This window comes from Urocitellus parryii, chromosome 9 (genome assembly GCF_045843805.1).
Source record: "Urocitellus parryii isolate mUroPar1 chromosome 9, mUroPar1.hap1, whole genome shotgun sequence".
Taxonomy (NCBI): domain Eukaryota; kingdom Metazoa; phylum Chordata; class Mammalia; order Rodentia; family Sciuridae; genus Urocitellus; species Urocitellus parryii.
In genome coordinates, this window is record NC_135539.1 from 34,052,398 (window position 1) to 34,122,949 (window position 70,552).

Genomic DNA, 70,552 nt, shown 5'->3' on the forward strand with positions numbered 1-70,552 from the left:
TCCTCTCTGCTCCAGCAAGCCGCTGCATGAAGTGTGGCCCCACAGGGACCAGGACTGGCCATACCTCCGCAGAGCAAGGAATAGCCTAATCCTGGAGGATGAAGGTGACTAAGGATTGTAGGACTTTGGGTCAGGGGAACCTCATCCACAGTGTCCCATCCCTCTGACTGAAAGGTGGGTCAGTGGCCTGAGGGGGTTGATCTTCCAAGGTCTGGGTTTGCTCAGCTGTCAGCCCCGTCTATTTTGGGGAGATGCAAAGAGGGTGAGATGCACCCAGGAGTCACCAGGCTGTCACAGCCTGAAGAGAGCAAGGCCACCAAAGAGACTGAGGCTGATGGAGGAAAGTCTTCTGGCTTGCACCTGGGACCAGGGAGAAGGCCAAGCACCTGTGCATGCTCCCCCCATACCAGACACCTGTGCTAGCAGATGAGAGGGAACACACACACACATGCACATATATGCACACACATGCATACTCAAACACACATGCATGTGCACACACAAAATCACACATGGGCACACATACCCAAAACACACATAGGCAAACAGAGCACAGTGGAGCCCTTCCCACCACTAGAGGGTGCTAGAAGTCTTCCCAGTAAATTCATCTGCTGAAATCGGTGCGTGCAGGCGTGTATGTCTGTGCATACGTGTACACACACACACACACACACACACAGAAATAAAAAGAAAAGAAATCTCTCTAAAAATATAGCAGTTGATGGTAATTCAAGCGGAAGGCAGCCGTAGATCCTGGAGGCTGATAACAATAATAGTAAGGTCTGAACAGAAGGATCCTGGATTAAGACAGACCTGCAGTGCTATCCCTTGGAGATAGATAAACGGCATTGAGATTTTTCCCATCAGCATGCCCCAGGGTGGCCCCTTTTCCAGGTTCCTAGGCATCAAGTGAAGCTCCTGTCCAACACCCACCCAACCTCTCCCTGCACCACTAGGAGCTACCTTGGTGGCGATGGTCAGGAGTAGGTTTAAGAAATCACATTTCCAAGGGCGACGTCCCTTGGGTCTTACAGGTTATTCTGCCCATTAGCCATTACCCAAAATGTAGCTGGAGCTTGGTCCTGCAAACCTCTGCATGTGGCTGGTCCAATCCTTTCCTGCTGGGCTCCTGTGGTCCCAATCCCAGCTGGACTGCATTAAAGGGACATGCCTGTGCCTTTGCCCCTGGAGAGCCAGAACCAGCCTGAGCTGTTGGCTGAGTCTTCCCTCACCCTCATCCAGGCCAAACGGTGATGAGTCTGCCTGTGCCCTTGTTCATGTTAAGCTGCCAAGGGCTTCAGGACAGGAAGAGACTGGCTCTTCCAGAGGAGAGTTCTGGGCAGGTTCTGGTTTTGTTTGAGGCTCTGCATTCCTGGCTGTTGAGGACCTCTCATGAGACAGCCAGAGGGGCCTGTAGGGGCCTGGACCCTGGAACCTCAGCCCTTACCAGCCACAGTGTGTCCACGAATGGGCCCTGCTATTGCTCAGGACTTTTCTTGATTCCAAACATTGGTCCCCTGCTCTGGATGCTGGAGGTAGGGCTGGGCTCCCAGGCCTTGGCCCTGGCCCCTCTTTTTGGAAGCATCCCTCCATCGAGAACTTCCTACAGGCTCTGCTGGGGGGTTGGGAAAGGAGAAGGAAGAGGAAGGAGACACAGAGGGGCTCCCACTGAAACAAGGACGGCTGAGCCAACCCTGACTGTGGCCCTCAGCAATGGGGTGGACAGAGCCACAGGTCATGGTCAAAAGTAAGACCCCCAGAAGACAAAAATAGCACCTTGTGCCTGGACAGAGGTTTTCCTTTTTGAGAATATGTTTGTTCTTTTAACAAACATGTATTGAGCACCTACAGGGTACCAAGCATGGGTGACTAAGAAGGCAGAGTCCCTGATTCCCTGGACTTTAAATTCTGGCTTTGGTTAGTAAGTATGAGTTTCCTCTGGCTGCTGTAGCAAACCACCAAAAACCAGGTGGCTTAAAACAAAGGGTCTTTCTTCTCTCACAGTTCTGGAGACCAGAAATCTGAGATCAAGGTGTGGACAGGGCCTTGCTCTCTCTGAAGGTCTAGGGCAGAGTCTTTCCTGCATTGCCAGCTTCTAGTGGCTCCTGAGGTTCTTCGACTTGAGGATGCATCACTCCGACTCTGCTTGTCTACATACCTGGCCTCCTCTGTGTTCTGAATCCAAATCTCCCTGTCACTTTTCTTACATGGACACTGTCATTGCGTTAGGGCCTATGTCAGACCAGTGTCTCAAGTAATTACATCTGCAAAAGCCCTCTTTCCAGATAAGGCCACATCTGCAGGCACTGGTTAGGACCCCAGCAGGTTCTCATTGGCTTCAGGGTGATGGACAATGAACAGGAGAAAATCCACAGCCAAGAAGAAAGCACTCAGGGCTGAGCTGTGGAGGAACAGGAGGCCTCAGACAGAAGATTTTGGGAACCACTGGGGGGGCCACTGTGGCTGGATGCTAGAGGCAAGGAAAGGGGTGCAGGGCCTCATCAGCACGGTGAGTTGTTCTCTTTCAATTCCAACGGCCTTCAATGGGGAAATCTAAAGCCCAAATAACATTCCAATTTGTGCTCCAGAAAGATTCTTCCATAAGGGGTTCTTCGGTCTTTTTTTGGTGCTGGGGATGGAACCCCGGGCCCCCCACATGCTAAGCAAGTTTTCTACCGTAAAGCTGCATCCCTAGCCCGAGGATTCTTAACTTGAATCTTGAATAGAGAATTCAGGGATCCTGTGAATTCTGATTGGAAAAAAAAAATGACATCTTTATTGAAAGTTAGCGTGCCTTTCATTACGAACAGAGGCAGGAAACACCCGGGGTATGGAGCGGCACCTGGGACTTGCTCGCCACCGGAGATGCGGGGTAGCGTCACACACCCCCTGCAGCTGTCGCAGGTAACTCAAATACCGCTTCTTCTCATCACGACTTTGAAAAAATGACAGCTGCTGGCCCATCACTGGCGCTTGTTATCGAATCTTGTTATTCAATGAGCAAAAGAGCCACTAAATTACCAGATTACAAATATGCTCTTCAAATATTTTGATAACTGTATTTCAACAGAGTTGATTTCCTTTGCAATCCTATGTGCTCCTCTTTATGCATTGAAGGGTGTTATTTTGAGAGAGGGGAGGCCAGTGGAAGAGAAGGAGACATGTGCAAGGGGGGAGGGAGGAGAGGGGGAGGGGCTGGGGAATGAAAGTGACATATATTGTCACATGATGTGCACATACAGATATTACCACTATACTGGGTAATTTTAATGCACCTAGAAAATGTTCTTTTGAGAGTCAGGGGGGGACTGGGGATTTCAGATGCCAGAGGTTCACATTTTAAAAATAGGTTTACATTGATGCTGGCTGATTTGGCACTAGCCGGAGTGGGTGCAGAAGACCAGCCAGGGCCACACGGTTGGGCAGTGGAGAGGCTGGAGAGAGGATCTGAGGCTGAGCTGGAGGCTCCTTGCTTGAGTGGCTGGTGGGGGGTGGTGGGTCCATGTCAGGGAGATCAGAGGGCTGGCTGCTGGGCATGAGGCTTACTTGGCTTTGGACATCTAATTTGGGGTAAATCCAAGCAGAGAGGCCAAGGGGTCCTGGTTTTGCTAGACTGGCAGTTTCCAAATGGGAGATGCCAATCTGGGGATCCACCTGCATGAACTCACTGGGTCCTTGCAGCAACCCCATGTGGCATGTCACCCCCACTTTATAAGGTGAGGAACAGGGGGTTGCAGAAACTGGTCTTGGAATTCAGATGTCCCTTTTTCCATCCCTGGAATCCCCATGGTCCCACATCTCAAGCATTTCCCAGCTCTACTGCCCTACAGATAGATGCCTGAAGACTCCCTATGGCAAGGCCACGCACAGCCAAGGTTGGCTCTGCTGTCACCAGGATGCTTAATGTCCACCCTGTGCTGTCCTTGGGCTGGGGACGAGGCAGATGGAACCAATCCTATGCTCAGGAATAGGGTCTCCCTCGGTCTCTTTCCCTCTTCCCCTTCCTGGTTCTCTCCTCCCCTTTCCTCTCTCCCTCTTCCTTCCTCTCTCAGATATAGAGACAAAGAGCCCGGTGCCCACCTTCACGTCCCAGTCCATCAGACAAGCTGGGAGTCACCCCAGGTTCAGAACCAAACATGGCGTGAAATAAGAAAAAATCCCTGTATTGGATTCATTTCCAGTCACCCCAGTCTGGGCGGAAACTCCCAGTACAATGTTTGGCCAGGCACCTGAGGTTTCAAAGCCAAGTGAGGGGGGCGGGCACGAGCCCTGGACCCCCTTATTCACTAACACCTGATTCAGTGTCCAAACCAACCAGAGAGCCGGGCGCTCCTCTCCCCACGCCTCCACCCTCACCACTGCAGCTGCCACCCCTGCGCATGCCCAAGAGCCCCGGCTTCCTGCTGTGGGAACCCACAGCCTTGCAATGGGGTCACCTGGTGACACCCAGGAGCCTGGGGACACTGGGGTTGTTGGCAGCAGGGGCAATGCACATAGTGAGGGGTGCTGGGGACCCTCAGTGGGGCTGACTGCTGGGTGCTGGGGTCAGCCCAGAGAAGAGGCAGTAGAAGTGACCCAGGGCAGAGCCCAGGTCCTACCTGTGTCCGGTACTGTGTTGGTGGCCGCCCTTCTCCTTCCTGGCCACTCCTGTCCTCCTGGGTCTTGTCTGAGCTCCACCTCCACCTGGAGAGGGGCCAACGCTGCCCCTGCCGGACCTGCACCAGGGAAGCCCCCTCGGGGGACAGCTGGGGGAAGTGTGGCCCCAGGTCCCCTCCTTCAAACTCAGCTGACTCTTCCCAGCTGTGAGACCCTCTCCCCAGCCTCAGCTTCCCCATCTACAAAATAAGGGTGGCGGTTACCATGGGAACAGAGAGGCGCCAGGTCTGGAAACACCACCTGTGAGCCCAGCATGGAGAGGTGGGGAGATGACTCTCAGCTGGACTGGGGCGTGGTCTTTGAGGCCCAAGCCCAGGGAGGGTCCATCCCCATCCCTCACCTGAAGCCGGTGCTCAGAGGCCACGGTAATGGGATGTGACGGGAAATCAATGGGGTTGCAGCAGGGCTGGGTGCAGGTCCCCAGCCCCGCCAGAGTCACAGAGGCAGGCTCTGAGGAGAGGTCAGGCAAGGTGCCAGGGCAGGAGCAGTCGGGCGGTAGCGATCTCTTGGGGGAGGCCATTCAGGTCCAGCTCCCCAGAGGTGCTGTGAGATGGCTGGGGGTAGAGTGACCTCTGCTTCCTAAGTTTTTGTTTTAATGAATAAAAATTTGATGAAACATTTAAATCAGGAGAAAAGTGAGGTGGGAGTCAAGGGAGGGCCGTGGGTGGGGTGCTCCTGGCACAGGCTGGCTCTGGGCCGCATCTCTGGGCTGCTCATGTGTGGTTTTGGCTCCTGGTGATTTGCTTGGGCTTTTTTCTTCTCTCCTCCTCAGTGTGTTGGTCAGTCAAGGCCTGGGAGAACGAGACAGGCCCCGAGCAAGCCCGGATCCCAAGGACGGAGCCCTAGAGAGCTCCCAGGAGCACCTGGGGCGCCGACCCCATCAACCCAGCCAGGTACATGGGGGTGGAATTGCATTTGGTTAAAGCCAATCATGGCCAACTCATTCTTCTCATCAGTGATTGGTCCAAAGTGGACATGTGACTCAGTTCTGCCCAATGAGATGTGGGGAAGGATGATGAGGACAACTGAGAAGTTTAGTCTTCCCTGACAAAGAAGCCCTAAAAGTGGAGGTGGCCCTCTATTTCTCTCTTCCTGCTTGATGTACCATTATGTGAGGATGTGATGCTTGGATCTGTGGCAGCCATCTTGTACTGATAAGGCAACCAGGCTGACATAGAAAAACCAACAATTTTCTCCAACAATCAGTCTGGCAAGACAAGACTTCATCCTGCAGGGCACTAAGAATTGGGGCTAACTACCAGCTGCCCCTTGTAGATGGATTGTTTGCTTGACCATTTGCCATGGTCCCCAACTATCCTTATTGCCTTAGCCTGGTCCACTTCGGTTGTTGATCTTCCTGCTGGTCCAGGAACAACTCTGATGGCAAAGCACTGACTTACCTGCATGGCCAGCAAGAAGCCAGCACCCTGAGAATAGGGACTGTGGTGATAAATCTCTGGGTTCTATCTAGGACCTGGGCCTGTGCCGGGCTCATGGCAGGGTCTCAGCAGCTGTCTCGTGCAGCACTGTCCCCTGGAACCTTCTGCCACATGGAACTGTTTTGTCTCCTCTGTTCAGTGGAGTTGAATGAGACCCATGAGCTGCTAAACTTTGAGAGGGTGACATCAGACTTTCGAGGGTGACTGGGGAACTGGGTTTTCAATTCTATTTACTTTCAATCAGTTTAATTGAAGTAGCCATGTGTGGCTTGTGGCCCCCATGGTGGACACTGTGGCAGCGTCACCCGTGTCTCTGCAGCTTGCAGAGCAGGGTTCTGCACCTGCTGGCAAAGCCAGCAGCCATGGGCCGTTCAGTGCTCCCCGGGTGGGGCCTCCTCTCCTTCCCCGATGCCCGTCCCAGGAGCCAGCAGCCCTGAGCCTGCATCTGCACCCTGGGGTCACTGGTCAGCAGGTGGGCCTTAGAGCAGGTGCCGTGGGCCAGGAGGAGGTCTGTGGGGAGCAGCTGCAGCTCTGTGATGGCTGAGGTCACCAACTCTGCTTCTTCCTGCAGGAGGGACCTGGGGTGAGGCAGGCTGGACAGGCTGCAGACCCTGGCACCACCCCACGTGGGTGTGCTGCCCTCTCGCTGGAATGTGGCTGGCCCCGTGGCTTGTTTGTGGGTGGCCTTCCAGGGTCCCTGTGTCCCCCTGGTGACTTTGTCCAGAGCCAACAGTGACCTTTGCAGACATCATGAGAACTGGGGTCGCCCAGCCATGCTGTGCCTGCCTGCACGCCTGACCTTCTGGGTGGCAGAGGTGGGCCTCCCTAACCAAGGCACCGGCGTGAGGGGTGAGCAGGCCCACGAGCCCCACACCCCGTGACACTCATGGTCCAGAGGAGACAGCCAGAAGGCCCTTCAGTAGGGGTTGTGGCCCAGGGTGTGTCTCAGCCTAGGTGGGGACAGGCCACCCCAGGTGCTGAGAAGAGGGACAGCGTGTGTGTAGCCCAGAAGCCAGAGGAGAGCAAGATGGTGGTGGGGAAGAGAATGGATGGGGCAGAGAGTTAAGAGATCAATCAATAGGGTGGGTGACAGAGGGTGACAGGGTGAGGCCTGGAGGGAGCACTGAGGGAAGGAGAGAGAAGGAGGGGAGCCTGGTTCTGGCCTGGGGAGCCCCTGAGGGCCGAGCTGGGTGTTAGAGGGTGGACTGTCGTCCCTCAGTGCAGGGGGGAGGAGGAGGAGGGCTCAGTCTGTGTCTAGGAGAGGTGGAGGTCCCAGCCTCAACCTTTCACAGAGCTGGGGCCCTCTGAGAAACTAAGGCACCATGAAGACCCCCCCCCCGCAACCCAGATTCCTGTGATTAAGTCAGAAATATTTCAGATGAGTCCCTCAGAGCAACAGGGCAGGGGTTTATTGAAGGGATAGGAAAGGGGAAAGGGGACATTCTCAAGGGGGAGGGTGGGTCTTCTCAGAGAGGAGAGGGACAGCGTGCGTCTCTTGCACTCCTGTTTTATTGAGGATCCCGGGGAAGTTTCCAGAGAGTCCCTCCCAGGTCCACCTCTTGACTTTTGACTGACAGCAGGGTGACATCAGACCTTCAAGTCCCCACTGTCATGGCCACTCGACATCACCTTGGTCCACACTGACTGGTTCTAACAGGATTCTTCACCACACTTTCTTACAGATTTTAAGGTTAAAAGGAACTATCCTTATCTCCCAGAGTTTCAGGGGATCTGGTCACCAAAGTCTCCCCCTTGGGGTAACTTGGGTTCCTCTTATCAATGTTAATTGGGGCCTGCATTTCTCCTGCAGTGAACAGGTAGTTTGCTGAGAAATGTGACCTGTCCTGTCCACTGAGGCCAGGCAGGGCTGCAGGTAAATTTCCTCTTGGGAAAGAAAGCATGTGGGGGTCAGCACCGTGGGCCCATTTTACAGAATTTCTCTCTCTCTCTCTTTTGGTACAGGGGATTGAACTCAGGGGCACTCGGCCACTAAACCACATCCCCAATCCTATTTTGTATTTGATGGAGAAGCAGGGTCTCACCGAGTGGCTTAGTGCCTCGCTTTTGCTGAGGCTGGCTTTGAATTTGTGATCCTCCTGCCTCAGCCTCCGGAGCGCTGGGGATTGCAGTCCTGTGCCACTGCGCCCGGCTATCTATGCATTTTCAAACAAGAACAAAGTCTTGCCACCCCACCCTCCTCTCAGAGGTCCCCCATCCCTGCAGTTTGGGCTTTGTGACTTCTGTGATGGAAGGGTGTGTGTGTTCCATTGCTGGCTTGAGAGATGACAGGCTCGATGTCCCCATGTCCCACAGCCACTGGGGCTGGGCTGGGGCAGGTGTCTTCTTGTGGCTTCTCTAATCTCATGACAGCCCCATGTGGTCAGAATCCCTCTCGGGGCCTCTTTTCTGCTTTCCCCAGCAACCTGCTGACCTGCTGCCGGGCGGGTGACCACAGCCAGGGTGGGGTGGGGGAAGGGGCACTTCCTGTTGTTCAGTCTTGGTTTCTGGGGTTTGAGGTGGAATCAGAGCCCAGGTTCAGCTTCAGGGGGGCCAGTGCCTGACATCTGCAGACCCTCCCGCCCTCTCCCCTTGCTAGGGTGTATCTGGCCCAGGCCCTGCCCTCTGGAGCTGGAAGGCAAACCCCTCCGTCGTCTTTCCAGATCTTTCCCCAGTGCAGCCCCCCTTCACCCTGGGCCTCCCAAACGCTCTGCAAGCCAGTTTGGCAATTCTGCACCGCAAGCCTGAGGACCCTGAAGTTAAATAAATAAATAGAAATAAATCAGCAGGCCTTTTATCCGGGTCTCTTTTTCCAGTCACGTCTGTCCCCCCCGGCACAGCTTCTAAGTGGAAATGCGATGGCCTCGGCTTGGGGGAAATTTACTGTTTAACTTCAGGCTTTGACAAGGCGCCTGGCGGTATCTAGCACCTTAAGTAACTGCAGCTGGACCTCGGGGTCCCCGCCTGCGCAGACCCGGAGCACCCAGCTTGAGTGCAGGGGCTGATTTGGAAAATGAAGCTCTGGCTGGCTGTGGGGGGTGGGGGTCAGGGGGATTGGTTTTGGTTTTAAAGGTTGCAGTCCCAGGCCAACTCTGACTCAGGGGTGGAGGGATGGAAATCCAGGGAGAGAAGAGAGACCCAGGCACCCTCCTGCGACCCGCCCCACCCACCCACTCCCACCTCCCAGCCTTTGCAGGGCTAATTCGTCTTCTGAGAGCCAAAATGCCAGAAATTGCTGTAGGCTGCACAGGACTGTTTTTTAGGAGGAGATATTTATTAATACAGTTCTTCTATGAACAAATCCTATCTTGATTATGTGGCAAAAACCTCGCAGAAGATCAACCCATGGCATTTGCAATCATAAAGAAAAGGGGGTTTCCTGGGTCTGTTAGGAATTGCTCTAGGCTACGGGTAATGGAGAACTGAAATAGCCACTTAACACAAGATAAAAATTGATTTCTGTCCCATGTAAAAGAAACCTGGGCAGCGGTCCTGGGCTCTCGGGTGTCACGGGTGACTCTGTCTCCTTCTATCTTTTGGTTCCACCAACCTCTGAGTGGGATTTCCCACTTACATGGTCACCTCAAAATTCCAAGATGACTGCTGGGGCTCCAGTCATCAGGTCTGCATTGCAGGCAGAAAACTGGAGTTTCTCCCCCAAACCTTTCCTTGTTTCCTTAATGAATCTTAGCTACAAGGAAAGCTGGGACGTATCGATATTTAGCTGTGCACATAGATTCTCAGAATAAAATCAGGATTCTGTTAGGGAGGCAATGGGGATGCTGGGTTGTCTACTTGAAGTTGCTCCCCTAGTTCCTGCCCACTCCCTGCTCAGCCGAGGCCACCACCTGGCCCGGTGTGGTTGTACCAGTCAGGTTCAGAATTGCAGGGCATTAGCTGCTGATGGTGATGGGAAGCGCTGCCCTCTTGCACCTCCAGCTCCTGGGCCGGGGGGAGCAAGCCCACTGGACGGCCTCACCCCCAGACCCCTCCTGAACCCCAGGATGCAGGAACAGCAAATGCAGAGGACAGAGATGCTGGTGGTGACTCTCTGGGAAGGAACATGGCCTCAGTCCTCCTGGGCCACCTGTGGAAGGCTGCGTCCTTCCCAGAGAGGACCCCGCACTCTCCAGACCACGATGCCCTGAGTCCAGGCAGGTGCTCTAAGTGAGGACACCCAAACCTGGCTGTGAATCGGGAGTGTCCAGGGGACCAGGCCACCGTCCTGCACCCAGTACCTGAACGCAGGGCCTGAGCCACTTCTGCGCCTACGCTGAGCTTGCTGGGAGTGGTGTTCCACTGAGGAGAACTGTGAGGGACTAACCTCTGAAACATTTAAATTAAAATTTTTTTTTAAATGAATAAAAGGACTAGAAATTTTAATGCAAGAAAAATAACCATGTGGCACATGTTGACTCCCCCAGACCTGTCCTGCCCAGGAGGATGCTTGTGCCCAGGGCTGGCAGCCGCCCTGCTTGCTGGGCCCTGCCCTAGGGTAGCACACCTGTCCCATGCGTTACGTATTACATTCACCTGCTGCCCTGGTTTCTGAGGGGCCTGCTGGCCTCGGGCAGTCCCTCTGCTAATGCCAGAAGGGCCTGACCACTGGGCAGGACGGGCTTGGATGGAATCGGCTATGCCCTGCACCTCCCCAGCTGTGTCTGTCCCTGGCCGCGTCTGCACCCAGGGCTCCCTGGAGGGACACCAGCACACGGCCCCAGGCTGGGGCAGCGGGATGCCCCCTCGTCTCCTGCGGCACTGCTCAGACTCGGGGCGCTGGGCCTCACAGCTGGTCCTCGTCCACCCAGATGGTCTTGCGTTGCTCCTCGCCAATCTTGTCCTTGATGACGCGCAGCAGCTCCTCCAGGTTGCCCCACATCTCGGCCTCCACCGTGGCGTAGAGGCAGGGCAGGGCCTCCAGCTCCTTCTCCTTCAGCCGGCACACGCGCAGGAATTCCTCCTCTGTCTCCGGCCGGGGCAGCAGCTTCCTGGTAGGGGAGACCCACAGGGGCTGAGGGGGAGGCTGCGGGGCTGGATCCCCATGGTGGGGACAAAGGCCAGCCCAGGGGTTTGCACAACTGTCTGCCCACCCCCAGGAGAGCCTCCAGAAGCAGGGCTGGTGTGGCCCTGCCTGCCTGGCCACCCAGGAGCTTGCCCCCAGAGGTGTTCGAGTTCCACTTTCCCAACAGTGAGTGATTCCCGTCTCAGCTGTTCACTGATGGATCCCCCAAGGCCTGTTACTGTGGTCACCAGGCTTGTTCTGCAGCTGCCTGGGGGCAGGCGGGGACCCTAGATGATGCCAGCACCACCCTGGCTTCCTGTCCAACCTCACAGTTGACCCTGTGGCAAATTCTTCTTTCTCCTTCCTTCCTTCCTTCCTTCCTTCCTTCCTTCCTTCCTTCCTTCCTTCCTTCCTTCTCTCCTCCTCCTCCTCCTCCTCCTCCTCTTCCTCCTTCTCCCCCTCCCCCTTTTCCTCCTCCTCCTCCTCACCAGGGATCAAACTCAGGGGTACTTAACCACAGAGCCATGTCCTGTCGCGACCCCTTGCCCGCAAGGAAGACGCAACTCGGGAATCTTCTCTCAGCAGTTTATTCAGGTCCTTGATACTTTTTCTTCTTTCAGCTGTTTATTCAGGCCTTTGTATTGACATGTCTTTTAGCTTCTACTGCTACTCCTACTACTACTTCTACTGCTACTCCTACTGCCACTACTTCTACTGCTACTCCTACTGCCACTACTTCTACTGCTACTCCTACTGCCACTACTCCTACTCCCGTGTGCCCCAGCCTTAATAAAGCAGATAAAGCCCCAATGCACAACTGCCACGTGGACTTTTCTCATAGGGTGCCAAGTCACAGCGTGCCAACTCATTCTGATAAGGAGTTGTTTGTCACAGACTACAGGGGAAACCAGCGCCATCTTGTAATGGCGGCCACAGTTCACAGAAACGGCTCACCACAATGTCCCCAGCCTTTTTAATATTTTATTATGAGATAGGCTCTCACTAAGTTGCTGAGGCTGGCTTTGAACAAGTGATCCTCCTGCCTCAGCCTCCCAAGCTGTTGGGATTACAGGCGTGCGTCATAGTGCTGGGCCACAGCCACTTTCTCGTCCCCTCCTGCCCAGAGTCTCGGCCCCCACTATCCTCCAGGCCTGGGTTATCCTACTGTGTGCTTCAACAGAGGCACGGAGAGGAGCCATGTACATCCTGAATTAGACTGTCGGGCTCTGCCCAGAACCTCAGTGGCTTCCTGTCTCCCTCGGAAGTAGAGGCCACACCTTCCTTCTTGAATTAGAGGCCACATCCTTCCTTCTTGAATTAGAAGCCACATCCTTCCTTCTTGTGGCTGATAAGCTCCATGTGGTCTGGACCTTCTCCGACCACTGTCCACTCGCTAACTGTCCCTGCTGCTGCATGGGGTCTGGATGGCTCACCTGCAAGGTCTCCCTTGGGGGATCCTCCTAGTACCTGTCCCTACCAGCTGTGTCCTTTGCCATGGACTGGGGTCTTGTCCTGGATGAGGACTTACTGAAGGGATGCATGGAGGGACGGGGCATGCCGGGGAGACAGGGAGGCGGGTGGGCTGTGAGGGAGAGGGGCAGGTCTCAGAGCCTACCTGAACCTCTTGGTATTCTTCTCGGACACCCGGATGAAGAGCACGATGGGGTAGATCTTGCACTTGATCAGGTCTCGCACGCAGCTGATGCCCGCCTCCAGCAGGCAGTGCTTGTTCTGTGAATGCAGCAAGCCACCAATCAGCAGTGCCCCTTCCCGCCCGCCCAAGCCTCTATGGTGCCAGGAGCAGGGCCCAGGAGCAGGGCCAGGCTTCACTGGACAGATGCCAGGGCCATAACGGTGCTGAGTGCCACTGGCTGAACCAGGGAGTAACCAAGGCCAAACCTGGCCTCTGTGACCGAGACCCTGCATGCCTGACGCTTCTCATGACCCTGCTGTGCAGGGTGATGCACTGGCAGGGACCAGACCCCAGGATGGTTTCAACAAAACACCAGCCATGCCAGCCGATCTTCCAGGCTGGGGGACACTGGAAAGGCAAGGTGGGAGCCGGGGGTGGTGTGGTGGTGCACACCTGTAATCCCAGTGGCTCAGGAGATGGAAGCAGGAGGATCACAAGTTCCAGGCCAGCCTTAGCAACTTAACGAGGCCCTAAGCAACTTAGTGAGAACCTGTCTCAGAATTTAAAAAAATTCATGAAAAGGGCTGGGATGTGGCTCAGTGGTTAATCACCCCTGGGTTCAATCCTTGGTACCAAAAAAAAAAAAAGTCCAGGCTGGTGGGTAGGAGCCTCTGAAGGGCCCATGACAAAGGACAATCCAGGGCTTGCTGAAGGCATCAATCATCTCAGAACAAACACTAAATTCACATCTAGCTGGAATACAACTGCCCTAAGTGTGCAGTTCCACAACCTCGCACATCTAGCATGCAGGGACAGGCACCCAGGCCCAGAGGCACCCGCAGCCCCATGCTCCCTCCTGGCCACTACTCATGTGCCCCTGTCCCAGCACTGAGTCCTGGGGAATGGGATTTCAGAGGCAGCACCTTCCCGCGGAGGCCTCTGGGCTCCACTGCCTGCCTGCTTCCTCTGTGCTCTGCTGTCAGAACTTCCAAAGCTGCTTGGCCCAGACTTTATAAAGCACAGCAAATCCCCCAGGCTGCCCCAAAACTCAGCCTCTGCCTTCCCGTGGGGAGGGCGTGGGAGTAGCAGCCAGCTGGGTGGTGGTGCTGAGATCCTGGCTGGGCTCCTGTCCTGGACCCCGTGGGCCCATCCACCAGGGCTGAGCCCGGCCCTCGCTGCTGCAGGCTGAGCGCTTTCCTTCCATCAAGCACTGGGAGGGGAAAGGACTCAGTGCTCAGGCCAACGAATGAAGGGCGCCTGGCTCCCAGGGCCACACGGCCACCTTTGCTGCCCTGTCTCACACCTTGACATGCTTGCTCTCTATCCCTGGCCCTTGTTACTATGACCAGACGCGCATGTCCCCAAACAATGCAGATCAGCTCACTCGCACCAGGACACCACAGAAGACAGAAGCCGAGTCCAAAATACAATACAAGGAGAACCAGGGGTGGAGGAGAAGGCAGAGGGAGGGGCCGAGAGAGGGACTTGGGGAGGTGACAGCGACCTGCACCCACGGTCCGGGGCCACCCAGAGATGACCAGGGTGCCCCAGGCCCGTGTAGCAGCCCAGCCCCTCACCTTGGCTGCCACGGCTTCGATGTTGGCGGGAACGATACATTCAAAGGTGTTGGGGTTCTTCTCCCGGGAGTAGATGATGGTTTCTGTCTTCTGCTTTTTGAGGAACTCATCTCTTGTGACAATATCTGCAGAGAGAAGGGGCCAATCCTGAGGGTGGCACACGGTGGTCTTGGATGGATCAGTCTCTTCAGGCCTTGCTGTCCCCTCCTGGACTCCACAGAACTCGGTGCCTGGTCCCTCTCCGGCCACACAGTTAAATGACTCTTGTCTCCTTCACTAGACTGTGAAGCGACTTGAAGACAGAGTGGGTGTTCGGCTCCTCGACATTAAAATCCACTGCACAAAAGAGCTCAGGTGCTGGGTGCAATTCTGCCCAGCAGGTGCCAATCATGAAGAATCTTGCACATTGATTCATCTACCCATCACCTATCCATTCACCCACCTACCATACACCCATCTATCATCCATCCATTCATCCATCTATCTATCCACCTATTTGGCTGTCTATCCATCCACCTCATTTATCTACCCACCTACCATCCATCCACCCACCCATCACCTGATACCATTAAGGGGTATGGTGAAGGGGTATAGACAGGCTTCCTGGAAGAAGATAGGCTTCACCTATTTGTTGGGTGACCCTGAACATGTCTTTTATTTATTTCTTTATTTTTGGCAGTGCTGGATGTTGAACCCAGGGCCTTCTACATGCTAGGCAAGAGTTCTACCCTCTGGGCTACATCTGGAGTCCTATTTTTATTTTTTTGTTTTGAGACACGGTCAAGTTAAGTTGCTGAGATTGGCCTTAAACTTGAGATGCTCCTGCCTCAGCCTCCTGAGTCGCTAGAATGACAGGCCTGTGCCAAGGTGCCTGGCTCTAAACATGTCTAACTTCTCTGGGTCTCAGGTTCTCTGTTTGTGGAAGGAGGAGCATTAAGTCAAGTCCAGGGTCAGTCTGTAAACTTGGTACAGGAAGTTGAGTGGGAGAGGCCTGGCCCCTCTGCCCAATGAAGACACCAGGGAAAAGATAGGACATGTCTGCAGAGGTCAAGGCTCAGTGGGATCTTCAAATAGGACACAGAGCCTCCCAGTGGCTGGGGATCAGCTGATAAGTGCTTGGGGAGGGCTGTCCTCCTCAAGCCTGTCCTTGGAGGGGCCTGTCCCAAGGGTCAGGTGCACACCCTCAAAAGGCTGCAGGGCCCAACTTCTGGGCTTGGAAGGGAGGCCTTGCTGGGTAAGGAGGTGCACGGCCAGTGCTCAGAGCTGAGTGGACCCATAATGCTCCACCTGGGACCTATGCTGGGTGCAGCCTGAGGGCCAGCTCTATCCATCCATGAGCCTCTGTCCTCTGGGAGGAGCAGCTGCCATTGTCCTGGTTTTACAGATGAAGCAACAGAGTTTGGTACCTTATCCTGGGTCACAGACAAGAGATGAAAGGGTGGCACCGGGGCTGGGGCGGGGACCAAGGCTCTCCTTAAGGTTGCAGTCTCTGTCTGCAAGATGAAGAGCTCTGGATGTGGAGACGGCTGCACAGTGTGGATGTGCTAGCAATGCCTCTGAACTGTGTGCTGGGAGACAGCTAAGATGGTGAGGTCTGTGACGTTAATTTAAGGAAGCCCTGGACATCTGACATTAACTGGTCCTGGGCAGGCCTGGACATCTGTGCTTTAAATACAGGTGACTCCAGCGGCAGATGCTATTAGGGCTCACCTGACTTGCATATCGTGAACTCCATGGCGCCCCCAGAGTTGAGCAGCTTCTGCACCAGCGTCTTGGCCAGTATGGTGGGCGTGAAGAGGACGGGCCTGCGGCGCTCACAGTAGAAGGCACGCACCAGGCTGTAGGGGATGAGGCTGAGGCCCTTACTGAGCTCGCTCTCGGGGTCCATCTCTGGCAGGGGACAAGAGGGGCTGGCATCACAGCCCCACCCTGGCACCCCTGCTGGTCCCTTCACGGAGCCTAGGGGCCTCCTGGGGATGTCAGGACACCTGGGGCTGTTTGCAAGGGCAACACAATGCTCCAGGAACTCAGGAACCTCTCCTAGGGAACCATGCCCCTGCGAGAGGTGGAGGGGTGTGGGACATATGCAATAGCCCTGGTGGTTTATGACGTGGCCTGGTTCTGGAGGAAGGGATTGCTTTAGCAGATGGTCAGGGGCGGCATTTTGGAGGAGGGGCGTGGACTGGGACCAGGAGAAGAGCCAGGCATGATGGCCTGGGCAGAGGGAGGGTGAATGCATGGGAGAAAGGGAGACCACCAGATGGCAGGAGGGCAGGGTCACTGAGCAAGACCTTGGGGTCTCTGAGAGCTCAGAGAGCCTTAGCCTGCAGGCAGAGTGACCACATGACCTCAAATCTGCCTTCTCCGGTCCTCTCTAGACAGGGTGTGGGAGCAGAGCACAGCCCTAGGGATGGCTGTTGTAAAGCTAGCTCCAAGCAGTCTGAGGACCCACTTCTTGAAACCAGAGACATGTCCCTTTCCTTTGTCCCCTGGCCTGGCCTGGCCAGCCTGGGGGGGGGGGAGCCCTGGCCTTTCCCTGATAACCTGCGGGGGAGCCTTGGCCTCCCTAAGTGAGGCTGGCCTAGCAGGGGAGGCAGTGAGGGGCTGGGGCTGGGCATGGGGTCCTCACGGGCCTGAAAAATGGCGAAAAGCACCCAGTGGGGAGAGGAATTGATCAACACATCCCAGCAAACAGCTCCGATTAACATGGGCATCTGGGTGGACGTGACGGTGAGGTGGGTCAGCCACAGCTGAGCTTGGAGGCATCCTCCCCAGAAGGCCGCTAGGTCCCCGCCCTGCCCCGTGGGGTGGCAGTGCGCCTGCGCAGTGCAGACCGGGGGCTGGCCGGGCAGCAGGGTGGGGCCGGGCGGTCTCCACGCACCCTCGAGCTTTTCGGTCAGCAGCTTCGAGGCATCCAGCGAGGACCGGGCCAGGCTCCCCATAGGGCTCCCCGAGATGATGCGGACGCGCTCGTTGCTGTTCATCCGCTTGTACTTGTTTTCTGACCTGCTGACGAACTGCAGGGGCAGAGGGAGGGTGGGGAGAACCATCCCTTGGCTTGTGCTTCTGGCCAGAAGGACAGGCAGACAGGTGTGCAAACCCCGGCTCGCCAGGGGCCCAAGCGTCCTTCCCCTTTAGAAACAGGACACACCCCGGCAGGTGGCAGGATCCTTCAGCTTTTGGGTACGTGCCCTTAGGCAGTGGGCAGATGCCAAGTTCTCCCCACTGTCTTGGGGCCCATCCCACCTGCCCCCGGGGACTCGGCAGGCAGCCCCTGCTGGCACTCAGGCTGGCCTGCTCCAGCTGCCGAGGAGCCCTGGACCCTCCTTCTCCCCTGACACTGTGCTCCCCACAACCCTCAAGCCTTCCGGGGAGCGCTGCTCGGTCCACAATTCCCAGACGCCCCAAGGTGAGCACAGAGGCAAGCTCACACCGTACTCCCAGGACTCCTTAGTGTCTTTCCCGCCCTTCCCTCTGCAGGGACACAAATCCAGGGGGGCTGGCAGCTAATTTCAGGTCCTTGCAGGTGTGTGGACACAATGGTGTGCCACCTCACATCTTGTCCTTAGGACGGCTCAGACTGGGCCTCCTCCCACCTAGCTGTCTCTCTGCTAACCATTTCTGAGTCTTCTCTGTTCCAACATCAGGATGGAGCTGTGGGCCCCACCATCCGTCCCCTGGGATCTAATCAGGCAGCGCCTCCACAGGAGTGTGTCGGGTGCTACACTCTACTATCATTCTCTTTGCTTCTGTCAACTGGTGACAGAAGAAATGGTCACGAGGTGTGCTTCTGTATTTATGTGAAGTCACCTCTGAAGATATCACTCAGTGTATTGGTCAGGATTCCTCACATAATGATCTAGGTGAGAATTTTATTTTATTATTATTATTATTATTTTTAGAGTTGTACAGGGACAAATCTTTTCTGGTCCTAAAGACCTGAAATGTTTCCACAAATGGATAAGATTTAAGAACCTGCTGGGTTTCCTCTTTATTCCTTGGCTGCCAGGATGCTCAGATAAATTTAATGCTCAATTTGAGGACCTGAACTGGCTGAAATATTTGGAATGATTTTCTTTTCCTGATACATTACTTCTGAGTTTTCTATTCAGGCTTCAACAGCCAAGTTGCTTAAGCTCCTTTTGGCCATAAGTTTCCTGAAACCCTTTTTTTTTTTTTTAAATAAAAATGGGAATTGCTTCTAAAAGAAGCAGAGACTGTTTACTGACCTGTCCCCAAGAGGGCGAGCTGGGATGGGAGACATAAGGCACGGTGAAAAATTGTACGTGATGTAAAACCACGAAGCGCAGCTATTTGGGGACAGGCCTTTCTTCCTAGGGGGGGAGGCAGAGCCACAGCAATGACTGGAGAGTCGGGAGGCACCTGGTGACCCTCACCTGAAGCAGCTGACCAAAGAGGAAACTGGCTCTGGAGAGGCGGGGGCTGACCCGGGGGTCGCTGGTGGCAAGTGGCTCCTCGGGCTGCAGGGTGTTCTGAAATGAGTTTATCCATCAGTCAGACCCAGCCGGGCTTGGCAGTATGCGCAAGTGTAATGTCGCTGCAGAGAGGCAGAAACCTATCCCCCAGCCCCATCCCTGTCGGGTATCGGGGAGCAGATGGGGAGGCTCAGGGAAGGTGACCTGCTCCCACAGAGACTAGAGGCGCAGAGCAAGGGCAGATTCCAGCAGCCACCCTCCTCCCCTTGAACGTGGGAGCCCAAGGCGGGCACAGGAGGATGGGGCTCCTTGGCCCGGGGTGATGGTGTGTGTCCCTCCCTGAGGAACCCAGTCCCTGAATTCATCAGTCATGTCAGGGGACGCTGTTAGAACAGGTGGCCATCCCTGCCACCCCACAGGGCTGCGCCACACCTACCCGGAGCGCCCTCAGGGTGTGGTGGGCGGTGTCCGGCTCATCTCGGCTGCCCCGGTGCATCAGTCGCTGCAGCTTGACCAGGAGTAGCTGCTGGGCCCTGGGGAGGCCAGAAGGAGGAACCTCAGGGGCTGGGACAGAGCGAGGGCCAGCTCTGGCTCTGGAGGAGGGTGAGCCTAGCTCTGTGAGGGAACGGCCCTGTGGACCGCAGGGGCTGAGCCTGAGGGACCCCTGGAGAGCATGGGGCTGGTGCTGTGTGTGGACCATGCCTACAGGCCCAGGGCTCCTGTCTCGTCTGGTCTGCTGATGGCCACCTTGCAGGGCTGGCCTCAGAAGCTGTGTTAGAGCCTCAGGAGTCACAGGAGGGGACTGCAGTGCTGAGGCCTAAGAGGGCAGATCACACTGCTAAGGAGAGGATGGCTGTCAGGTTGTGGCCCATGGGACAGCAATGAGGAGTGATTACAGGACAGGGCAGAGTGTGGTCATCACAGACTGAAAGAGGGCACTGTGAGGCTCAGTGGGGGGGCAGAGCAACGTCCCTGTACAGGTGGGGAGCTTCCTGGAGGAGGGGCCCCACGGTTCAGCAGGCAAAGGGGGGGACTTTTCATCTGGCGGCCCAAGCCCCTTGCAGTCGATCATGGCAGTGCCAGCCCTGTCCACGTCTCCCCCTGGGCTGGGAGCAGAGGCCACGCCAGGCTCAGGACTCACCGGCTGTAGCTGGGTATGGTGCCTGTGTCCAGGTCATGGTCCGTGAAAGGGTCGACCCGGGCACACAGCCACTCGTGCCTGTCCTGGTACATGGTGTCCCTGACGTGCACGACGTCGTCACACCTCAGGGACATGGAGCAGGCGTCCAGCTGGCTGCAGATGTTCAGGTTCAGCCGGATGTAGAACGAGTCCCCCGAGGTGATCAGACCCTCCTCCATGTCTCTCAGTAGCTTCCGGTACCCTAAGAAGCAGACATCCCAAATGTGGCAAATTTACTTCCTGCCACCACCACCCCCCCAGACGATGTGCCTGTGTGGCACCCTCCTCTCAAGAGCTCCCGGCTGGGAAGAGCCCTACTCCCTGGGCAAAGAGCAGCCTCGGCATTTATGGGTTTCCTTTTTTATCTTGGCTGCTAGGGAGCTCGGAGCTACAATGTATGCCAAGTTGCAACAATTATCCATAGTAGCTTTCTGCTGTAATCTCCATGCCTTTCCCACCCTTATGTGGTTCTTTTTTTTAAAATTTTTTCCTTTTTTTACTGGGGATTGAACCCAGGGGTGCTTTACCACTGAGCTACATTCCCAATCCTTTTTGTTTCTTTTTTTCATTTTGAGACAGGGTTTTGCCAAATTTGCCATCTTGCCTCAGCCTCCTAAGTTGTTGGGATTGTGGGTGTGTGCACCATGATGCCCGGTTTTATTCCTTATTTTTAAATGATGCATCACTTATATACAGTAAACCACATGCATCTTTAACTCAGTATATTTTCACAAATGTAATGTACAACCCTCTCTGTCAATACTTTTCCTAAGGTTTATCTTTATCTTGAATGCTATCACCCTTGCTAAGATGTACCTCATTTCATATCAACAGAGATTAATAGTATAAGTTCTTCTGGTTTAGCCACTATGCTCAATGTTATGTCTGTGAGATTCATCTGTAACGTCACAACATAGCAGCAGTGTACTGGCTGTATACTATTCCATACTTCCTCTTTTCTCCATTCTCTTGTGTGCAATTTGGGCTATCATGAGTAACTGCTATGAGTTACTCTTATACATTGCTTTTGGTGGACATATGTACTCTCTTCTCTTGGAAGTCTACTTGGAAGTAGAATTATCAGGTAGCTACATATTTTGTATCTATATATTTTGCTTTGGTAGATACTACCAATTGATTTTCTAAGTTGGTAAGACCATACTGCATGCCATTTCGACCTTATTTAAATGTCACTGTCCTTCTGAGTAAATTTTTGCCAGTGCAGTAAGCGCTAAGTGAATATCCATAGTGTAAGTCCATGATGTAAATCTCTAAATCGGCTCCACAGGCAGATGACAAATAACACGGCTGAAGCTAAAGCCGTTCTAACAGCCAGGCCCTGGGGAACTCATCAGGTATCTGCATCACAAATTCCAGGGACATCTCAGCCAGCTGGGTCAGCGTCCTGCTGAGTGGGCACGGTGGGGCCCGGTCTCACGCAGTGCATCTTGGAGCCCGCTGCAGTGAGCCAGCTCTGCCTGGAGTCCCAGGCTGCAGGACCCCCCTGTGCACAACTTTTAGGGGCGCGGCTCCCAGCGCGCTCTGTGGGGCTGCTGGCCAGTGCGCAAGGCACAGACTTTCTGTGGGGCTGACCAGGCCACAGGACCGGGGAGGAGCCTGTCCCATATGTGGGGCTACTTGGCCCTGTGTTTGGGGACAGCATCATCGACTCCCACACTGGCAGGGCACTCTGGGAAGGGACGTGACAGCGGCTGGAGAAGCTGGATGTTTATGCTCTGCTGAAACATTCATGAGCCTGCAGTTAAAAATAAGACCCAGCTGCAGAGATAATCATGCAGGAAACCTGGAGGTGAGAGAAGAATTCAGACTCTGGGAAAGACAAAGCTGAGCTTACCCTGCCCGGGAGCATGGCCAAGGGGTGCCGTGGTTTAAACCACTGGGGCCACACCAGAAGGGAGGTCGAGGCCCGCCTGCCCCGAGGCTGGGGGACCATGGACACAGGGCTGGGGGGCTGAGATGTGCTCCAGGGCCCTGCCTGGCCCAGCAGAGCCACCCCAGGGCTGTTACCTGTGGCACAGCAGGAAGCCCAAGAGATGAAACTTCCACCCAGCAGGGAGGGGCCAGCTGGACCAGGCTGGGCTGCCAGGTCCACTCTGATGGGCAGGTATCTGGAGGTACCCCAGGCAGGTTGTCTGCCCGTCCCTGCCTCCTCTCCAAGGCCTGCCCATCAGACCCTCTGATAGTGCTGGCTGGGGCGGGGGGGGGGGGGAGTCATTCTTCCCACTGCACCTAAGAGCAAGTGGAGTGCTAGGGGGTGAGGTCACTCGCTCAAGGTCAGGGGCCTTCGAGTGGAGCTGGTCCAGCCCAGACCTCACCTTCTTGGTTGACCTTGTAGTGCAGGGTGACGGGGCCACTGCACCTCTGGATGGTCCAGCGGGCCTCCTCCTTTGTGCACGCGTCCAAGGGGACACTCTGCCTCTCGCCTTTGATGCAGCCTTCCAGCTAGGTGGCAAAGACATGTGAGTGGAGTCACGGGGCTGAGACTGCTCTACACAGGACACTGGAGCACCCTTGCCAGCTCAGGGCCAGTGGGGGGGAGAAAGCATGAGGGGTGCATGCGCCTCTGTTAGCTCCTGGGAGCACAGCGACCGACCAGCGAGGAGTGGGCAGGAAAGGGCTCGAGATCTTGATGGCATGGCCTCCTTCCCTCCAGCTCCCCACTCCCAGCTCCACCCAGGCCCGAGGCACCCCTGTCCCCTGTCCACACAGCCCTGAGCACCCAGCCCCTCACCAGCAGCAGCTGGTGGCCCTCGCGGAGTCCTGCCTTCTCGGCCAGGGAGCCCGGCTTAACTGAGTGGATGAAGCTGCCGCGGGCGTTGCCCCCCAGCAGGGTGAGCTGGGTGATGAGGCTGTCGCCGTTCAGCGTTGTGTGCTGCACTGAGGGTCCAGGGCCCCGCACGTGCCCCACAGATGTGACCGAGGGCCGGAAGGGTCTGGGGTCAGGAAATGAAGTGGTAGTTAGGGTTGGAGGAGGGGGATCCTGGTGGCATAGCTGCTGGTGTCTGTCACATACTGGGTGTTGCATGTTGTGGCTCCAAGAGAGTTGCCACTGAAGCCACCTTGCTGGCCATGTCAAGTGAGGGCTCACCACTGGCCCTGTTGGAGACGGTGGTGCACGCCTGTAATCCCAGCATCTCGGGCAGCTGAGGCAGGAGGATCATGAGTTCCAAGCCAGCCTCAGCAACTTAGTGAGGCCCTAAGCAACTCAGGGAGACCCTGTCTCTAAATGACATACAAAAAAAGGGCTGGGGATGTGGCTCAGTGGTTAAGCACCCCTGGGTTCAATCCCTGGTACCAAAGAAAGAGATGCAGAGCTGAGTTGCCCTCTGTGGAACACAGAGAGGGTGTCTCTGGTGAGACATTGTCCAGGGCCTATGGTGGCCACCCTGCCCTGCCCACTCCTCACCACCACAGGAAGAGCCCTTTGAGCCCTGCTCTCTGGGCTCCAGCAGGTCATCCTGGGCCCCAGGCAAGCTCTTCCTCTGTGGGCTTGGTTTTCCTCCCTGGACAGTCAGGGGGTCAGAGGGGGTGATTTCTGACTTGGGAATGTTGTGATTCTAGGACTAGATCCCAGGACAGGGGGTAATGCAGGTGGTGAGGGGCGACAGATTTATCCCATGCCCTCCCACACCCCCCCTCCCCCCCGCCAGCTTCCCCTTATGCTGCAACTATCCATACCTTTCAAGTGAGAATTTCCTAAACATGAGGTTGACCTGCTCCAGGTCATAGGCATCTAGGCCTTCAGACTGGTGGGACGAGGAGGAGGAGTGGATGGACGGTGGACCAAAGGAGCTGCGCTCGTGACTGTCATCTGCAAAGGAGCCAGGGCCCATCAGGAGTGGGAGCAGCCAGGAGGAGCGCGGAGGGCTGCCTGGGCCCCCTGGGAGGGCTGAGCAGGGGCAGGCCCAGGCTCTGGGGCACTCAGCCCCACAACCCTGCTTATGCCTCAGGCTAAATGGTCGAGTTCTTGCATCCTGTCCAATGTAGAAAGTCCCCTGCCTCCAGGAATCCTCTCTTATTATGAAACCTCACCAACTATCATTAGGAATCCTGTCTTGTGTCTACAAGGGCAGCGTGCCATCCGGTTGGTAGTTTTACTTTGAAATTGGCTCCCTGGGTTTTCATTTTGGGGCCCTCCACCCCCGCTGAGGTCTCCCTATCACCCACCAGTAACACAGACTGTGGAACTGGGCTCCTCCCTGTCTCCCCACCTCAGCAGGACCCTGAAGAGCCCGGGAAGATGCCCACTCCACACAGCACCGGGTCACTGGGTGGAGGGGTGCCTAGATCCTGCTCTGGGCTGATAACAAAGGCTCTCTGCATAGGGAATTTTTCCCGACACTGCAAAATACTTTGGACAGATGCCCAGGATTCTCTTCCCAGCATCCCCTTTCCAAAACTCTTTCAATTCTTCTCATTACCCAGCCTCGATTAGGTGCTAACCTCTCTTTAACACTTGATAGCTTCTGATGGTCCCAATTAAGAGGGACCACTGATCTTTCGTTTTATCTGCTGGCAGCCTCCCCTGGCAAGGCGCGGAGGCAGGGTTGGGGAGCCCTGGAACAAAGGGGGCTGGCAGGGCACACCCGGAGGATTCTGAGCCATGGTCTCCCAGGCGGCCAGCTGTGCAGGGGCCTGGGGATGCCATCACATTTCTGGGCCTTGGCTCTGTCCCCTGCGAGGCCATCTCAATGCCTCTTGCTCCCCTTTCTCTGATGTTCCAGACTCGAGTTTGTGGGTCTGCGTCCATCCACCCAGCTGCTGCAGAGCTGGGACCACACAGTCTTGCCAGGCAAGGCCTTGGGGACTGGAGTCTGTATCCTGGGCACCAAGCACAGCCTGGTGAGGTGTGCTGGGCTGAACCAGACTTCCTGGCTGGGAGAGGGTGGCTTCTGGCAGAACCTAGGTCTGCAGCATCTACCTAATACCAGCTCTGCCCACAGGGCTGCTTCAGGACCATCTCACAGCCTGGGTACCCCATGTCTGCCTGCCTGTACCCCTACCTGGATGCTCACCCTCACAGTTCCAGCCCCCCTTTATGCATTTTGTGTAGGGTGGGAACAGCATGACATGTGTCTCCAGCCCGGCTCTACCTACTGCACAAGACGATCACAACTGTAATTCTGAGGACAGCAGCTGAGATGAGATGGAACTGGGCCGGGCGCGCAGAGCATGGCTACGATTCATGAGAACTATTCTGTAAAAACTCAGATCTAATTCCAACCCTTGCTTAGCACCTGGGGGGGGGGGCCCTGAAAACCTACAAGGTAAGCACTAGACCTGGGCATTTCCTTGCCACAGGTGAGCTCACCTGATCTCCACGCCAAGCCTACTCTCTGAAAGCACTCCACACATTTCCTGAGGCCCTACTGTGTGCCAGGCAGACCTTGCAGGGGACCAGGTTGCTGCACCTGTGAAACGGCTCAGATCCGACAGGTACCTACCGTCCAGGTCCAAGGCGTCGAACCCGCCACTGTCGTTGTCTTCTTCGACTGTGCTGCGAGATACGGGGAGGGTTGGGGAGGGTAGTCGTGAATGTGTGTGCAGGAGGGCCAGGGAGGGGGGAGGCTTCTGGAATGTTCTGGCTTTCTGAGAGGTCTTGGTTCCCAGAGGGCAGTATAGGAAGGAGAGGAAGATCAGCAGGCAGGTAAAAGAGATGGGCCAGGAACTGGGCTGGGAGGGTGGATGGCCCAGCATCCTCCAGCAGGTGAGCAGAGCCCCAGGGGCCCCTCCTGCCGTGCATTTCCCTCTCAGCCTCAGACACAGTGAGCACCTGACATCCCGTTGTGCTTGGATGACTCTTGAGAGAGCCGAGCACCCTCCAGATGGGAGTGGGTGGGCAAACCTCAACTGCCCCCAGCTCTTGGAGTAGATGACAGGTACAGGTGGCTCCCGCGCAGCTGCCCCACATGGCTTCCCCAAGTCCCTCAGACACCTCTCCAAGCTGGAGTTGAGTACCACTGTGGAGACGGGTGATCACACAGCTGGGTGGACAAGGCTGGGGAGGGACCCAGGTGGTCTCTGGAGCTGCCAGGTGGCTGGTGAGGTCCAAACCCGGGTCCCACAGGACTGGGGTGTGAATCCAGCTCCTGGGGCCATGTCTTCCTCTGGGCCCTGCACCCCTGACACATGAGTGTGCTGTGTGCTGGCCTCGGCCTGACTAGTGACCCCTGTCGGTGAGTGCACCTCTACTGTTGTTTTCCTGGTCAAGGGCCCTGGTGAGTTTTGGGAGATAAAGAAGATGGGGACAAGAAGTGTGGAAGCCATTTTGGGGGGCTTTTGCTCTTTGGCAGAAAGAGCCCAAGCTCTGGGGTCATAGGACCTAGGAACCTGATTTCGGGCAGCATGGGGACAAGGGACTCAGGCTTTGCCATCTGACAGTTAGCAGGTAGCCTTGGGAAGAAGCCTGCTTCCCTTCTCTGAACTGTGGCTTCCTCATCTATACAGAGGGTCCCTCCTGCCCACCTTTTGAGTTGGCTGCAAGGACCGCTAAGTTAGGGAGTACACAGTGGCCTGGAGACGACTGAGGAGCTGGCCGCCGCCCCTACTCGAACTGCCACTCACCTGCGGAGCTGGGCATCCTCCTTACAGCGCCTGACGATGGAGTCGTTTCCTGGGGGCTCGGCAGTGATGGACATGATACTGCTGCGGCTTCGATGGGGCTGCTTCAAACATACGGCGCAGAGGTGTCATGGGAGGTGGGGAGCTGTGTGCTGATGCCTCCGCCGGCATCAATGTTATATACACAGGGACAAAATCTAACTCGGATTTGTTCTCCTCCCCAGCTCAGGCAGCACAGGCACAGCAAGCTGGTCCTTAGCGGCGACCTTGGCCAGAGGAGGCCTGTGCTCAGCCTGCGGCGCCTGCTGAGCTTGAAGCACATCTGCTCTCACATCTGCTCACGGGAGGATGCTGGCGGGAACCACAGAGGCTGGGAGGCCAGGGCGGGGCCTCACGACCCTGCATAGACTGAGCTCCGTCCCTGCATAGACTGAGCTCCGTGTCCCTGGATTGTGCCTGCTCTGGACATGATGATGATTGTGGGCTGGGGAGGGTGGGGACAGCTTGGGGGTGACCTGGGAAACCAAGCCGGCAGGCTTCTGGCAAAGGCTGCCTCAAATATGAGCCTTGGATTCTGTCCCCAAGAGCTGCCACCAGACAGGACTCATTCATTACAGCATCTCTGCCTCCCCCAGGGCCTGATTTGGGAAGCTGCGCTGACAAGCTTCCTGGGGCTTCCCTCGGGGTTAGAATTTCTAATCCTGGCCTTCTGCTGCCTGGCTGGAGGTGAGTGACATTGGATCTAGTGGCTGGGACCCTGGCGGCTCTGCTCAGGGGGTCTACAGCCGAGGAGTGGAGGTGTTGGTCATGGGAGGGGATGCGAGCATAAGCAGTTCCTGTCCTGCTCACCCTTCCAGGCTTCATAGATCACCCGGCTGCAAGGTTGCGGTGTGGCGTTCTGAGCCCACGCTGTGCTACAGCCCAAGGCCCAGCTCCTCCCCCTGCCAAGTGTTAAATTGGGAAAGGAGGTGGCAAGAGAGTGCAAATCCATTGTGAGGCTGTAGAAACATTTTTAAATAAACGCAAGGAAGACCTGGGCTGCAGACCAGGGTGGACAGGGACTTAGCTACCAGACCTGGGCTTGGGAAGGACAGAGAGGTGGGTTGGGGCCTTCAGGTGCATAAGCTGGCAGCCCGGGGGGACAGCGTTCTGGAGGGGTGGGGGCTGACCAAGTGGAGCAGCCCGCACTTACCATCTTGGAGAAGGAGCTGGTGATGGGCAGAGAGTGGGAGGAGCTGGGGCTGGCATCCCTGTCTTCAAGTCCCTTGCCTGTCCTCATCAGAGGGGCAACAGGGAGGGGTGGAAGGGTTGGAAGTAGAAACAAGAGAGGAGAGAAAAGGGAAGACAAGGGATGTCAGGTGCCCCAAACCTCTTGCCTCCTTCCCCTTGGGGACCTGCCCTCCATTTTCTGGTACCTGGAGGAACAGTGCCCCCAATATTCTCATTTCCCCTCCCAGCTACAGGCTGCTGCAGTTGGGTCCCGTCAGCAACGGACCCTGCCCCCATCCAGGCCCGACCCAGATAAGGCTGAACAGTGTCACTTGTCCCTGAAGTCTTTCATGGCATTCCCCACACGGGTCCCTAGTGGGAGCTCTCTGTGGACAGGGCCTCCTCTAAGGAGCATAAGCTTCAGGGGAGCCTATCACTGCCCAATTAGTCTTTCATCCTGACGGATCACCACATCCTGCTGACGTGGGCCAAGGACAATGGGACAAGTCTGTGCCACCCCTGGCAGCCCTTGTCTGACAGCTCTGCTACCCCATCTCTCCACCTCTACCTCACTTAGCATGCACACAGATACACAGACACGCAGCCCGTCTGTGGCCACCTCCAGGGGAGAAACCGTGCACTAGGCCCTCATCAGGTTTGGTGAGGGACGAAGAAGCCCCATGATCTTGCAGCGCCCTTTCTCTTCCTTTGGGGGACAATACTCTCTGCTTGCTGCGGGCTCCAGGCCCAGTGCATGTCCCTTTTGATAAAGAAGGCTACTGAGATGTAGTCACGTGGGACCTGGATCAGGCCTCCCCCTCCTCCCTCCATGCCCCAAGAAACCTGCCCAAAGCCCAGGTCTGAACTGTTCCCTCAAAGCCACCTGGAGGCTGTCACCAGGGCAGGGTGAAGATCTCATGCTTGGTATAGCTCTCGGGCCCCCTGGGGGTTCCTCTCTATCCTCTGGGATGGCAGAGCACCTCCCACATGGCATCCCACCTGGGCTCCTCCCCTTTCTCTCTGCTGCCCCTCTGCAGAGTGGTCCTTCCAGACACTGGGACCATCCACCCAAATCCTCCCTTTTCAAGGCCCAGTTGAAACGTCCCAGGCCCTTAGCTGCTCCCTCGGGTGGCCTGTGACGCTTTCCCCCAGCACATCTTCCTGAACCTTCCTGAACATGGTGGGTATGCATTTGCCTAACAAACCATCCGCAGCTGATCATCACCCTGATGTGTGGCGAGGACAAAAGAAGGACCTCCAGTCAGTGTGTCTGGGAGACCCAGGGGCTCCCGGGGGAACCGGCAGCCTCCCCAGCCTGGGCTCTGCCCAGCCAGGGTGTGGAGGAAGGTCAGGAAGTCCCCACCCGGCAGGTCCCCAGCACAGAGGCACTGGGTGGGGGAGGGAAACCCAGGGCGAGGTGGTGGGCAGGGCCCCTGTGCACTTGGGATCATGATGAACATTAATCACTACCTAATGGGCTCTCGCCACCCTGAGACCCCCAAGGTCCCACCCAGGTCGGCCCTGCAGGGTTGATGGCTGCAGTGGGAGAAACAGATGGACCAGGAGAGGCAGAGCGACAGATGAGGCAGGGAGAGAGGGATCCGGGCGTCTCTCACTAACCTTGAAAATCCGACGCTCGCTTCAGGCTGATGGGGGATTTGGCTCTCTGCAGCTGAAAGAGAGGGGAGGGGAAGAAACAAGACAGAGGACACAAATCAAACAGGGCCCTAGACACATGTCATTGGCACTAAGAAAAAAATAAAAACCAGGCAAGACTATCCTGCCTCTCAAAGCATGGTTGGCGTGGTCATCCGAGTCGTGGGTCTCCTGCCCCTGGGCTGGGACACTGAGGGAGCTCCCCTGGACTTTGACCAGGCAGGTGCTGGCCCAGTTCCCCAAGGCCTGCCCCACAGCTCTCAGCGTGGCAGAGGAGCTAGGATGGGGCACAGCTGGGTGCACAGGGCAAGGGGTTTTAGAAAAGGATGAGGCTGCCCACCACCCTTGGCCCCCAGGTGAGAGAGGCAGAGGCAGGTCAGGCCTGATGACATGGTCCCATTTGCTCATGCACTTTCTGGCTCATTCACTCTTCATCGAGTCAGCCATTTGAGGGGGACTGTGCTGGGCACTGAGCAATACAGTTGGGATCAGACTGTGACAGGCACTCAATGCTTATTTGGTAAATAAGCAAATGAACTTGAAACTAATGCTTACTTCACTCTCTTTTCCTTTCTCTTATGGGAGAAATGGGATCCGTGTAAACAAAAACAAAACAAAACAAAAAAATAAAAACCCTAACTTGGCATCATTTCTGTTTCCAGGGATGAAACTCGTCAAGTGAACCTGGATGCCCAAGACCTAAGCAGAGCCAGGCACAGCCTGGGGGGGCCGTACCCCGGGCACCTCCCCCCTTGGGGAGGTCTGACTTGGTGTCTGCCCTGCTGTGGGCCCCTGTGCCCAGGTACCTGGATGCCCTTCAGGTTCATCCTGCGCCGGGGCGGGTGGTAGGGCAGGAAGTACTTGCTGTCTTCAGGTGACTCCTCCGAGGTGGAAGAATCGTCAGCCTCTTGACCGTTAACTCTGGGGCTGGCATCCCCAAAGTTCTGTGAGATGATGGTGGCTGGCAGGTTCCTGGGCAGACTCTGGAGTCAGAGAAGCCAGTGATGGAGACAGGTGTGATAAGCAGCTGGCCGTCAGCAGAATAGGTGACCAATGGCACCATTGTCCCCTCTGGCACCCAAGCTTGACACCCAACGGCTCCTCCTCTTTCCTGACCCGGCGTCTCCCTGGACGCCATGGGCGATATCCTAGCTCCACACTCCTCTGACCTCAGCAGGGCCTGGGCCAGGCCCCCACCTTCTTGTGCAGTGGTGAAGGGGCTGTCTCTGCCCCTTCACCCTGGCCTCCCTTGCCTTCCAACATCTAGCCCCATGCCTCAGCTAAAATCATGCGAGTACTGCACAAGACCCCCCAAGGTCCCAGAACAGCAGCACACCCCTCAGGGCACTCAGGGAACCTTGACTTGCCTGTGCTCTCTTCTGTCCTCTCCTCATATCCCAGTCCACAGACGGCCACCTGCCTGCCAGGCCTCACTTCTGGGGCTCTGCTCATGCTGTCCCAGTGGCCCGGCATGCTGGTCCTGCCCAGCATCATGCATGCCTTGGGCAGGCACTCACCAGGGCTCTCTCTGGGCTTAGCACTAGGTTGGTGATGGGAACAGAGAGGACTTCACTCAAAGGCCACATGAGAGCACATCACAGGATCCTGGTCCCCCTGAGAGGGGCACTCAGCAACACCAGGTAAGCATCCCGGGAGGGGGCCTGAGGCTGTGCCGGGATCCTTCTGCAGGGGGTCTTCCTATAACCTAGAAGGGACTCTCCCTGGGCTCCCATGGCACCCTTGAACTTGGAATTCACAAGTTCTGTGCTGAGAAACCACGTCCCTGTATTTGCCTCCACTGTGGGATTCTGTCTGCTCAGGGGGAGAAGGGATTCCGATCAGTCTCCCCAGGGCTCTGGTGAGTCACAGTGACTCAGCTCTTGCATCTTGGTCCCTTCCGTTTGTAAATGAGGACAGTAAGTGCAGCTTCCCTGAAGGATAGTTCTGTGGGCTGCGAGGGACCTGCACTGCACCTGCCCAGGACTGTGCCCGGCAGGTTCTCACTACAGTGACCATGATCTCATCTGGCCGGGTGCAGCATTCACTCATTCCTGGGTGCTGGGGCCTGCTGGGAAATGCACTCTGCCACTCACCTGCCCATCAGTGGGTTTACTCAGGGGCACCGGCAGCTTTAACAAGAGCAGGGCATTTTAAAACTGAGGACTGTGCAGTTGGCAGGGGGAGCCCAGGGGAAGTTGACTGTGGTCAACTGAGAGGTGCCAAAGCTCCTAATGGTGGAGCTGCCTGTCTGAGCCAGGATTCTACCCTCTACCTTCGAGATGAGGCGAGTGGCTTCTGCTCAACACAACAGAGACACACATGGAAGGTTCAAAGAAGGACATAGGTTATTCTACGTGGGAGGGAACCATGTACTTCTGCCTTCAAATGGACAAAAAGCCCCTTCACAGTGGTGGTTCCCTGGCCAGCTGTCCCTGGTGTCAGGAGGGCAGCTGGCGGCAGGTTGGAGCTGCAGCTCGCCTGGCCCACCTGGTCGAGGCTGCCGTTGTCCTTGGAGAGGCGGCGGAGCTTGCTCTCCAGGTTGACGATGCAGGCTTCCCGCCGCACCATCTCGATCCTCATCTCGTCGTTCTTCTCCTCCAGCTCCCGGATCTGTTTCCGGTACTTGTCTTTCTCGATCAAGCACTGCGAGTACTGAGTCTGCGCTTCGTCTCGGGAATGGAAGGCCTGTGGCGGGAGGCGAGACGGGCCACTTGGGTGCCTCAGCCTGACCCAATCAAAGCGGGCTGGAGCCACACATCATCTCTAGTTCAGGTGTCGGCTGTAATCTCCATCACTTCTTTCCTGGCCCTGACTCTTGGGTGTCGTCTCTGCCCTCTTCATTAGTGCCATCCCAGGGCCGTCTGTCCTGCCTATGCTACGTGCCAGCTCTATGGGGCGGTGCTATGTTAACAATTCTCCTTTTACAGACAAGGATGGAGGCTTCAGTGGGGCAGCTTGCCTGTGGGCACACATCTTATGAACGATGGCTTGCCTCTGGACCTGTCCTCACTAAAGAGTCCAGGCATTTGAGCACCGTGCTATTATGTGGCCCACTGGACCTGGCTCTCCTCCCTACCCCATGCACCCCGGTCACCAAATGCCATGGATCTCAAAGCCTCTTGGGATAGAATTCATGTTTGGAACAGAAGTAGGAAAGACAGAGTCATGAGTAATTCCCCATGTAGTCAGTGACATTACACTGGTCAAAACTCTCTGAAGGACCCCAGTGGCTGGGCCAGGAGCCCTGTAGTGCAGCCTGTGGTCCCCCACTCTCTGGGTGGCACTCATACCTGGTCCCGCTCTCGCTCCACCTCCTCCAGCTGCAGCATGACCGTGTTCATACGGTGCTTGTACATTTCACAGTCTTTCCCCAGGGTCGAGCACCTGAGCTCCAGGTCTTCCTTTTCCTCCAAGTACTATAAGCAACATGGAGAAATCAATACGCATATTGAGCAATCAATAGGTCAGGGCCAACAGCTGTTTCCTGGCTGCACCTCTCTGAGCTGGTGTGCTCAGCCTGTCCTTCTGGGGTCTAGTGATCTGACTGAAAGGCACCAAGCTAGGCCAGTCAATCAACTGTGGACTGCTGAGGACCTACTATGTACCAGGTAATATGGGGGAGGACAGTGTGGACACGGTGCCTGTCTTCCTGTGGCTTCCTTGCTCAGGAAGGGGAAGACAGGTGCTAAGCTAAGCTCATACTTAAAACTCATAAAAGACTCCAAGGGAGCAGAGTAACTTTATACCAGGGGCAGATCCAGTCCCTGGAAAGAAACGTGGGGCTCCAGGTAGCACTCACTGGTGCACCCTGGTAAGGAGGGGACACTGCTGTGGCCTTGGCTCCCACCTTGTCTCGAAGCTCCTCTGCCTGGCGGACCTCCTCCTGCAAGTTGTAGATTTTGTTGACGAGCTCCTGCCGGTCCTCCAGTGCCTCTTTCCGGTCATGCTCCAGGATGTCCAGGATGGCCTTGTCTGAGTCTGGCAGGCTGCGTTTGCCGGCCTGAGTGGACAGGTAGCAGGGGTTTGATGGTGTTGGGGTTAGGGGCGGGGAACAAGGTGGACACGGAAGGCAGGGACGACAGACTCAGCCACAGATGCTGAGAGAACAGAAAGTTCTGTTTCTGCAGGAAAGCAGAGGCAGGCAGAGATTTCTCTTGGGGTCTTTAAGCAGCTTATTACTTAAAGAAGTTTATCACCTGGAAAGAAGCGTAAGACCCACTTCTTCTCAGGAATACACTGAGCCTATTGTTCTCCCAGCTCTTATCAGAGCCAAGCTGACACTGGCTGCTCCTCAGAACACTTCAGAGCTGACAACAAAGGGAGGCCACTCTGCCTTCCAGACACCACCCTGGAAATATCAACTCTGCTCTGATAAACCGGGTTCAGCCTCTGCTCGGAAACAGAGCCCCAAGCCCTGGGTGGTAGTCCTGGGGGATCACCCTGGAGAGAGCAGGGGGGATGCATTTTATTTTCCTTCTCTGCAGATGCACTTTGGAATATGATTCCTCAGTGATGTCCCCCCTCTGTCCAGACAGGATTCTGGGATGACCAAGACAGGAGGTGTATGCACAGAGCGCATGGTTGAGGTTTTTGGAATCTTTAAGAACAGGGAGGTTTTTTGACATGCTCTTCCCTCAGCACCAGGACACTGATTTCCATGTGGCTTTCACAGAGTGCTTCCAGGAAGGAAATGTGTTTGTAAGTATGATCTCCCATAATGGGACATCTCTGATGCGGGGTGGCTTGGTCACTCCCACCTCACAGAGGAGGAGAGTGTGGTGCCTGGGGATGGCACAGGTCATGTGCCGTCAGCAAGCCGAGGCTCTGGACGCACACCCAGGTAGGCACGCCCTCACCTGGATGATGGACTGCAGCTCCTGGATCTTGGTCTTGAGCATCTCATTCTCCCGCTCCAATTCCAGGACCTGCTCCTTCTTGGGCCGATTCTCGATGTCATTCTTCAGTTTCAGCGACTGATTTCTCTCCAGCTTACATTCCTCTTCCATCTTGTTCAATCGGTGCTTGAGTTGATCGATCTGAAACGCCCAAGAGGGTGAGGGGAGAAGGCCATTGGCAAGAAACAGAAGCCCAGATCCCACTGGGCTTCCAGCACCAGCTAGGTTCTGCCCTCTCCTCCTCCTTCCAGCTGGAGGTGGGGAAAGGCTCACAGAAACTTTCTGCAGGAAACCACATCATCATCTCCTTGTTGATGAAGAGTTCCCGATGAGTTAATTTTTTTTTTGTATCTGGAATTTTTTAAAATTGATTTTAAAAAAACAAATGTCAGTGGAATGTATTATAATTCTTATTACAGCACAATTTTTCATGTCTCTGGTTGTATATAAAGTATGTCGACACTAATTCGTGTCTTCATACCTGTACTTTGGATAATGATGCTCATCACATTCCACCATCCTTGCTAATCCCCTGCCCCCTCTCTTTCCCTCCCACCCCTCTGTCCTATCTAGAGTTCGTCTGTTCTTCCCATGCTCCCCCTCCCTACCCCACTATGAGTCAGACTCCTTATATCAGAGAAAACATTCAGCATTTGTTTTTTTGGAATTGGCTAACTTCACTTAGCATTATCTTCTCCAACTCCATCCATTTACCTGCAAATGGTCATGATTTTACTCTCTTTTATTGCTGAGTAAAATTCCATTGTGTATAGATGCCACATTAGAATACTTCTAAAGAGCTATCCGTCCCTTAGAAAATTCTCTCAGAGAAATTTGTAGGATAGAACAGGTTCCAGATTAGGATACCCAAGTAGGTGTCGCCCTAGCATCTGCTACTGTTTTCAGTGGCCTTTTATGATGGGTTTCAAACGGGTCCTTGGAACTCAGGGCTTCCCCTGGAGAACCGCAGGGTGATGGGAGGGAGGCAAAAGATGGCTGAGAAGCCAGAGATCTGGCCACCACCCTGACTTCAGTCCTCAGAGCAGCTCTGCTTTTGGATGATTCTGTCCTCTTGGAATCCACACCAGACTTTATTTGAACACACTGCACTACTTCTAAAAACAACAAAACAAAAATCAGCTTGAAACTCAGGGGAGTCTAAGTCTTTGGGACCTCTGGCCTGAAGGACCTGCCTGGATTTAGTGTCTGGAAGAGTGACCTCCTGGAGAAGCAGCAGCTGCCTCTGAAAAGCATGACTGCAGCTGTGTCAAGCATCACCCTCAAGAGTTTAGCATCAGGAACTGGGCTCAGCAGGTATCTTGAGCCTTTGTGACTAAGCTTCTCTGCTTCCTCAAGCTAACGGACCTCGCACTGCACTCAAGGGCTGCAAGGAAGGGAGACGCCAGAGGAGCAGGTGTCATTTTTCAAATCTAGGCTTGTAGGGAGATCAGCCTCAAGAAATCTGGCAGGTAGCAAGGAAAGGAGTGCTACTGCACAGTGTGGCCTGAGACACGGGAGAAAGGGGCACACAGGGAAGCAGCCTGCGGCAGAGAGACGACCTAGGGACTCAGCTCACTGGGTGTTCTTTCAATGCTACACACACTTTCTCATTATTAATATGTCTTCAAGGAAACATTATACAGCAGGAAGTTCTAAGAGAGAAACTTTCTAAGTTCACTTGCTGCAGGTTAACTTCCCCCTGGCCCTGCGGAAAATGGCACAGAAACCTCTCCTCCTGGTCATGCAACAAAATTCCCCTTCAGTGTCTTTGAAGATCAACTGAAGCATCCTAGGCTGGGGCAGATCCCCAGTCCCACAAAGTACAGGGCTTACTCTGCCAAAAACATAGGGTGCAACACCTCAACAATCCCAGGGCACAGGTTTTATTCTCTTTTTCTTTTTAAATATTTTTTAGTTGTCAATGGATCTTTATCTTACTGATATATATGCGGTGCTGAGAATCGAACCCAGTCAGTGCCTCACACATGCTAGGTAAGCACTCTACCACTGAGCCACAGCCCCAGCCCAGGTTTTATCTTCCTTATCACCACTTACAAATAAAAACTGAAGCCAATAGCCAAGGAAGTGGGGGAGCCAGAAGCCAGAATTTGAACTCAAACCCATAGGACTTCACAGTTCATGCTCTTAACTGCAATGCCCTATTGCTATGGACTCAACTCCCCTGAATTCTTGAGGATTGTTTACTGATCTGTCTGCCTCACTAAATTGTAAGTGACCCAGGCAGAGCTCAGGTTATTTATCCCCATGTCCCCCACAGTGCTTAGCACAGTGCCTTACACATGGCAGGTGCTTAATAAATATTCTGAGGTCTGTTTTCCACCCAGAAGCCGGAGTGATCCTTCTAAGATATAAATCAGCTGTTACTCCTCAGCTCTCAATCCTTCAGTGGCTTCCTATCACAGATGGAATAAATTCCAAATTTCTTACTATGCTCCTATGATCTGGACCCTGGCCACCTCTCCCAGTTTCTTTTTGTTATACCATTTGCTCATCTGGCCGCCCTGCCCTGCTGGCTCCCTGATGTCACCCAAAACAAACAAATAACAACAACAACAACAACAACAACAAAAACAAAAACTGCCAAGCTTCCTCCCTACTCCTACTTGGGACCTTTGCATTTGCATTTCCTCTGACTTTCCAGGTTCCCTCCCTTTCTTAGGTGTCCCCTGCTCAGAGACTTTTCCTGACCACCCTAGATAAAACAGCTCCACCACTCTCTATCCTCATTCTGTCTTCTCCATAGCACTCAAACTATTTATGTATTTGTTTTCTGATTATAATGTACGTTCCATGACAGGAGGACCTTAGTCTTGAGATTTATATTTCTGGAATAGAGCGGATGCACGGCGGCGCTCAATAAATAGAAGAAATGAATGAAGCGAATTCCTTTCTCTTTCTGCATTTAGGAGGCAAACTTCATTAATCACGTCAATCATGTGGCTGGTGGGTCGTTCACTGGTACATGCACGGATTTTCCCACTATGCCAAGAACCAGCTGAACTTTGTGGATACAATCGTGATGGACAAAGAGTCCTAGCCTTGAGAAGTTCATTCCCTAGGAGCAGGGGCTACGCTCATTTCCTTACTAATTTCTCTAAGCATCATAATCTGGGGCCTGGGTCTCATATTTCTCCTCTTGCCACTGAAACCCTAGTTTCCCATTTTTTTCCTTTCTTTCTTTCTTTCTTTCTACCTTGGCGGCGTGGAGCCTGTGTGCACATTTCTGCACATGTGCAGAGCATGCACAGTGAAGGTCAAGGTAGTACTAAGCTCTACTGCGTCTTTATGCGCAAGTCTGAATATGCACACAGAGGCTTTGGTTGGCTGAGCCCGAGGCACCAGTGGGTGCCTGCACGCATGCGCATGGTGGATCTGGGAACCTGGAACCACTGGCCCCTTGGTTCCCTGTCTCCTACCTGGGCATGAAGCTCTGAGGGATTGTGGGTATGTGTGCACGCACATGCGCGTCGGCACGTGCCCGCTGGGGTCCTGAGGCCCCAGCTTCCCCTTGGCTCAGCCTGGGAGGAGCCCTCCGAGCCCCTACCTCGAGTTGGAGGTCCCGGCTTCGCATCACGGCCATGTTTTTCTCTTCGCTGAGCTGGGCGTAGCGCATGGCCAAGGTGTAGTTGTCGTCCTTGACCTTGACCAGCTCCTCGTTGTAGCCGTCCCGCTCTTCCTTCATCTTGTAGTACCGCTCCTGGAAGGTCAGCAGCTCCACCCGGGTCAGCGTCAGCTGCTTCTTCTCGTCCTCCAGCTGCCGCGCCTTGGCCAGCAGCTCGCAGCGCTGGAGGTCCTTGGCCTTCATCTGCTGCTGCAGCTTGATGACCTCGTTCATCAAGAAGTGCGTGAGGCCCTCGTGGCCCTCCTCCACTGCGCACAGGGGCACCCAGTCAGGCCCCAGGACCCGGCAGGGCACGGAAGAGGTTCCCGATGGGGCAGGTGATATTCGCTCACTCATTCACTCACCAACATCTTATTGGCTCTTACTGCCCATTAGGCACCGGGGACTCAGGGTGAGCAAAACGGTCGAATGATCACACACAGGTGTCACTAGAGTCAAGACACAGGCGGCCCTGAGACTTTATAATGACGGACCAGATCCAGGCTGGTGCCTAGAGGGGGTGGAAGGCCCCTGATGGCCAAGCCGAAATGTTCAGTTCAGGAGGGTAAGTTATTCTAGGAAGGTGGAACAACATTGCCAAGGCCACATGGGGAGGAGAGAAGGTCTTGGCATGTTTCAGGAGCTAAAGGAAGACCAAAGTGGCTGAGCCCAGCCGGGCATGGTGGCGCACACCTCTAATCCCAGTGGATGGGGAGGCTGAGGCAGGAGGATTGCGAGTTTAAAGCCAGCCTCAGCAAAAGTGAGGCGCTAACTCACTCAATGAGACCCTGTCTCTAAATAAAATACAAAATAGGGCTGAGGATGTGGCTCGGTTGTTGAGTGACTCTGAGTTCAATCCCCAGTCCATAAAAAAAAAAGTGGAGAGCCCAGAGAGAGAGGAGAAGAGGGCAGGCTAGGGGAGGAGGAGGAGGAAGAGGAGGAAAGAGAAGAAAGGAGAGAGGAGAGGGAGGGAGGGGCAGAAAAATGAGCCAGGGAGTCTCAGCAGGGACTAGAGTGTTAGTTAGGGTCCTTGTGGGTCCCATTAAAGACCTGAGTCTTTACCGAGAAACAATGGAAAACCACTGAAGGATTTTAGGCAGGGGAGGGTAGCATGAGACTGGAGAGAGCATTGGAGCAGACCAAGAATGGATGAAGGGGGTTGATGGGGTTGGAGTGTCTGAGACAGGGAGAAGACTGATTTAAAAAATGTTTAGGCAGCGGGGCTGAGGTTGTAGCTCAGAGGTAGAGCATTAGCCTAGCACGTGCAAGGCGCTGGGTTTGATCCCCAGCACCACATACAAAAATAAAATAAAATAAAGGTATTGTGTCCAGCTACAACTAAAAAAAAAAATTTTTTTTTAAATGCTTAGGAAGGAAGATGAAGAAGATGAGATGCCCAAGGACCCTGGGACATTGGAAAGGGAGCAGAGAAGACAAGGAAAAGATCCCAAGGGCAGAGTGGACTTCTGACCTGCTCCCATACCATGCATGGGGAGGCTCCGCCAATGCTCACTTCTCTTGGCCCCTGCTTCAGTCTGTCCCTGTCATCTACCTTTCATTCCCAGGCAGACTGTGTGATGGATAGCCCCAAATCCCATATATCACAGACTTGCAGCTTTAAAACTGCCCTGCTGTGGGACACACACACACACACACACACACACACACACACACACCCTTTCTTAGAGTCCGGGTATCCCCGATGGCCAAGTTGCTTACCCACGATGGTGGAGAACCTCCGGGTGGGCTCCTTCCCCGTCACCAGCTTGTACAGTTCTGGGTAGTAAAACTCCAGGCTCTCCAAGAAGACCACATAGCCTCTTTGCCCTTTGGTGTGTAGAATGTCCAACAGTCGGCCTAGAGGAAAGTCCAGATCATCCCATGAGAAGAAGAATACATGTGTGACTGGACACAAGTCTCCATGGCCAGTCTTATCCTGGACTTATATTCCTCAATAAGCTCTAAGAAGACCCTCACCAGGTTCGGTCACTCCTGGGTTGTATCATGGAATCCATATAATGTCTACAAAGGGCCAGGCCCTCAGCAGGGATACAGTGAGTGCCCCCTTTTCTTTCTCTAAAAATTGCTAGAACTGGGATGAAGGGAATTGCAGCCACATGAAACCCGCAGAACTCCCCAATGGACCAGCACTAAAATGAACCATATGGGTACCAGCTTTTCTGATTGAAGGAGGGTAGAAGTACAGGGAATCATGCAGGCTTCTCTGGGATTCAGAGCAGGAAAACAACTTGGTGGGTGGGAAGCTTTTGGAGAAGTCATAGGAAAGAGGCACTGCTCCCTGTTCTTCTTTGGGATTATCACACACAGTCTGGAAACATCTTTATCTTGATGTAATCTGCTAGCAACTTCCAGTTTCCATCTAATTTCTGTGGTTTGGATGTTGTTTGTCCCCAGAGGGTCATGTGCTGGGAGCTTAGTCCTTGGTGTGGAGATACTAGGTGGTGGAGACCTTTAAGAAATAGGGCCCAGAGGTCAGTCCTTAGGTCATTTGGGGGTGTGCTCCTGGAAAGGATTGTGAGATCTCAGTCTTTCTCTGATTTCCTGCTGGGCATTGTGATCTCTTCCTTATTTACTCCTGCTGTTATAGAATGTAGCCAAGAGGGTCCTCCCCAGAGCCGAGTTGATGCTAGTGCTCTGCCCTTAGATTTCTAAAACTGTGAGCTAAATAAACCTCTTTTCTTTATAAAGTTGTCTTGTGTCAGTTATTTTGTTGTAGTGATGGAAAAAAAAAGGCTTAAGACCGTAGTCATTCCACTTATTGTTTATACTTCCTGTCCCATCCTTAAGTGTTTTATTTTCAGATATTTCTTCCATTTAGGCCCTAAAACTCCATCTTTTCCCTAGGACAGATATGATAAATACATTTCATCTTGTGTGAATCCTGATGGTTTGAGGAAGCTGCCTGGAGCACTGTGTTGAGAAGGATTCCAAAGTTATATCCAAGCTCGGTGGGAAAGCACGCTGTGATTAATTAAGGATGTCTGCTGTGAATGCAGAGGAGAGTCACAGCATATGAGCCACTTATCAGCCATGCTGTGGGACAGGGATTTCCAAGCTTCTTCAACTGTGATCCACAGAAAGAAATACATTTTACACCATGACTTGGCAGTGCCCATACACAAGGATGAGTATAGAAGCATATGTGTACATATAAACAATAAAACAAGTTCCAGAAACACACCACCTTTACGGAGTATGGTCAATTCCCGTGCCCCTTCCCCCTCCGCCCACCCCCTGCCAGGCACTTTAGAAAAGGCTGAGGATCCCTTTCCAGAATAATAGTTTTAAACAAATTAAATACCTTGGGTTACAAAGGAAACCAATTGTAATAAAATCCAGGTATCAAATATTAAACACATTTGTGATTTAGTAATAGATGTATTTCTTTGTTAATGCATTAAATAACAAGATCTCTTGGCAGGTCTAATAACTACTGTAATTTCAACAGAGAAGAGTGCAAATGGTATTTTAAAACATCTGCAAAGCTGTAATGTGACATAGAGATACCTGTAATTTTTACTCTTGACAGAGTCAGAGGTTACCTATGGCTGCTGCGGTCACCTGCTGTCATGCGTAATTGAAGGCAAGGCTAAATTTCAGTTGAAGTTTATAAAATCAAGATGTAATTCCACCCTTCCCCAAGTTCATAGATCCTTGGAGTTCTATACACAGACAGCTTTGGGAGGGGACAGGAGTGGGCAGCGGCCTCTGGATGTCAGGATTTTTGAACCCCACTTTGGCCCAGCTAAGTGGAGGGTAAGTCCTGGGGCAGCCTGGCGGGATGGCCCGGCCTCCTCCCTACAAGCCTCCTCCTGCCTTACCTGCCCGGTTGATCTTGGACGGCAGCATGGGCGCGTTAAGCACTTCATCTTCGTCTTGCTCATCGATGACCTTGCACTGGCGCAGGTAGGGGGTGAGCTTGGCCGGGTTGATGTAGCGACTCAGCATGTGCCGGTTGCACTCCACGTTCTCCCACAGGGCGTCCTCCTCGTCCTTGAGGGTCTCCATGTCGTCATCCATCCCCCGCCAGCCTCCTCCCTGACATAAACCCCAGCGAGGTCAATCAAAGAGCCTCCCAGGACCGCTCTCCACGTGCTTCTGCAGTGGTCTCTGGAATATATTAAGTTAAAAAAAAAACAACAGTCAAGTATATATGGCATGTTACCTTTTATCTGAGAACAGATATGAATATTAATATATTAATTAAATTATTAATATAATATTAATTATTAATTAAGTATATTAATGTTAATTCCTTATATACTAAACACAAACAATGGAAGGATGAGCCATAAAAATTTTAAAAGGTTGTTTATAGGGAGAGTGAAAATGCTGCCTTTGGAGTTACACCTTTTCCAAGCTTTTATCTTACTAAGAATATATTTTTCTCAAAAAGACATAATACTATTTATTTTTTAAAAAATTTCACATAAATGATAGGATAGTGGTATAGTGTATGCTTTCTTTCTCCTCTTGCCTTCTCCCCACCCCCACCCCATGTTGCCTTGAGATTTATCTAGGTGGATACATACTGATCCATTCACTTTTAAAAAACAGTTTTAATGAGATATAATTCACATACCATACACAATTGCTAATTTAAAGCACACATTTTTTTTTTTTAATGCACTCATGGGTTGTGCAGTAATCACCGCAGCCTAATATTTTAGCATGTTTTTTTTTTTCCTCTGTAAAAGAAACCACAGATCTATTAGCAGTGGCTTCTGATTTCTTCCTACCCTCTCTCTCACTGGCAACCACTAATCAATTTACTTTTTCTTTATGGACATTTTATACACACACACACACACACACACACACACACTCATATCATATGTGGTCTTTGTGACCAGTGTCTTTTAGCATAATATTTTCAAGTTTTATCCACTTTCTTTCACATTTTTAAAAAACAGCTTCATTGTGATATAATTCACATGGCTTACAATTCACCTTTTAAATGGTTCACAGAATTGTGTGAATGTCACCACAAGTAATTTAAAAACATTTTCATCATTTCAAGGAGAAACCTCATACCTTTATCAGCCATTCTTCATTTCCCTCCAGTACCCTAGTCCCCGGCAACCACTAATCCAATTTCCGTCTCCATGGATTTGTCTTTCCTTGATGTTCCATACCCAAGAAATCACACAATTAGTAGAGTTGTCTTTTTTTTTTTTTCCCCCCCCCCCCCCCCCCGGTGTGACTGGCTTCTCTCAATTTGCATAATGTTCTCAAGGTTGGTTCATTTTGTAGCGTGAGTCTGTGTTTCGTTTTTTAAAAAAATTGCCAGATGATTTTTCCTTCTGTGGATATGGCACATTTTTGTTTATCCTTTCATTGGTTGGTGGCCATTTGGGTACTTTTTGTCTCTTATGAACAATACTGCCGTTATGGTTCGGATGTGAGGTGTCTCCCAAAAGCTCACATGTGAGACAATTCAAGAAGGTTCAGAGGACCCAATCTGTGATTAATCCCCTGGTTAACTGAGTGGTAACTGAAGTGGTGGGGTGCGGCTGGAGGAGGTGGGAATTGGGCATGACTTAGGGGTATATATTTGTATCTGGCAAGTGGAGACCCCTCTTTCTACTTTCTGATCTTCATGTGAGCTGCTTCCCTCTGCCATACTCTGCTGCCATGCTGTTCTGCCTCACCTTGAGCCCGGAGGAATGGAGCCTGCTGTCCTTGCACTGAGAGCTCTGAAACCCCCAAATAAACTTTTCCTCCTCGACAGGTGTGCTGGTCGGGTCTTATAGTCACAGCAGTGAAAAAGTTGACTAAACAACTGCTATGAACGTTCATGTCCAAGTTTTCATGTGGGTATGTTTTTATTTCCCCTGAATAGGCAGATGGGAGTGCAATTCCTAATCCATCTGGTGACTCTATGTTTACACTGAGGAACTGCTACACTGCTTTCCAAAGCTGCACCATTTTACACGCACACCAGTAATGCCTGAGGGTTCCAGTTTCTCCTGCTTCTTATTAGCACTGGTTATGGTCTGTCTTTTCCATTGACACCAACCTATTGGATGTGAATCGGTATCTCACTGTGGTTTTGATTTGCATTTCCTAATGACCTATGATATGCATCTTTTCATGTGCATATTGGCCGTTTGCAAAGAGAAGTATCTATTCAAATCCTTGGCCCATTTCAAAACTGTTCACTTCTGTTTTCATCATTGAGTTGTAGGAATTCTTTATATATTCTGGATGCAAGTCCTGTATCAGATATAGGACTTGCAGATATTTCTCCTGTTTGTTACTTGCCTTTTCACTTTCTTGAAGACAATTTTTGTAATGCAGAAGTTTGAAATTTTGTGTAGTTCAATTTTTTTCTTTTTGCGTGTTTTGGCATGCATCAAAAAAATCATTGTCTGACTCAAAGTGGCGAAAAGTGATGAAGACATATTCCTATTTTTCCTTAGAATTTTATATTTTATAGCTCTTATATCCAGGCCTGTGATCCATTTTGAGTTAGTGTGTGTGCATATGTGAAGTAGGTGTCCAAGTTCATGTGGACACCGAGTCATTCCAGCACTATTCTTTCCCCAGTTAATGATCTTGGCACTTTGTTTAAAAGTCAATGGACCATAAATGTAAAGTTTGTTTCTGGACTCTCAATTCTATTCTACCGATTTCTATGTATATCTTTATGCTAGTAACACGTTGTCTTGATTACTGCAGATTTGTAGTATGTTTTGAAATTGGAAAATACACATGCACCAACCTTCTTCTTCTTTTTCAAGTTGTTTTGGCTGTTAGGTGCCCCTTTACAGTTCCATGTAAGTTTTAGGATGACTGTCAATTTCTGCAAGACAAGGCAGCTGGTATTTTGATAGTGAATTCATTGCATATGTATGTAGATTGGTTTGGGGTGTACTGCTATCTAACAATATTAAGTCTTCTGTCCATGAACATGGGATATCTTTCCATGCATTTAAATCTTCTTTATTTTTTTTTTCAGCAACATTTTATAGTTTTCAGTGTGTGCTATAGTTTGGATGTTCAGTGTTGCCCAAAAGTCTTTATATAAAGGCTTGGTCCCCTGGGTAGCATTACTGGAAGGTGCTGTAGGCCTTTAGGAGGTTCTTAGGTCCCTGGGGACATGTCCCCAAAAGGGATTATGGGACCCCGTCCATCCTCTGTTTCCCTCTCTGCTTCCTGACTCAAGAAATTGCTACTCATTGTGACATGCACTTCCAACAAGATGTGTTGTCCTCATGGGAGGCCCAAACCAATGGGGCCACCAATCTTGGATTTGAACTTTCAGAACTCATGACATAATGAACCTTCTCTCTCTTTACTTCATACATAGCCTGTGTCTTGTTTTTTTGGCCCAGCAGATATCCTGGAGAGTGTTTTATGTATGTGCTTGAAAATATGAGTTGTTTTGCTGCTGTTAGATGGAATGTGTTATAGATATCCACTAGGTCTAATTTGTTTATAGTGTTGTTCAACTCTCCTGTTTCTTTTTTTTTTTTCCTGCCTAGTCATTCAACCCTTTATTGAAAGTAGGGTAATAAACTGTCCAACTATTATGGCTGAATTGTGTATTTCTCTCTCCAATTCTCTCAGTCTTTGCCTCATGTGTTTGGGGCACCGTTAATCGCATATAAGCTTATAACTGTTATATCTCCCCGGTGTATTGACCATTTTATCATTATGAAATGTTCTTCTCTATCTCTAGTAATATTTTTGTTTTAAAGTCTATTTCGTCTGATATTGGTAGAGCCATTTTAGTTCTTATGGTTGTTGCTAGAATGATATATATCTTTCTATCTTTTTACTTTCTATCTTTTTACATCTTTGAGTCCAGTGTGTCTACTATAGACAATATTTAGATGACCTTTTTAAAAACGACTTTTTAAATCCTACTTGACTATCTCTGACTTTTGATTGGTTCATTCTCCTTTTTTTTATTGTTATACATTATTCCATTATAAGAAAACACTATTTATCCATTCCCCTATTGTTGGATATTTAATTTCCCCCAGTTTTTCACCTGAACGTTTAGCACTATTTGTAATGGGAAAAATTGCAAACAACCTAATTATTTCAGCAGGAGACATTACTGGTCCTTTTATACTGTACTAGACCACCTTTTAAAAGGAGGTGAAGACGCCCTCAAGGCACATTGTTAAAAAAATAATTAAATTTCGGAATATACACAATATAAAATCAATTACATAATCCCAAACAAAGCAAGATTATAATTATGTAGTTGTTTGTGTATAAAAGAGAGAGGAGGGGGGAAACAGAGAGGAGAAGGAGAGGAGAGGAGAGAGTGAGAGAGAAAATTTGAAAGGATCTGGGAAGAGGAATAAGTTTGGAGGTTAGTGGTCAACACTCCTCCAGTGCTTTACGAAAGAGCCTGTATCTGTGAATTACGAGTGCAGTTGGGGAAAAAGCCATCAAGGGCAAAAGCCACGTTTGGGGCAGCTGATCTGCCCTTGTCCAGTATTGCCTTCCTACCACTGTCTCTCCAAAGGTCACAGCCCTGATATCTTGTTGGAGCCAAATAAATCCCCTGGCACCCATGGGACCAAGGAGGACCAATCCACAGGCTAAGCAAGCAACGGCCGGATACCCAGACCCGGGCCTGTCATATGGAGCCAAAGAGAGTTGGAGGGGTGGGTGCATGTGCTATGGGGGACTGGGCTGGGAGGTGGCACGGTGGCCAGGGGAGGGTACTGTGGAGACTGAGCTGGGTACTGGGGAAGTAGGGAGGCTGAAGCTATGGGGTAGAGAAGGGGTGAGTGTGCACAGGAAGCCGTTCAACTGAGTGAGACCAACATGTGGTCCCATGAAGTGGGGACAGAAGTTGCCATCCCAGGGGCGTAACTCAGTTCCTATCCCCATGAGCCTTGGCCTTGGCTCCTGGCTTATGGTATCTGGTATTTGTTCCAGGCCTTAATAAACTTCCCTTTAATTGAGCTATTTTATGGGACTTTGTTCTATGCAACCAGAGAACCACAGGATACCTGTGAGCTGTATGATACCTCGTCGACAGTGATGGAAACGAGGATTCAGTCTCCATTCAACTTTGCTCCATAGACTTCAATCCTAACCTCTATGAGCCCTTTCTTATTTTTATTTGTTTATTTAATTTTGTACCAGGAATTAAAGTCAAGGGCGCTTAACCACAGAGCCACATCCCCAGCTCTTTTTTGTATTTTATTTAGAGATGGGGTCTCTCTGAGATGCTGAGGGCCTTGACTAAGTTGCTGAGACTGGCTTTGAACTTGTGATCCTCCTGCCTCAGCCTCCCGAGCCCCTGGGATTACAGGCATGTGCTAATGGCCCCTGGCTTTATTTTTATTTTTGACAGATTCCTTTATGGTGAAAACATTCCAAATCCCTTTTTCCTAGCTTTTCTGAAATGTGCCATCCATAATGATTATCTAGTCACCCAGAACCTTCTGCTGCCACCTAACCCTAACTTAGTATCTGTCGATCAGCCCTTCTTCAGCCTCCCTCCCCTGTGCTCTGCCCAGCCTCTGGTGACCGCAGTCTACTCTCAACCTAGATGAGATCAACGTTTTTGGATTCCACGTATGAGTGAGGCCACGTGGGCTTGTCTTTCCGTGCCTGGCTTATTTTCCTTAATGTGATGACTGTCCATTCTTTATGAACCCTTTTGTTAACACCTGGGTCACCTGAGAGTCTGCCTCCGTTTCCCACAACTCCTCACTGCTGCAGCTCACTTTGAAGATGCATCAGGACACAGAGGAAAACGTACTGACCTTTATTCTCTTCAAAGAGTTGACATCCTACGAATGCGATTCAACAGTTCTTTCCCAAGCTTGTGGCAGACACCGCTGTCACACATCGGCACCATGCCCCTGCTCTTCCTGCTAACAGAATCCCAGTTTTTTTCCAGGAATCGGGCACCTCATGCTTCAGGGAGGCCGGGCATCTTCTGAGCTGAAAGAGTGGATCTTGTTTGATCTCTACCAGTGTTTTGGGAATCAGCACGGGAAGCATGTCACGGCCCGCGCAGCCTGTATGAAAGTCTGCTGGGGCAATTGGGGTAGTTTTCCTTGATCTTTGACACAAGGAAAAGGCACCCTGTCACTGAGCTTGCGGATGTCAGTATGATGCTCAGTGTTGCTGCTGTGACATGAGGACTCACCAGAGGGCACGCGAATACCCTCAGGAGCGCTGAGCCGAGAGGAGAGATGGATGTCCTGAGAAAGTCCCTCTCCCCAAGCCACTAACCTCATCAACCCAGGACCTCCAGCGCCCCCAAGCTCTGTCATGCATACGGTGGGACTTGCCTGCAGCCAGGTGGAGCTGGGCCTACCCCTGTCGGCAGCCCAAAGCCTCCAGTAATAAATGCATCTACTTTGTGCAAAGACTTTCTGGACGCTGTGCTCGCTGCAGAGAATTGAATGGTGCTGAAAGCTATGCCTCGCGGGGGGCTCAGAAGGCACCAGCCTATGAAGCACTGCTTCTCAGCCATGAGTGCAGGAGTGCTTAGTGCCACAGAGATGCTCCTGCAGTCTCCAGGGGCAGTGTGGCCACCTTGGCAGCCATCAGCAAGACAGCAGATGATGGGGGTGAAACCTGCGTCAAGAGCACCCTGTGCGCAGAGCTGTACAGCCACAGAGGGGAAAGCGGACCATTCAGGAGCATCACAAGCACCATGCAGGGCATAGAGAGTGCAGAGATGGGTCCCACATGGTCCCTGCTGCCTGAGATGCTCAGAGTTCAGCTGCAAGGGTCGGCCACCTACAAACTGTTAGTGTGCAGAGTGAGAGTGGCACCCGAGGCCAAGAGAGATATGCAACAAACCTGCTGGTGGAACTGGATGTGCCCGCCTTGGGTGCCACTGTGTGCCAGGCACTGCGTCCCACCCTCGACCCTTCATTTGCTGGATGCATGCCTGTAATCCCAGCGGCTCCCAGAGGCTGAGGCAGGAGGATCCTGAGTTCAAAGCCAGCCTCGGCAACAGTGAGGCCCTAAGCAACTCAGTGAGCCCCTGTCTCTAAATAAAATACAAAATAGGGCTGGGGATGTGGCTCAGTGGTCAAGGGCCCCTGAGTTCAATCCCTGCTACCCTGCCCCTCCCCACGGCCCCAAAATCGTTTCACTTAATTATCACAGTGGCTCTGAGAGGAGGACGTGATCAACCAGGTTTTGTAGACAGGGAAACCCAGACACAGCAAGCCAAGCCAAGGTCACACTCAAGGCCACAGAGCAAGTGTGACCTGGGATTCCAGCCCAGGCCTCCCCTCCCTATGGTGCTCCAAGGTTCCTCTCTCCTTGGAAAGCGGGAAGCATTTTGAACTGGTTTGCTGGGCAGAGGAAGAGGGAAAAGAATGCAGCTGAGCCTTGGAGCAGAGAGGAAGGGTGAGAGGACCCATCTGCTCCCACCTGCAGGCGCAGCACCTCTTTGTCGTGCGGGGCTCTCCCACAGACCTTTGCTACTGGTTGGACAAAGCTTGAGGATTGAAAAACAAGTCCGCTGTGCCTTGGAGGGTCGAACACACACACTCCACACAACCCAGGTTTCCCTCCGAGGGACCAGCCCCACGTGCTTCAGGAGGCCCGGGCACACCGGTTGACCGCAGCCTCGCACACTCCAGAAACCAACACCCTAACACAGCGGAGGGATAAATAACCAGTATGTTCCACAGTGGCCTACTCTACAGCAGTGACAATTTAAAAAGTTACAGCTGTATGCATCAGCACAGATGAACCTCAGGAACACAATGCTGAGCCACATGCCGGTCTCAGAAGTTCAGGACAGGAGGCATCAAAGCAAAAGCAATAAACCAGGCATGGGCATGGTGGAGAGGCTGGGGCAGGAGGATTGCAACTTGGAGGCCAGCCTCAGCAACTTAGCAAGTTCTTAAGCAACTTAGTGAGGCCCTGTCTCAAAATTTAAAAAAATCAAAAGGGCTGGGGATGTGGTTCAGTGGTTATGCATCCCTGGGTTCAATCCCCAGGACCAACGCCTCCCACTTCAAAAAAAAAAAAAAAAAAAAAAAACAAACATAGGCAATGAAACACTACAGCTAAGAATATATGGGGACTCTTCACTGAGAAGCAAGGGACTAGTAAAAGTCAGAATGGCCCCCTGAGGAGGACAGTCAGATGGCTGGCTGTGACCTGGAAAGGCACCCAAAGGACGTAATAATACTGCTCTGGCTGGGGACATGAGTGTGGCATTGTTCTTTGTCTCATGGATTCACATTACACACATATTTTTAAGTGTGTGAAATATTTCATGGACAAAGACTGTGGGTAGTGTAGCGAAGCTCAAAATAGAACAAAACATCTCTGGATTTCAAACGTGTTTTCTCTTCCACACACAGCATTGCAACTCGGCCTGACTCGGCCTTGTCACTGGGACCAGCTCAGTGGTGTGGGTCAAGCTCTGGGTGATGTCTTTGAAAATCATTTGCCCAGAAATGCACGTGTAGATATGGAGGCTCTGAATGTGAACTGCCTGCCGGGCGGACGGTCCATCTCTGACCTCAGTCTCAGCCAGGGCTTCTGACGGCCTTGACCCAGCACTCAGCAGGGCCTGGCTTCCAGGCTGAGTCAGAGCCTAGATCACACTGGTTTCTCTACAGACAACCGAAAAACAAACCCAAGGGACCTGAGCAAGTCTCCACGGGAAGGGCCACTCTGCTCACCTGTCCCTGGGAAGTCAGGACCAGGTGGACGCACTACCTGTGCCCAAACTCCATGACAGCCCCTTGTTCATCCAGGACATTTAACATGTGGCTTTTTCTTGCTGTTACAATAAATTTCAAAATCTTGATCTTGACCTCCAAGGCCCTGCATGATTTATGTTTTGCTGGCTGCCACAGTCTTACCGCAGCTATATCCCAGGCTGAATGGGCTTTTGTCTGATTGTCCATCTAATGGGCTTATGTCAGAACTTGCTCCCTTCCTTCCTAACCCTCACCAAGTCCCAGGTACCCCCACCCCACTTTCTGTTTTTTCAATATAAAAGAGAGAATATACATTGAATACCTGGCATGTAGTAAGTGTTCAATAAACAGGAGCTGCTAAGCTACTATTGAAGTCTGCTGTTTATACTTTCCGGCTGGATCTTGTCTTCCCTCAAGCCAGTCTCCCGATGGATCTGGAGTTGAGATAGCTGGGATCTGAAAAGGGAAAGATAACAGTATTTGGAGCAGGAAGCAGAGGTAGAGAGGAAGGAAAGCATCTAAAGGCTGAAGGTGTGTTCTGCACAAAAATCCAAGGATGTGAATCTTGAGGTGCGTGTCTCTCCAGGTGACAGTGACCAGTGGCCCATCAGTGGGGCAGAAGGGCTTCTGTTCTGTTCAGTGGAGAGGCCACTGACTACAGTTTCCAAGACCTCCAGGGTGGAGCACAAGGGCAGGTGGTGGCCCTGGGTAACTCAGGGCAGTGTGTGTGTGTGTGTGTGTGGGGGGGTCCTCACAGGGCTCTGACCAGAACCTCTGCAGGATGGAGATGTTCTAAGTCAGTTATGAATTCAAAGGCAGCAAACCAAGTCCTGACCCAACAGAGTTCCCTTCACTGTGAATCACATCCTCTGCCTCTATCTTGCCATGGGTCTGGGCAGAGACACGCCATGACTGCATACACTCCGTAATTTCCCAAAGGTGACATTCCTCATGGACCCTGACAAGGCCATTCCTAACACCCAGCCACACGGCTCCAGGAGCCCAGCTGTGGTTGTGAGCTTTTGGGGGAAGGAACAATTCTCCTCTCGGGCCTGGGAGAGGGAAGGTGGTGTTCAACCCTGGGAGGGGGATGAGAGTCCTGCACCTGACCTGGCAGCTGCTCCCAGGGCTCTCTACTTGGGACCCTGGCGTGCTTCTGTTTAATCAGAAACTTGCTTGGTTTGGGGCTTTCAGGATTAATCACAGGTGACATCCGCTCTCCCAGGGCTGACAGAAGCTGCTCCTGTCTGCTGTCAGCTCAGGCTGGAACAAGCTGTCAGAGGCCCTCAGCCCCAGGGAGGTGGCAGGGACACACATCTCTGGAGGACACCATCTCCTTGGTCTCCCTGCTCGGTGGTGCCTGGGACAGGAGCAGCGGCAGGGCATAGGGAAGGACCCAAGGGAATTGACATTCTTCTGCATTTGCATTTGTTAAAAAGTGTTTCTTTCATCATCAGAAAATACAAAGCTTTTATTTATCTTTTAAATTGTAAGAAAGGCTTCCACTTCAAGAAAGGGTAAAGAGGTTTGTGGATTCGTACCTGCTGTTCTACCTTCCTGCTGGGGCAACACAGTTTGGGGAAACTGAGGCCCAGGACAGCCCACGGTGAGGCTGCATTTTTGGTTTCTGGTTTTAGAATTTTGATTACTGCCTTGGAGATTGTGCTCCTGAGGTCAGGGAAAACATCTAGGGACTCTGTTGGGACAAGTCAACCTCTTGATCACCTGAGATGCTGACTTACAGGTACGGCCTTCGATGGACGGACGCTTATAGACTAGTCACTGTGTGCCAGGCACACTGTTAGGCACAAAGGACGGACAGACTTCCAGGACTCTTCAGGGTAGAAAAAGCACATGTCTTCAGACTTTAAGGACAGCTTTGCAATGCTTGGTACAACCTGGAGGTTGCCAGGGGTAATACTGAATGCCTATAAGACGTATTTGTTTTTTGCTGCTATGACTAAAAGATCTGACCAGAACAACTATAGAGGAGGAAAAGTTTTTTTTGAGGCTCAGGGTTTCAGAGGTATTTGTCTATAGAGAGCAGGCTCCATTCCTCGGACTCAAGGGGAGGCTGAACATCATGGTAGAAGAGTGTGGTGGAGGGAAGGGGCTCACATGATGATCAGGAAGAGAGAGAGAGAGAGAGAGAGAGAGAGAGAGAGAGAGAGAGAGAGAGAGAGAGAGAGAGAGAAAAGCTCCACCCTCCAGATACAAAAAGTATACTCTGTAGCCACACCCCCACGAACCACTTCCTCCAGCCACACCCGACCTACCTCCAGCCACCACCGAGGTAATCCCATTAGGGATCAATTCACTGATTAAGTTAAGGCTATACCCAATCATTCTCCTCCAAACCTTCTTGCATAGTCTCACATGTGAGTTTTTGAGGAACTCCTCACATCCAAACCATTACAATCACCAACTTATAGCCAAGAAAATAAAAGCTTGGCGAGTTTCGTAGTCATATTAGCACATAGGTTGGGTCTGGACCCAGGGTTCTCTGATTCCCCTTAGTCACTAATAGGCAGCCCCTGCAGGTGTGCTCATAAAAAAGCTTGCTTTTTCAAGGGCTAGGACCAAAAAGTGTGTGCAAATTTTCCCTGAAATGTTACTTTACTATATACAAGCAAAGACAGAGCTAAAGTCAAGAGAAGCCCTTAGTGGTCCAGCAGAGTTCATTCCACTGTGTTTTGTCACATCCACTTAAGAATAAACAGAGTCAGCCTGGCACAGTGGCACACGCCCATAATCCCAGTGGCTGGGAGGCTGAGGCAGGAGGATTGCAAGTTCAAAGTGAGCCTCAGCAAGTTGGTGAGGCCCTAAGCAACTCTGTGAGACTCTGTCTCTAAATAAAATATAATAAAGGGCTGCGGGTGTGGCTCAGTGGTTAAGCACCCTCTGAGGGTTCAATCCTTGGTACAAAAAAAAAAAAAAAAAGAAGAAGAAACAGTCAGGATCACTTGATGTTCGAGAGAAATCTCCAGATAAAGGCAGAGATCAAGAGATAAACTTATTCAAGGAACCCAGGAGGCACTGAACAAGAGAAAACAAAACACATGAAAATAATTAAGATTCAGTTAGAGATAGGACGGTGTCACCAGGAAGACAGCACTAAGGAAATAGGCAGGAGAGAGAGCTCTCTGCAGTTACAACCACAACCGCAGGAAGGTAAAACCAAGAGAAGGCTTGGAAGACCAAGTTGAGGAAATTTCCTGAAAACTTACATTTTTTAAAAAAATTGAAGGGAAGGAAGATAAGAAAAGGGGAGGAAAATGAGTTCAATTCAGAAGGTCTAATATCAGATAAACAGAAATCCTAGGAGGAGATTATGGAGATTACGTTCCCTTTCTTGTATGTCTTTTTGGGATCTGATATATATTAGGTGATGAAATTGTCAGAGAAATCATGTTGGGGGTTTCTCAGAAAGAAAAAGCAGATGTCTTCAGACTTAAAGGACCCCCTCTGCAATGCTTGGTGCAACCAACCAGTGGAAAAGAGTCTTCTCAGAGTACATGGCTGTGAAATTTCAGGCCACCAGGGAATAAGAGAAGACCCTAGAAACTTCCATAGGGGAAAACCTCAGGTTGTATACACAGACCTAGAATCGAATGGGCATCAGACCTCTCAAAAATAATACTGGAAGGTGGGAGCCCGAAAGGCAATGCCTTCACATTTTTTGACAGAAAACACTTTTAAACCTACAACTCTATATCCACCCAATGACTACATGTGAAAATAGAATGAATTTATTTTTAGAGAGGCATAGACTCTAAATATCGACCTCCTGTGTACCTTTTCTTAGGCAGCTCCTAGAGGGTATGCTCCAGCAAAATGAGGGAAGAAAGCAATAAAAAAGGATGAGCTCAGAGTTAAGGGATCTCATCGGGGAAAGCATCGAGAAAGTCCCAGGAGGAACACGAAGCAGCAAGGAGCAGCTGGTGAAGATGACAGGATGATCATGACAGGTGCACCGGGGAGGTTGCCAGGGGTAATACTGAATGCCTATAAGACTGCTAGCAAATGACAGATCTGAAGGTTAGATGGGAGAAATAGATGACAGGTGTTACGCCTTAAATGGGAGGTGTCTCCCAAGAGCTCACGCGTGAGACCAGGCCAGAAAGTCTAGAAGTGAAATGATGGGATTATGAGAGTCTTAACCTAATCAGTGCATTAATCCTCTGACCAGGAATTAACTAGGTGGTAACTGTAGGCAGGTAGGGTGTAGCTGGAGGAAGTGGGACATTGGGGTGTGCCTTTGGGGTTTATATTTTGTCCTTGGGTAGAGGACATCTCTCTCTCTCTGCTTCCAGATGGTCATGTACTAAGCGGCTTTCCACACCCTTGCACCATGATGTTCTGCCTTACTCTGGGCACAGAGCATTGGAGCCAGCCATCTATGGACCGAGACCTCTGAAACTGTGTGTGCCAAATAACCCTGTTCTCCTCTAGAACTGTTCTTGCCAAGTCTGTGGTCACAGCAGTCAAAAAGCAGACTAAAACAATGGATTAAAAAAAAAAAAAACACCTAGCAAATAAAGAGGCAATATTCCCAGGAAGAAACAAAAATCTACACGATCAACTTGTCTTCACATGAATAGGGTTTACCTAACCATCACTGATATTCTAACACAAAAAACTATGACACAAGGAACTGAATTACCATCTACCTAAGAATATGTCGATTCATAATGTTCTACAGTGAATATATCAATAAGTAGCAATGCAAATGTATTTTTTTATGGATTTTTAAAGAACAAATGACAGCAGAATTGTTTAGAAATAAGGGGTAAATAACAGAAGATATAAGAGAGGAAAACAACATCTAAGAGTTAGAAGTGGTTGCCTCTGGGGATCAGGACTGGGAGATGGTGATGGCTGATCTGGGAAAGACTGTTTCTAAGTCTGCATGACTTGTGTATTACTTTGGCAAAAATAAAATAAAAATAACACATCAATGGTTGAAAATATGGAAATGCATCGAAGTACCAAGTTATCCTCATTCTGTGCACCCATATTCTACCTTTTGAAAAGCTTGTGAGATAACACACCCTTGTATAGCAGAAGTACTATGTGTGCAGAAGGTACTGCGTGGGTATCACCTCAGTTAATTTTCACAGGAGCTCAGTAAGACGGGTTTTATTATTTCTTTTTTATGGACAAAGAGGTGATATCATAAATAATATAAATAACAGGATCCCAGCCTTCTCAGACTTAATGACGTCTGATCTTAAAGTAGTAATTATGACAGCTAACATTTATTAAATGTAGCCTCTCATGTAACCAACCATATTTCTTATTTCCTGAGCTCCTTATCTTCTTCTTTAATACTTTCATCTTTTATTTTGCTGGAGCATATTCTCTGGTAGTCGTGTATGAAAGGGACACAATATTTGCTATATGCTGGATGCTGTGCCAAATGTTCTCTGTGGATTATCTCATTTAATGCACACAACAACCATATGAAGTAGTCACCACTGCTCTCTTCATCCTATACAAGAGGACACTGAGCTCAGAGAGGTCCAGCAACTGTCTGTCTCATCTCTGTTATCTCCAGTAGAACTTAGCATGAGGGATTACTTTTAGTAGATCCTCAATATATATTTGTTGGTTGAGTAAATAAAAAGAACGACTATTGAATGAAATAAACAAGGAGGTTGCTATTGCTTCAAATCCAGAAAGCTCCAAGCCCTGTGTAAATGAGATGTCTTATAGGAATAGTCACTTTTTTTCTAGTTTTCAAGAGCTGCCCCAGCACGGAAGTGCTGGCAGTGGAATGGGGCTAGCAGCCGGTTAGATAAATGCATCTCTACTTAATTGATTTGCCTGGGTGATTGGAGTGAGCAGCTTGATATGCAGGTTTAATTATTCCAATGAAACCTCCAGTTAGTTGAAAGGACTTTTGGCAAAAAAGCTGGGGGGGATTATTTAAAGGATGATCTACTGCCATGAGAAAGGATTGAAGAGACGTTGGTGTGGACTCCAGCCGTCCACAGTGTGTAAGTTCTGCAAACAAAAGCTTTCTGGAAAAGGATCGGAACCATCCCTTCAGGGGCCCCACTGCTGCCCCACCAAGCCCTTCGGTACTCATAAACAGGGCCCTTGCAGAAGCATCTAGAAAATTCTTTCTGCAACACTACCCGCCCCCCCCCACTACCTTGCCTCCCAGTTAACTTGTTAACCTCTCTCTATCTCTGCTCATTCAACCAAAATATTGACAGGATAATATTTCCCATCAATTAACATGTGTACTTTAATCAGTAGAGCTTCACTGATACCTGTTTTGAAAGCAGCAATTATCATTTTAAATTCACAGTGGAGTGTCAGACAGCTGCCGACCCTCTTCCATTCTCTCTTACTTGTTAACATATCCCCAATTTTGTTTGCAGGCACTAATTAAATCCATCTCAAAAACTGTGTTTACAGCCTCCCTTGCAGCTAGAAGTGGCCGTGGGACGCAGTGCTGGTCAAGTGAAAGCTTCTGGAGGCTCTGTAAAGGGGCCATGGTCAGGGGAGAAGAGCCTTTTACTTGCTCTTGTCTTCCTGTCTGGATTGTGGAAGAAAAGCAGCTACCTTTGATGATGAAGATAAGACCACAGTCTAAGGGTGACCAAATAGGGTGCTACAAAAACCTTGGGTCATTGACGGTGGCCCTGGACAGTTGACCTCTGAGTTCTCTTCTTTTTGGGGTACTGGAGATTGAACTCAGGGGCATTCAGCCACTGGGCCACATCCCCAGTCCTATTTTGTATTTTATCTAGAGACAGGGTCTCACTGAGTTGCTTAGCGCTTTGCTTTTGCTGAGGCTGGCTTTGAGCTCTCCATCTCCCTGCCTCAGCCTCCTGAGCCTCTGGGATTATAGTCACATGCCACGGCATCCGGTACCTTTGAGTTCTTGATTCAAGAGAAGAATCACATCCCTAGGATGTGTGAAATCTGATTGTGTTTCTATGGCTTGCAAGTAAGACAATCCTAGCAGACACACATGCTGTACAAGACCCACGCCTTCTAAGTCGTATTAGTCCCAGCTGCAGACTTCTGAGACCTAAAATCTGAGCAACTGCCTTATGTATTTGTTCCTGTTCCTTCTTCTAGTCACAGAGTAGGCAAGTGATCAGGAAAGACAAAGTACCCACCATGGACGAAGCGATGTTGGCGAGAAAGAAATGGTTGATCCCAAGGGGCTGTGACATTGGAGGATGCAAGCTTCACCCAGGAAACGGGAACTGTCATCTGGGAGCTCGGCCATCCAGATTTTGGGCAACAGCAGGACAATTGTTCTACTCGCCTCTGTGTGCCTGCCTTAGCTTCTCCCTTTTCAGCCACGGTAGGCCCCTCTCCAGCCCCTGTCCCATGGCTGGGCCCCATCTCTTCTCTCATTAGCCCTCATCATCCCACTGGCACCCAGCTTCTCCCTGGCACCCAACTTCCCCCTCATCTGCATTAGAGCCAGGTCTCATCCCAGCCCCCAGCTCGGAGCACAGCCCACTACCCAGACAGGTCCATGGCCACCAGGCTACCTGTAACATCTAACCTGAGGCTCTGGTAAAGGGCCAATGGTTTCTGTGGATAAAAATGTAGCAACTCAGTATTTCAGGACAGGAGGCAGATCCCTGGGATGTGAAGACGGGAGGGCTTGGCATTGAGCAGACCCAGAGCCCAAGGGGAAGAGCCAACATCACCACCCCATCCACACCCATGTGGCCTCAGGCCCCGCCACACGCCCAGATTTATTTTGCAGTGGCTTCAGACTTGCACCAAGATGAACTTTGGAAGGGCATGCGCACTTCTTGCATTATCAGTGGATACTGTCCCCCCTCCCCCCACATCAGCTCTCATTTTTCTAATAGTACTGCAGAAAAGCTTTGGAAAAAAAAAAAGCACAATTAGGAGTGACAGATTTAAATGGCTCTGAAATGCATATCAATTTATCACATTGGCTTTCTAGGAGCGTTTGCCCCTCTGGACTCCAGGACGGTGCACACAGCCGATTGACAGCTCAGAGGGCCACCAGGAGCCACGGCTGACCACCCTGCCAAACCCAAATCCCAGCGCGAGGTCACCTCTCAGACCCCTGTGAAGCACAGCCAGCAGGTCTGGCCAGGGGAGAGCCCTGGCCTTGAGGATAATGAACTACTGTCCCCTCCTGCTGTTGCCTTTGCCGCCTGGTCAACAAACCCCCTTCACCACTGGAGACTGGTAGTGACAGTGACCACTTGCTGACTCCAATTCGAGACCCCTCTGTGCATTCAAAGGTGCCCCCTTTGCTTCATCTTTGAGCCTGATGAGATTCTTTTCCACTGGCTTATTCTTCAATGTCTTGGCTGTCACTTTGTGGTTGGGGCTGGGTATAAGCAGGAGAGCGTGCTGCCCCTGTTTGAATTCCTCGCGTCCGTCTCACTGGAAACTGCACTATCTGGCATGTCATGGGTCTTCAATAAATGTTTGCTCAACTGAGTGCTCTAATGATCTGAGGCTTGGTGACAAACACATTCTGTCGTCAGAGAAGCATGTTCAGTACTCGTCAGCCAAGCAGAACTCCACGGGGGTAAGGGGTGGCTGCTCTGTGGCCCGGTGATGGCTCCAGTGTTCTCGGGCTTTCTAAGGCTGCTTATCTCCTGCTTGCTGGGCATTCCTGGAGGCCCTGCATCGGCCTGTGTCTTTCCAGCATGCTGCCCAGTGGGCCCCTGTAGACTTAGTGAAGAATGCATGCATCTCCTTCTGGGGTCCAGCCCAGAGCCTGGATGTGGAAGCAGCTCCCAGCCAGGCCTGGAGCAAGAGCATGTGTTCTGCATACAAGTCCTAGGAAATCAGACTCTGGAAGAGGGGAGGAGGGAGGAAACCATGAGTCCCTTTTTGACTTGGAGGGCCAGGGAGGGAGTTCTGGGGGTATCACTGTCCTATATTGGAGCATTACCAAGCAGAATCCTGCTCCTGGGGACTCCTGAGGCTGTTGCATGAATATGTGGCCCAGCAGCCCAGAGAACCTAGGAAAGGAAAAGGTTGGGTCCTCCTCGAGCTGCCTGGAAAAGGTCACCAGGATCATTAAATACCAGCCCCACCAGGAAAGCAGCCAAGGACAAGGCTTGGGAAGATTCCGGGAGTTACTGTTGGACCTTAAATCTTCCCCTTTATCTTCTCCTCAGCTCACTTGGCTAGCATTGTTGTCACAGGAGGGCATGTGACAGGGCTGAAATGGTAGACCACACTAGGCCTTTGGATGTCAACTCGGGAGGGGAAGGTTTCAAAGTCTGGTATTGGGGACACCTCAGAGTGGCCAAGGCTGGGGAGTGGGAGCCCCATGGAGCCTTGAGTTCATTGCTGGCTTGATTCAGCAAGCACCCCTATGTGCAGAAGACAGGAATGTGAATGAAGGGAAGAAACTCTAATGATGAGAAGGCTCAGGGAGAAAAAAGAATGAGACAAGGACCAATGAGAATAAGACACAAGTGACCAATGTCCAGGAATGGCTGGACTCAAGCTCTGGAGGCAGAAAACAGAAGCTTGAAGGATAGATGGTAAAACCCAGACCATGGCAAACTAGTCAAAAGAGGAAGGAGTGGGAACGAGAGCAGAGGACAGAGGGAGGAAGGCAGCTTGGTGCAGTTGGGCCCAGCCAAGCAGGAGGATCGGGAGTTCAAAGCCAGCCTCAGCAATTTATGGAAGCGCTAAGCAACCCAGTGAGACCCTGTCTCTAAATAAAATACAAAATAGGGCTGGGGATGTGGCTCAGTGGTTGAGGGCCCCTGAGTTCAATCCCAGGTACTAAAAAAAAAAGAAGAAGAAGAACAAACAATAGTGAGCACCACTTAGACAATATAAATCTGAGACTCAGACTGGAGGCCCCCCAAGGGATGCTGGGATGGTAGAGCCCAGTCGCTATCTTCCGGGGCCAGGGCTGTGGGCAGTGGCATGTGCTCCCTTTGAGGCCTCCTGGCGGCAGCATGCAGCCCAACTTGGAGTCACCTTCTGCATTTATAAGGCGCACTGAAAATGTACTTAGAATCGATGTGTTGATCAATTGAAAATGCATTTCCAGTCGCCCGCCATCTATTTTGTGAAATGTCACGGGAACAGGTAAATGCACTAACACCTCCAAACATATTTCCATGAATTTGAAGAGAACTCTGCCAAATTTTTCCATCAACTGGGTTAGTAGCCGGGAAAACGCAAAGCTCTGATTTTCTTGACTGGTGCAGGGTGGTGGTTGGGCCTCCAGCTGCCTAATTCTCTTCTCCTGTTAGTGTCCCAGGATATATCCTGCAGCCCAGCAGGAAAGCCAAGGAGGAGTCTGGAGGCCAGCATAGCCTCCCTCTGTGGATGCACGAAGCTCCCAGCTCTTCCTTCTCCAAAGAGCTTCAGGTCTGGCCAACACAGGGCACAGGAAACAGCCGTCCTGAGCTTTATTCAGGCCTCAGACTTCCTCACTTCACCTTGAGTTGTTCAAGACTCAAGGGCAAAAGTGCACTTTCTCAGCTATTGGCTCAGTATGAAGATGTCCAGGCAGCAGAAGAAAAAGGAAGTGGTTTCCAAGGGTTAGAACAGGGTGACCTTGTCCAAAAGAGCAGCTGTCTCTGAAGGTTCCTTCCAGTGTGGACTTGGAGATCCAGGTGGTGCGGTCCCCGGGGCCAAGCACTCACAAATAAGGAAGATGTAGCTCCTGCTCATGAGAACTTAAAATCAGCCTTGCTTTTTGGTGGGCAGTGACATTGTTCCTCCAAAAGAAGGCAGGAGGTGTTAGAGAAAGATGCGAAAGAAATTCTACTGTAATACTGTAATGCAAAAAGGAAGTCAAACCAAAAGAACCTTTGCATAAAGAGATAAAACAGACAGCTCCCTGAGTCCAGTGGAGAGGGTATGGTCACGTAGAGAGGCCTGGGTCCTTCCATTTGCTGACATGTGGCTTTCAGCTTAACACCGCTTAACTTCTCTGACCCCCCTTTTATTGGTTTGTAAAACTGGATGGGTAGCCCTGACCTCTCAAGCCTTGTGTAGCACACAAGGTGGGTACTTAATCAATGTCACCTAGTCTACTTCCCTCGGAAGCCAGCTGAAAACTCTACCTAGTTGTTTTGTACAATTATCTCCATGCCCCAAAGAATTGAAGGAAGAACCTTAAACATGCCTTCTCGATTCTTCTGCTTGGGCCTGTGATTGGAAACTCTCCACCTGGGGGTGTCAGCATCTTTTTATATCTACCATGCTTCCTTATGCTCTCTGGGTAGGGACCCAGCTCATATTTTCTTGTATGCCCCGTGGCTCAGGAAGTGTCTTACACGAGCAGGCATTTAATATTTATAAAGTGATTGATTTCCAATGGATAAGCATCGACTTTCTTTTCCTTGTCATTGTGGCCTCCCTTCAGCCAACTAGATCTCTTCCTCTTCCCATGTGTGGTGAGCATGTGGCCACAGCGGCCTGCCGATGGGCTCCTCTGCCCTTCATTTGTACCAGTGGTTCTGCTGCGCCTGCAATTTGGAGCTCGGCGCCAATCCATCTTGCATTCCCCATCAGTCATGGGCTGGAAGGCTACAAGAGACATCCCTCCAATTTCTGACCTGCAGGGATAGTCATCTTGTCACAAACCATCTTTACGGGGGAAACACAGACAAGTCAGTGGGTCCTACTTGTCTGCAAGGTGAGCTCTCCACGTGCCGGACATGGTGTTAATGTTGTGACAGCAGCTGGTGTCAGCCATGTGGTCCTGTGTGTGTGTGTGGGGGGGGGGGGTAGATGCCGTTCACAGATGTTCTGTGTCAGCTTTGGTCTGTGAGATTTTAATTCTAATTGGTAACCTGACCCCGGGGGCTTTATGAATCTCGATACTACTCCCTCCTGGGTAAGGGAACAGGAAGTTTATGGTCACTTCTTCACCAGGCGAACTTCAGAAGAGAGATTCCTGGACAATCACAGCACAGTGCCCTGGTGCTGTGGGCATCTGCCGTGCAGTGGGCACTCACTGGATCACAGGGGAGGAGGACAGGGATGACTTAGTAACAAAACCCACAGACGTGGGAGGGCAATTGCACTCCGCGTCTAAGAAAGGGTTGCTGCGGAGAGCTAGAAAGCCCCCTTTGTCCCCCTGCGTGCTCCAGCTTCAGCCTTCTGTGAGCTGATCTGGGAGGACTCCAGCCTGGCGGGGCTTCCTGGAGGAAAATGAATGAATGAGACGCTGGTGCTGGGAACCGTTAGGACTCAACGAGGATGTTTAGGTTTTAACTGGACCGGAAATTAAGAGAAGCATCTGCACATTTCACCTCCCTGTTCTCTCAGGGGAGGTTGCTGAGCAACTTGAAGAGTGACAGCAGCCACCTCTCACCCTGGGGCTGGTGAGGTCCCTGGTTCCCGATCTGTCGTGCTTCCCCTCCTCCCTGAGTGTCTGGTGGTAGCATTTTTACAAGAATCAAGCACCGTGCCTCCGCCTGGGCTCCTATTGCTGCTCTAACAATGAGCGTTTCCGCTGGGGGCTGGCAGGCTGGAAGCAACATTCAAACTGGTCTGATTCTCCTGGAAAGCTCCGCCGAGGAGATGCCAAGGGAGTGTGTTAGTTAAAATGCGTTAATTGAGCAGCCACTATGTTGGGAGCAAAACAGGTTTGTGAGTCCAATTAAATGACAGGCTTCTGAGAGGCAGAGTGAGGTGGAGAGAGAGGGGGGGACTCAGAAAGGGTCTCTTTACTTGTAATTAACTACAAAATAAACAGCTCTCTCATGGAATGGGCCCCCCACCGTTCCCACCACCCTGGCAGCCCCGCACTTCAATTAGCTTTGTGTTATTCTGTCCCCTATTACTTCAGATAATCAAGGGTTGGCTGTAATTAATTGTTATAATGTGCTCAGGAGCTGAGCCAAATGGCAGCTTGGGAGGGCTGGCCGTAGCTGCCCACTTCTCCAATAGGCCTCCTGGAGGCTCAGCCTCCAGTTCTTCCCTCTCCAACAAAACAGGGTTCCCCGTGGGGGAGACGGATGGAGAGTGTCCCAGCTGCTTCTGGCTTCTCTGCTGCCTCTGGTTAAGCATGACTTCCTCTTCTACCATCTCCCTCTGCCCAGCTTCAGCACAGTCCCCGAAGCCCTGAACCCTTCAAGCCGGTGACACCTAAAATTAAGTCGTCTCCTCCAGACAATGGAATATTACCCAGGCATAAAAAGGACTGAAGTTCTGAGACACGCTCTCACATGGCGGAAAACATTATGCTGAGTGAAATCAACCGGTCACAAAAGGCAGCGGGTTTAGATGAAATGTCTAGAACAGGCAACTCCATAGAGGCAGAAAGCGGATTAGGATGGCCAGCCAGCTGCATTGGCGGGTCCCAGGATTCAAGGGTTGAAAATACCCAACAGAAAAAAAAAAAAAACAAAAAAAACTGCATCTGGGCTAAGTGTAGACTTTTGTTTTTTGGTCATTATTCACTGAACAATACAGTGTAACAACTACTTACTTTGTATTTACACTGTGTTAGGGATGTGCAAAGGTTGTAGGCACCCGCTACACCACTTCATGCAGGGGACTTGAGCACCCATGGATTTTGGTATCCGTGGGAGCGGGGGAAGTTTCTGAAACAAATCCCCTGCAGACACCAAGGGACCACTGTAGTTGCCAGGGGTCAGGGGAAGGTAGAATGAAGAGAGTGATTGCTAGTGGGTGTGGGGATCCCCTTTTGGGGAGATGAAAATATTTTGGAACTAGATGGAGGAGGAGGTTAAACAACATTGTGAATGGACTAAATGGCCCTGAACTGTTCACTTCAAAATGGTGAATTTTGTTAGGTGAGTTTCACCTCGGCAAACTTAATTAAATAAAAAACTTAATTAAATCAGCTACAATTTCTTGAGCACATGTGAGCAGGGCCTGGGCCGAAAATCAACAGTAACTCTAGCTTTCAAAACATGATCCCCTTTGGTGAAGACACCAGACAATGAGACTTGGAGAGGGGGTGTCATGGGACGAGATAAACTATGGGGAAGCTGGGATTTGAGCCCCACGGTGGGGGGGAGGTGCTGAGTCATACCATTGGAAGACCCCAGTGGCTTTTCAAACCTGAGGTTCCCTGAAGGAGGACAGAATTGGGAAGGGCAGGAATGGTTTCCGCAGGACACTGGGGCAGGAGACATGCACTAGAAACCAGAGTTGGGGAAGAAGGTGGGATGAGGGTTTGTTAGAAGAGAGGATGGGGACTTAGGGCTTGTGACAGAGAAAAGGGAACAAGAACTCAAGAGTTTTATTTAGTACCCACAGGTGCAGAGATGAGAAAAGGAAAGAGAAACAAAGAAGGTCAAAAAGAGGGGAGATGGTGGGGGGGCAGTGTGGGTGAGACAGGGAGAGGGCGGGTCTGGCCAGGGGGGCTGCAACCATCTCTGGTCACATCCCTCCTCCTTCGAGTTCCTGAGACCGCAAGCCACTTGAACGTGAACTTGAGTAATTTCCCGTAGTCTGGCTCACCTGCTTTAAAGCAACTGGTGATCTTGAAACTTAAAAATATTTAGACTCACACTTTCCACCTAGCTGGGCATGGTAAGAAGGGGTCAGGAATTGAGAGCCATAAAACATCTCCAAAAATGCACCCATTTCCCTGCTCAGGGCAGAGATTCCTGCAGGGGGCTTGCTTCTCTCGAGCTCTCTTAATGATCTATGGTGTAAAAAAATGTCTCTAAATGAATTTGTCGGGCTGGAGGCTGGTGGGTGTCCTTCTCACTTTCTCTATGAAAAAAAACAACAGCAGCAAACATGAGCCTGTCTTTCTGATGCCTGGGCTTCCCACACCCCAGCCATGTTGAAAAGATGTTTCCCAGGCTCCCAAAGCCTCAGCGATGGAACTTGGGACTCCTCGTGCCCAGAGATCATCTCCACCTTCTCCCCGTGTAGGTGAATGAGAATAAATCAGATGCCAGCCGGGAAGCCTTTTATGTCTGTGCCAAATGACACAATCACCAGTAATGAAATAAGGCACCCGTCAAAACTGTACCCAGAAACCGTCGATCAGCATTACTGGACTCAGGGTTGTTGGAAACACGTTTCCCGGGCAGCGGGGCGGGGTAGCTTGGCCGCTTTCTCATCTATCTCTTGTTACCCGTGTGCCAGGAACACTGAATGAGTGGATGGGGGAAGCCAGGCTTGAAGGTGAACACGGCCAGCTGCAGGCTGGGGCTCCACCCAGCGGGCGGTGACAGCTGAGACTGCCCTGCATTTTCTGCACTGGGGGAGGTTATCCGCTGCAGTGTGACTTTGAGACAGTGTGAATATACCATTCTGCTTCTTGAGACCTGGCTGACTCTTTCAAACTGGTGAAGTCAGTTTTAATCCCCCCGCCCCCCAACAAAAGATGCCATGTTCTCTCACGAGCCAAAGATCTTGCAGGGCTGCCAAAGTTTCTCAACCCCCATGACATAAGGGGTTCCTGAAGCATTTCATCAGGAATGGAGAAACCCTCTTGGGTGCCTATGAGAGACCCAGGGGAGGTGAAATTCCCCTTTGGGGTCCCTGTTCCTCTGCTTCCTTTAGGAATGTGCTCCCTCTACAGATACCTGGAGTGTTTCCTCACTCCGTTCTGCTTGTGGGCCCGGGTGGGCCGTGGGCAGATTGCTGGATGACATTTAGCAAAAGGCTCATATCTTTGCATTTCCACCTCAAGCAACTTCAGAGGGACAGAGTGAAAGGTGCTGGAGGTGGAAGGGGGGCAGAAATCCTTCCCAGAGCCCTAGAGAGCCCGGTTGCTGCCTCGCCCTTCCACTACACCCGCTTCTGGAAGCAGAAGCCCACGCTCACCCTACCCGGCCCAGGCGGGGGATCCTGGGTATCTTGCTCCTTGCACAAGACACAATCTATGTGCTAAACCTCCTTCTCCACCCTGCACTGCCCTCAGCCAGAGGGACAAAGGGACCAGCTGTGACAATGCAAGTCTCCTGTCCACACAGGGAGCCTTCTGGGGGCTCAGTTCCAGGCCCAGCACCAGGCAAGCTGCTACGTGAGATGGGGTCCAGCATCAGCTGTAGGGGTTCCACATCTTATTTCAGAAATTAGGGAACGAGGAGGGACACCTTTGAAGCCACTGGGCACATGTGTGCAGATAAGAGCAAAAATTAAAAAAGCACCCGGCTGGGGAGAGAGGGGACACGCAGCAGCCCCAGGGACATGCGGAATGCAGTTAGGGAGCAGTTGGGAAATATACTCACGGGTTTGCAAGCCAGCTGTGTCCTGGACCTGGCTGGGGGAGTCTCGGTGTTTCTGTCAAATTCCCTCCCCTCCACCTGTGGTCTGCGAGGCCTCCAGAAGATGCCAATGCTGACAGCGTGCAGCGCCTTCCCGGAAGCCCACAGCACCCGGCTTGGAGGCTGCCTCTATTTTTAGCAGGAGCAGAATGGGGCTGAGGTGGGCTGCACACTTCCCTTTTTCTTTTTTCTTTCTTTCTTTTTTTTTTTTTCTGAGCTGTCTGTGGTTGACTTCAACCCTGCAGAGGGGGAGGTTGGGGACCAGAAGGGAAGCCATGCTCTGCATGGCCCATGGCCCATCTGCTGTGAGAGGCAGGAGGTTGGGAGCAGGGCAGGAGCCCCCCAGCATTGACAGCAGCTCTGCCCTTCCTGCTGGCCCTGCCACGGTGCCACCTCACTTAGGAGACCACTGTCCTCTACCTTTGAACTCCATTGAGAACAGAGTGCGGGGGCCTAGAACACTCCATGGAGGAGCCATCTACAAGCACAGAATATTGAGACTCTGTTGTTTGTTAGTGAGTGGCACGGGGGAGGGGAACCAAAGTTCCTTGGACACTTCCAATGCTGCTGCCACCTGGCTGCCCCTTGGATGGCTGTTCCTCTCACTGCCCGTGTCTGTCTCCACCCCACTGCCCCCTTCACCAGGCAGGGCCTGTGGTGTAGACAGTTGGAGTGCAGATGGGCTACAGGTGTCCTCATGGGGAAGGGGGCAATAAGAGTTATGAGAAGGACAGATAGAGTTGATGGGTGAAAATCACCTGTCCAGTGTCCTGGGCAGGTGGGCAGCTAAACAGCCAGTGGCTTCCCTTCCTGAAAGCCATCATGGCCCCTCCATTCCCATACAACTGAACTTGAATTCCTTACCCTATGCTCTGTGACTCCAGTCCTGCACCACAGAGCCCTAATCTGCCACCTTAGCCTGATGCCTATACCCCAGCCTCTGCCGATGGTAAGATTACTTGACGTTCCCTTTCCTTTTTCAAGAACCTGAGGTGTAATCAGTAAGCTGCATGGATTGCAAGTCCACCTTCTGGTACGTTATGGGGAGACAGCCATGCCACCAAGACCCCCATGGAGACAGAGAGTGGGCCACCCCCTAGAGGGTACTCCCCGCCCTTTCCATTCCTCTGCCAGAGACAATTGCTCCTGGGGTCTTTATCAATTTTTTGCACTTTCTTGAACTTCAGGGAAACAGAAAAGCATACTCAGTGCTCCTGAGGGTCTGGCTTCTTTTGCTTAGCGCTTTGAGGCTCATCATTTGGGGAGGGTGTGTCAGTAGTTCATTCCTTTTTGTTACGCAGCGGTATCTCACTGATGCATGTCCCAGTTTCTCCATCCATTCACATGTTGCTAGACATTTGGTTTCCTATTTGATTGTGACATTGTTGTTCAAGACTTCAAGGAGACGCATGTTGTCATTTCTTTTGAGGAAGTACCCTGGGGTAGGACTGTGAGTCAAAGGGTGGGTGTCCACTCTGCTTCATGGCATTTTGCTTCCTGCCGGCAGAGGATGAGCATCCTAGTTCCTCAGCATTCTCATCACTACTTGTGTCAGACTCTGTAATCCTGAGCCTCTGCTCAGGAATAATGAGGCTGTTCCCTTAACTCTGCACACCCCACACTTCCCACCTTGCTCTGGAAGTTCCCCTTCCCTGGTACCTCTCATTTGGAAGTTGACCATTATCCCTCCAAGTTCATGTCCACCTGAACCCTTGGAATGTGATATTTTTGGAATTGGGGCCTTTGCAGAAGTGATTAAGATGAGGTCATACTGCATGGGAGTGAGCCCTAACTCCAGTGACAGGTGTCTTTATAAGAAGAGATAACTTTGATCCACAGAAGGAAAAGAAGGAGCTTCAAGCCAAGGATACCATCACAAACTGGTAGAGGAGGCAAGGATCATCCCCCAGAGATCATCCCTCTAGAGGGAGCATGGCCCTAGTGATACCTTGATTTTGGACCCCTTAGTTCCATGCTGTGAGACAATAAATTTCTGTTGTTTAAAGCCACCTGGTTTATAGTCATTTGTTATAGCAGCTTCCAGCAATGCATACACACTGCACTCCTCCAACTTCTCTGTCAATCAAACCCCTACCCAGCCTCAGGGCCCTCCCTCACCAATGCTTCCTCCACCAAGCTTTTCCTGACTGCCCTCGCCTTGTTTGCTCTTCGCCCTGACCCAGGGACCTGCAGACAGGACCCACAGTGGCTAAGGGCAGGGCTCTGACCAGCTGGGTGACCTTGGGCAAGATGTCCCCTGAACTAAAAGGAAATAGGTGTTATTTAAGCTGGTTCCAGAGGAGAGTTTAATAAAGAGACAATGTTCAGTGATGCTGGCAGGAGCTTACAGGGAATTGTGCAGTGATGAGGGAGGGCATAGTGGCCTGTAGGGAAGCTCACTGTGTGAGGAGGGCAACCTAAAAGTTGGGGACACCCATGGCCACCTGGCGCTCAGAGAGAAGGAGGGTCCTTTGTTCCTAGTTCTTGGGGACTCTGATCTGGAAGCCCACTGCCTTGGGGATGACATGGCAGAAGCCCTGCCTAACTGCGTCTCCTTCAACCCTCCCAGCAGCCACAAAGCCAGGAATCTGGCCTCAGAGGAGCTGCAGGATTTGCCCAAGTTCTCATGCAGGCGGCAGGAGGTTCCTGGTTTGGCTCTGCATGAGATGGAAGGAGCCCTTGCCTTGTCTTGGTGCAAGGTTGGGATCACCCTCTTGTGACCTGCTCTGCAGGGACATCACCAGGACACTGTCACCTCAGGGATGACTCCCTGCACAAATCAGCATGAAGGCTCAATTCCACAGGGTCAGAGCATGAGATAATGGAATTTCAGAGCTGGGAGGGGTCTTCTAGGTCACCACACCCACCTACCTCACAGCTGAGGGGAGGGAAATACCAAGAAGTAAAGTGAATGACGGATGGAGTGAAACCATCCACGAATGGCCCAGTGCCAACTCTGTGCAGAATCTACTGGGTCCTTTAGGTGCATTTTCTCCGGTCATCCTTCCTGTGGGATAGGTCACGTTGGCCTCCACACTGGAGAAGAGGGTCTGGAGGTAGTGGGGAGTGAGCACTGGGCTCAGGGCCCCTCCAGGGAGTTAGGGAAGGAGGAGGGACTGATCCTGGTAGGTTGGTACCTCTGCCTGCCCATCTTTCAATCAACTACATTTTTCTCTTCTTGCCCCCCAAGAAAGCTGACCCTTCCAGGAGGCCAGCAACGGTGATGCCAAGGAACTCACTCCTTGCAAAAGCAGAATTCAAGGGAAGGGATGTCTAGGCACCTTCAAGGTGGGGCCAGACCCCTCCAAGTCCTTCCATCTCTGGGCTTGTGAGCCTCTTCCCACTGGAGAGGCCAAGACATAGATGGTGGGATGCAGGCTTCTCCACCACAGGGTGCGGGGACATCACGAGGCAAGCCCCCACCCAAGGCAGGGGGGTTGAATTCTCTCACTTGGACAAGAGGGTTACCCAAGGCCACAGGGGAGAGGGGACCTTGGAAACCCTCTCTTCAGAGAAGGCAGCAGTAACTGTCACATGGAAAGGAAGTGGCCTCAGAGAGCTTCCGGCATGCACCCCAGTGGGGTGTGAGTCTCTGCTGGGGGGGGAGGAATGACTTTTCTACTACAGCAAGGAAACAAAACACAAACAGCGGGCCCTGCACACAGCAGCCCCGCTGAAGCTTGGGGACCCAGAGACAGAGCTTGCTGAGTGCAGCCAGGGGCCCTGGCCCGCGAGCCCCAGCCCCAGCCTCCCCACGTTCAAGGGGCCAGGATGGACCTC

The 70,552-nt window shown here is 51.9% G+C and overlaps 1 protein-coding gene across 1 annotated transcript; it reads right to left on the bottom strand.

Annotated features, from left to right (window-relative positions):
* Nucleotides 1-10,875: 10,875 nt before the first annotated feature.
* Card11 (caspase recruitment domain family member 11) lies at nt 10,876-41,925 on the bottom strand. Its single transcript, XM_026415236.2, has 23 exons — nt 41,727-41,925; nt 39,604-39,741; nt 37,828-38,153; nt 34,224-34,403; nt 33,215-33,367; nt 32,658-32,783; nt 31,855-32,052; nt 30,174-30,350; nt 29,332-29,383; nt 27,695-27,771; nt 26,506-26,606; nt 25,386-25,438; nt 23,620-23,752; nt 22,673-22,874; nt 22,257-22,383; nt 19,882-20,122; nt 19,177-19,273; nt 18,702-18,797; nt 17,186-17,321; nt 16,015-16,194; nt 14,305-14,429; nt 12,710-12,825; nt 10,876-11,080 (listed from the first exon to the last, which is right to left on the bottom strand). The coding sequence occupies exons 1-23, from the start codon at nt 41,923-41,925 to the stop codon at nt 10,876-10,878; spliced, it is 3,438 nt and encodes a 1,145-aa protein (XP_026271021.1).
* Nucleotides 41,926-70,552: the final 28,627 nt, after the last annotated feature.

Bases quoted from the DNA above. Each gene is read 5' to 3' on its own strand.
- Card11 (XM_026415236.2), bottom strand. From the start codon at position 41,925: ATGGATGACGACATGGAGACCCTCAAGGACGAGGAGGACGCCCTGTGG. The intron at 30,351-31,854 runs GTGGGCCAGGCG...CTCTGACTCCAG, and splicing joins ACAACGGCAGCCTCGACCAG to AGTCTGCCCAGGAACCTGCC. The intron at 20,123-22,256 runs GTGAGGTCTGGG...TCTGCTTCTTAG, and splicing joins CTACAAGGTCAACCAAGAAG to GGTACCGGAAGCTACTGAGA.